Genomic DNA, 72089 nt, shown 5'->3' on the forward strand with positions numbered 1-72089 from the left:
ACAATTACCTTATGGAATTCTTAGAAGATAAGGTCTACTTAATGCATTCTTTATTATTCTTGAATCAGATGCTATTCCTTCCCACCCAGGTAACACGTACGTAAATTTTAAGTCAAATGTGCATGCCGCTAACATGTTTTGAGTTGGATAATCCTTTCTCCCATGATATTACGAAGCTTTGCCATTAAAAACTTTGACCCAAATATGTGTTCCATTAATAGCACCAACACAATCCTGACATTAATATGTTTCATATTTTTTTCTAAATTGTTGACATATTTATAGTGAACTTGCAATTTAATAAATATTTGATTACCTTGAAATATGGATAGAATCTATTACTACTGAATATTTTTGAAGGAATTTGTGAGCCATCAATCTGTGTTAAAAATTTGTCCTCAAACTCTATTATAGCTTGTAATACATTATGAAAATACTGGAAAGTGGTCTCAAGGGAACACCCAAAAAAGAAAGATAGTTCACGATGTGTAACATTATGACCTAATACTTAAAGTGTTTTTACAACCTACTTCTCGACAGATATCTGCAAAGTTGCTCGAAGACCACTATCTCTAACTAGCATATCACACAACCCTAAGAAAGCTGAAGAATTCATTCTAATCATACTATGACATAAATCACTTGATAACAAGTGTGACATTAATTCATCTCTTGCTCTGTCACCTTCGAGCCGTATCTCACGTGTTATTTGACTTCTGTTTTGTCTAACTTTATTCCGGCATTGCACAAGCCGAACAATTATGGCAATAACAACTTCACTTGTTTCTAAATGATGTAGCCAGTGCAATTTCATGATAGGATTATCCAACAAATGTCGTACGAGAAGCATTTTACACAATGTGATTTTTTTCATCATCTATCTAAGCATGAAAGGTTGATCCATGAATATGTGAATTAAATATATAATAAAAAATATTCATTTACTAAAAAAAATATCCTACAATGAATTTATGGTGTGGTAAAGAAGCGTGAAGTGAAAAGGTCATAAAGGTCGCATGTTTATATGCATGCAAGTCTATCAGCTAATGATATTATATTAGTGTTAATGTCACTAGTATAATATATTCCTTTTGTCATTTTGTTCAAACTAGACGTTTTAGCTGAACAATAGGTTTCCTAAAGCACCTGCTCCATCCAATGCAAACATCTTAAAATCTTAATAAATAAAGCACCACTCTTACCATTTCAAGGAATTGAGAAGAAAACGAGCATAAGTAACAGTAAATAACATAGAAATAATTATATTCTAAACGAACTAAACCACACAAAAAATGAAGAATGATACAATCCATTCAGTCAACAGAACGTAAGTAGTAGAATTGTTAGGATGAAACTATCCATTGATTTTTTTATTAAAAAAAAACATCTATAAGACATTAGCAGTAAAATGTACTTCAAAATAAATTGATGAAAATAATTTTGGAATAATTCTCTGAATAGTCCCTCTACTTTTTCAAACGTGCCCTTTATGTCCCTATACTTTAAAATATAACCTTTTAGTTTCACTATTGATTAAATTGAGCCATGTTAGTCACTATAAGAATTAGGATTTAGGATTTACAAGGACTAACATGGCTCAATTTAAGTAGTAGTGGGACTAAAATGTTACAATTTAAAGTATAAGAACCCAAAAGGCACGTTTGAAAAAGTAGAGGGGCTATTCAGAGAATTAACCAAGTAATTTTGCATCATATATTTTTATTACTTTTCAATTCCCTATAAATTACTCTTCTACTTTACCATTCCCAATGATTTCTCCTATGGGTTAATTTCTGTACAGGTCACCGAACTTTGGACTTATTTCAAATTGGGGTCCAAACTTCAATATGCATCAAATTAGTTATTGAACTTTAATTCTTTTCAAGCGCCAAGTGACCCATTGAATTCCGACCTTTGTTTGCTTGCATGACCACCAAAATGTATACATCAGTGCTCACATGTCAAGCTGGCTGCCACGTGGGCGACGTCCACGTCACTAGGTCTTGGCAATGGGATGTCACTAGGTCTTGCCAATGGGATGTCCACGTCACTTTGTTTGTTTGCTTGCATGACCACCAGATGTACTCTTGCCACGTGGTTCACCGGAAATCAGACCCAGAACCGGCCCTTGCTACAGGGGAGACTCGTCGGGCTGGGTTGACTCGGCAGAACCGCCGGGTCCGGTTCATTCACAGAATGAACCGGGCCCGGCCCGGCTTATCATAGAACCTGCCGGGTCCGAGCCAGGCCCGTTTGACCAGGCGGATTTTTACCATTTTTATTAATACTTTATTATTAAATTTAAATATTTTATTTACAAGTTAAGTTGTTAAACTTTCAAAAAATGTGTGTCATGGATGGGGTTTGAACTGAGGATCACCCACTTGGGATAATCACATTAACCAATTGGCATACAAACCTTTCTTGTTTTAGGGGGCGTTCACTTTGTCATAAGTGGGGGGAAGTGGAGGAAAGTGGGGAAGTGGTAGGAAGTGCCACTTTCTTGAAGTGGGGGAAGTCATATGACTTCCCCCACTTCTGATGTTCATTTTAATGGAAGTGCTCACTTCTCCACTTCTTGTGTTCATTTTGCATGAAGTGGTGTCACTTCAGCATGGACTTCCAAAAGGTGTTTCTTTCTACGTAAGTGAGGGAAGTGAAAAAAATAATTAAAAAAATTAAATTTTAATATTTTTACATAAACTTCAATAATTTAATAATTTTACAAATTTATAATTATTATTCAAAAGTCTTTTGATTATTTATTTTTATTTTTTAATCCACAAATTTAGGTTGTAATCCCAAAACTTGAACAAGATGTTTTACATTAGTTTTAATTAATTAGTACATTAAATTCATTATTATGGATTTTTTGAAATACGATATCAAATTCACTTAAGCAAATCCATTGAATTACAAGACATTTAAATTTGTCAAATTCCTAATATGTAGTAGGAATTCCATGTGGTTTAAATACAACATGAAATTGTGTGACAAAAAAAATTAAATTGTTGGACTTAAAGATTTTATAAAGACAATAAATGATGTCTCCTACTTCATGAAAACATAATTAAATTTACTTGAGGAAAAAATTCACATAAACAAATCCATTTAAACAAATGACATCTCTTAGGTCATAACACAATAACCATCCACACAACAAAACAACATCCATACAAACTCTTGCAAATACATAGTCATGACATAAGAAAATAACAATGGTCTCTAACCATCCACACAAATTCTTGGTTCATAACACAAACACAATAACCACCCACACAAGAAAACAACATCCATACAAACTCTTGCAAATACATAGTCATGACATAAGAAAATAACAATGGTCTCTAACCATCCACACAAATTCTTGGTTCATAACACAAACACAATAACCACATGCTGCTAGGACATTCTATGTAATGCCCTTGCGGCCCCGAAATTTGCTAACTAGATGTGCATTGACCCTCGCATCTATATGAGTTCCAAAAGATGTTAACCATCTTACAAGGTTAAAAGTGAAAAGCACAGTGTAGATACTCTATTAATTTAAGTAAATCATACAATCACTTTGAATGATATGGTGTTCATATTGTGGTATTAGTTGGTCCATGAGATTAAACATAGTGAATGTATGTACATAGGGACTGAACAAGTTCTTCATCACATTGTTTGCCATCATAGACAATGAAACAAGACTATTATTAAAATGAAACCTTTATAGATTAATGTTTACATATATATATATATATATAATTGCTTGAGAATGAAGACATCCGAATTAGTCCAAGTTGGCCTGCAACATTGTTGCATTTGTAATTACCTCTGAAAATTAACTACAATTATAGTATGATATAATAAGCCGATAAAATCGAAGGAATGGTTTTTTTCATTGATTCATATTGGTTGTTCTCTACTATTTTCATTGTTCTAAGACTAGAAAATGGTTTACAAGTGTTAGATAAAAATTTAAGAAAATGAAGAAGTGAGAAAAAGACCAGTCAAGGCAAGTGTATATTGACTGAAATGGATTAAATAAACAAGTGTTTATTATGCCAACTTCCTCATTAAATTAATGCCGTGCATCAAGATTAGAGTATTAACTTATACATTAGACTTTAGTTTATGTGAACATGTATAATACATTTATGTCAACTATTTAGCTTGCAGTATTAAAAAAAAATAATAATAACAAAATGGATGAAAAGTATGAAAGAAGAGAGAAATCTTCCATCACACCTCACATTATCCAGTAATCTGTGTCACAGATCACGAAACAAACATTTCATCCTCAATAAAAAAACCTAAAACAAAAACCAAATCCACACAAACTCAGAAATAACTCAAAAGTAACCCACCTTTTCAGAGAGATGTCTTCTTCCCAACAGCTTCTCGATCGGAGCAACAATTAGGATGGTTGACGGAAATGGAAAAGATATCGGAGGAGGCGACTGGAGGAGGAGGCGACCGGAGAAAAGCGATGGGATTGGGGTTGGGGTTCCGGCCGATGAGAGGAGGAGGCAACGAGAGCAAGCAATGGGATCGGGGCTATGCCAAGTGACGGCTGAGAAATTTTTAGGGTCTTCCGTGACTTTCAAAGTGGTGTGACAGTGGGGTGGAAGTGGGTGAAGTGGCCTTTTATATGTGGCTCACTTCCCCCACTTCAGCTTCAAAAATTCTGAAGTGGGTTTTAAACTAAAACCCACTTCAGTGTAAAAGAACATCAGAAGTGGGGGAAGTCAGTCCACTTCCCCCCACTTCCTCCCACTTACGTCAAAGTGAACGCCCCTTAGTGTAAAACATAAATAAATATAAAGAAGTTGCAAAATATTTTTTTTAAACTTAATCCCAAACAACAAAAAGTTTAAAATAATATATAATAACTCAAAAAATTTTAAGACATCAAAAATAATTTTAAAAAGGATAAAAAAAAGTTACATTTTAATTTGTTTATCTATCAAATTAAATTATTAGCACACCTTTTTAAGTGCAACAAAAATTACATATCAAGTAGTATTCTTATTTTAAATTGAAGTTATCATCAACTTATTTATAATAAATAATTATGGTTGGCTCTAGATTTCACTTTGGTCTCTAACTATAGGGTTATTATTGTGCTCATTATGTTGTCATTGAAAAAAAGTTACTAATCAAAATAATATGGTGTTAACCATTATTCAAAGATATTCCTTTTTTACTAATGTATTTTTTTTTATAAATTGATATAAGAATTTTTTGTAATTTTATTTTTTATTTTATAAATTGAAACAAAATAATCTAATATATATGTGACAAATAAGAGTGCCCCTATTTAAGAGAATTTAAGAGTGTGCATGGGTAGGGACTTAGTGCTTATGAGCCAAAGGACGATTAACAAAATAATTATTTTTAAAAAAAATATTTATGGAAATTTATTGCTTGATACTTTGATATTTTATAGTTTGATTTATATAGTTTTTTAATTTATTATATGGTCTCTTAATTTTTATAAACTAAATATATATGTAAAATATTTTGATCCATATCCTACATCTATCTATATATAATTTTTTCAATAAATGTTAAAAAATAAATTATAGCTCAAGTGGTTGAGTTTTTGTTGTCCAAGTTTAAGGTCATGGGTTCAAATTCCATGACCAACATGCACTTAATAAAAAAAAGTTACAAGTTTAAGGTCATTGAACCGGCGGGCTGATTCCAAGCTGGTTCCGAGCCGGGCCGGTTTTCCAGACGGCTCGCGCCCATCTCTTCTTTCGCCACATTGTTGGCCTTGTCAGATGTTTTGCACCACACGTTGAAGATGGACATTGTCCCAACAAGGGTAGATTTTGGGGCTTTTGCAAGGAAAAGGCAGAGAAAGAAAAAGGAGAGAAAACAAAATAGAGAGAGACATCGGGAGAAGATGTGGCGGTACGAAGGTCGACAGCATTAATCAAGCTGGGGAGAGAGCCATTGCTAGCTTGTGGATGACCGGGGTCTTCACTTTAGACATAAGGAGGTTTAGCTGTGAAGATGACAGTAAATTGGAAAATTAGGTCGTTGGCGCAAGAACCTCCGGAATATTGTAAGTGCCTCTCTTAAACCCTAAAATAAGGTCAATTGAGGTCAACTGGAGCCTAAAGTAGTTCCCATAATGTGGGTGATCAATTTGCTTTTTTGGATCAGAGTAAGAGTAGTAATGGCGTTTAGACTTGCACATGATTTGGATGTAATATGAGATGTGTTTGAATTTTTAGTCTACAGAGTTGGAATCCCATGCTTATATTATTATTGTTGTTGTTATGCAGAAGTGGTATGTCACATTTGTTGTTTGTAAATAGCTTTTGTCTCTGCATATGGATATGATGAGACTTTATTCAACAAAGTTTTGTCCACTGTAATGATATATATATGATCGATTGTTTGGTGCATGATTTAGATGCCATGTCTAATGCCCGAATTTTTTTTTTTTTAAATGCGGAATTGAAACTCTTAGCTTGAATTATTATTATTTTTTTTCCAATTGTTGTGGATAAGTGTTCTATCACATTCTCATTTGTTGTTAGTCAATAACATGTTTCTACATATGGGCACAATGAGATGTTTTTTGCATAGTTTTATCTATTGTGATGGTAATTTTGCTACTCAAATTCAAGATAGGCAGATTTTCAACATCATATTACTTAGAAATAAATATATCATAATAGAGCAAACAGAGTTGAAGAGGAAGTTCAATTAAGCATAGTTTATATATGATCAAATCACAATCTTATATGGTGTGAATGTGTGGACATTGGCTTTAATCAACAGTAGTTGAGTCTTTTGTCAATGGTGAATGAGAAGCATTTAGTTTGAACTCAATTATTATTAGAAGATGTGTCTATATTAGTAGGATTGATGGCATTGTGTTTATAGTTTAGTAATTGTTCACTTCTATAGTAAATAAATGGGAGAGTTTCATAGTTCTGTGACACATGACATAAAGAATAGCTGACTTATAAAAACCTTCTTTCTTGAGAAAGAAATGATATTATCTATCAGAATAACTGTTATTAGGATGTTGAATTCAATTTTTTGTTAGTATTTAAAATTGTTTATGATCATGATTTAGGATAGAATCTTTACTATTTTGATTTACATTTTCTGTTGTTATTTTCAGTTGATGATGATAGTGTATGTGTGGATTTTTCCATAGATGCTTGTTTGATGTGTGCTATTAAATTTGGGATTGAACCTTGATTATATATATTTTGTATTGATTTACTATTGTGTCTTGTTATTATGATGCCTGCAATGTAGACAATAATGGGTGAAAATTTAGGACAGAATATTAAAGGACATTATTTAAGTTCACATGTCTATATTTGCAGTTGATGATGATAGTGTATGTGTGGACATTATTTAAGTTTAGGCCAATATATGTTAGTTAGTATTTGTGTTAGAGATTAAATTTTCACAACATGTATAGTACATTATTTAAGGTGACATGTCTATATTTAATTACAGTGCTTGATGCTGACTTATTCACCATATGGATGCATTATAAGGTGGGTGAGATAGAGGATTTAGCTGGCTATATAGACTATTGCTGTGTTGATCAGATAAATAGTCATTTATCCTTGTGAGACCTAGATATGCTGAATTTAATCGTGAAGTGGACATGAAGAACCCTAAATTCAAAATTGGAATGAAGTTTGGGAGCATGAATCAATTCAAGGAGGCTGTTAGAAATTATGGGATCCAAAATAGATATGTTATGAAATTCAAGCCTAACAAAAAAAGAAAGTGCAAGGCTTTTTGTAAGAGGGGGTATCCGTTCTACTTATGGGCTTCACCAATGGTGAAAAACAATAGCACAGTATAGATCAAGGCAGGAATTTTGGAACATGAGTGTCCGAGGGAGCATAATAACAGACATGTAAATCCAGATTGGATAGTTAGGCATTACCTTGAAAAAATTAGGGAAGACCCAAGTTGGAAACTTGTTGGCATAATAGAAACTGTCAAGACTAACCAAGAAGTGGGCATTACAGGGATAAAGGCTTACAGAGCCAAGAGCATTGCACAGAAGTGATTTTTATGTTTTTTACATTCAATGTATCTTATTTCTGTTATAATATCCATTAACCTAACATACTTAAAATTCTTTTTCATTGTCATATCTATCTAAGGATCCCAAATAGTAATGAGGAATCTTAGATGAAGAGTATGTATGATTATAGGCTAAAATTGTTGAAGACACATCCTGCTTCAACAATAACAAATAAGTGTGATGAGGATGGAGCCTTTTAAGTCTTTTATGTATGCTTAGCTTCATTGAGAGCAGGCTTCTTTGCAAGTTGCAGACATCTGGTGGGGCTTGATGGTTATTTCCTCAAGGGGTTGCATGGAGGCCAACTTCTAAGTGCTATTGCAATAGATGCAAATGACTGCATCTATCCTTTTGCATGGGCAGTAGTGAGTAAAGAAAACAAAGATAACTGGAAATGGTTCCTGGCAGGCTTGGTAGAGGACCTTATGATTGTTGACAACCACAAGTGGTCATTCATGACTAATAGACAAAAGTGAGATCAAATCAATTGATTTTTTAGTTTTTTTATTATTAATTGAGTTATCTGAACTTCCTGAATTTAATATAATTCCTTACTGCTAGGTTTGAATTTAATTTTTGTCCCACATGTTTATCTCACCTCTCTGTTGTACTTTAAACCTAAGATGCTTTAAATTAGGTTAGCTATGCTTATACTACTGTGAATGAGTTTAAATGTTGGGAGTTTAGCGTGCTTGAATTAGGGTAGGTATGTTTATGCTATCGTGAATGATTTAAATGTTGTGAGTTTAGCATGCTTAAATTAGGTTAGGTATGCTTATGCTTATGCTACTGTGAATGAGTTTAAATGTTGTGAGTTTAGCATGTCTGAGTTGTCCTGTAATTTAAATGTTGCACTTCATATTGAGTTAGATATTTTACTTTGCTGATTCAGTTTTTTTTTTTTTTTGTTCCTTTTCTTTTCCCTTCCCCCCGGGGGCATGAGTGTTCATGTTATTAATAATTGACCACGCTAGGGTTTAATGCCAGCAATAACAGAACAATTCCCTCACAGTGAGCATAGGTACTGTGTGAGATATATTCACACAAATTTTAAGAAATCTTTTAGGGGAAAATCACTTAAGGATCAATTATGGGCATGTGCTAAGGCAACTCACAGACTTGCTTATGAGAGAGCAATGGAAACCCTAAAATAGATGTCTGTAGGGGCATTTAAATACATGAAAAAAATTGAACCCCAACATTGGAGTAGATCACACTTCCAAACTCAGTTTAAGTGTGACATCCTCCTAAATAATTTGTGTGAATATTTTAATAGTCACATATTGAAAGCCAAGGTTAAGGGTATCATTACAATGAATTAAATGATCCAGACACAATTGATGAAGAGGATCCAAAGGAGAAGAGATGCCATGCAAAATGTAACCACCCAGCATTGCCCTAGAATTCTTAAGAATCTTAAGAAAAATAAGCAATTAAGTTGGTTTTATAACATCACTTGGTATGGTGAAGACAAATATGAGGTTGTTGGTCATGAGGGGCAATTTATAGTTGACAAGAAGGAGTGTAGCTGTTCATGTAGGAGATGGCAACTTAGTGGTGTTCCATGTAGTCATTCCATATATGTCCTATACTACAGTAAGGAAAAACCAGAAAATTACCTGCATGCATGCTATAAGGTAAGCACATACATGGGCACATATAGGCACATCCTGTACCCAACCCATGACAAAAATTCATGGCCAAAGAGTGATGAGGGTCCCATCATACCACCTGATGTAGTCAACAAAAAAGGGGTAGGAAGACTACAATGACGAGAAAAGAGATGGGTGAAAACCCTGGTTTCACTAGTGGAAAGGTTACCAGGAAGGGAGTGAGAATGACTTGCAGCCTGTATGGTTCTTCAGGGCATAATAAAAGGTTTCATGGAGTTCAGGTAAGCTAATAGTTCAAGTATATTTAAATGAATGTGTACCTCTATGTTGTGCATAGGGTTTTAATTTAATTTGTGTGTATTGTAGGGAAGGAATGCATGTTCAGCTGGTCAGACAAGTCAAATAGGGCAAACCAACCCAGAATTAATGGTATTCTAATTTTCTTGTTCTCTAGTGGCTTTGTTTTTTTTTTTTTCCTGTAAAAACAATCTATATAATTTGTGTTTTGTGGACAATACAAGGTTGATAATTCAGTGGTAAGGAATCAAGAAATTCCATACATTATGGCAGGATTACACACAGTAAGGAATCAAGAAATTCCAGTTGAGGATGTTGTTTCACAACAACAATGGGAAGTTCTAGTTGAACAGGTAAATGCATACAACAATCTATGGTTTGGTTTTGAAATTTTTATTTATCTTGAATTTTGTTCTTGTTATTTATTTTTGGTTTGTGTAACAACTAGGTAGAGCTATTACATAATCAAAGTCTCTCCAAAGCATCAGTTGGCTTGACTTCACAGTAACAGGCCAAAATTAAACATTAGAAGATCTACCAAAGGGAGGCCAAAGGAAGCAGCAACTATGTCATTTCATCAACAATTCCCAAATGAGGTTGTGTCTTAGGTGAGTGTAACAAGTGTATTTTTTTAACTAACAATTCAATCTGACTGAATTTGTTGGAGATCCAGACAAACCTACCAAAAGTATTTAAATTTCTAATTTTTTTACTAATGAAAAAAAATACATAAATGTAGGTTGTGACAACACCAGAACAAACACACCATGTAGGATCCTCATTAGGAGATGCTTAATCAAAGAGGCAACAGTTAACAAGAAAAGGGGCCAAAAAGATAAAATCAGCATAAACAAATTTGTCATTGCCAAAAGCTCCAAGGAATTAGAAGGACTCTCAAGAAAAGGGCAAAGCTGAATGTACAGTCAAAAGAAGAAAATTTTGGTTGCCACTAGGAATTTGAACTTACTTCATTGATGCTTTCTTGGTTGTTGTATGTATCATTTTTGTATGACTTCTCAAAGAAGAATATGCAAAGCTGTTAGGATGATGCTTTTGTTTTTTTGGTTTTTGGTTGTATCATTTTTGTATAACTTCTCATCTGTCTGAGAAATTTTTTTAACCTTGCCAGAAATTTTTGAAACACTTTTGATTTGGCAGAAATTCAATAGAATTTGATGATTGTCATCAATCAGCAATCAAATTTTTGTAACACTTCTCAGCTTGCCACAAATTCTCAGTTTGACATTTTTGATAATTCATTTGTTTAAATGAGCCATCCCATGTAAAGTTGTGATGAATTGTCTTCAGCTGTGATGAATGGTCTTCATTTTAGTTTGCAGAATGGTCTTCAGTTGTGTGATGAATTGTCTCCAGCACAAACTGGTGTAATTTTTAATATTGTTGTTGAATTCAATGTCATTCTTGCATTTTCATGAATGGATTTCTATTTCATTAGGTGTTAATGCCAGAATTGGATATAATATTTAGTTTATTTAATTTCAATTCAATGTATGTAGCTTTAATTTAGTTCTGTTGGGATTAAACATAGCAGGGGATAAAAATGCAGTTACTTCAATCATGTTGGGATTTAACACAATAGGAGATAACAATTAATTCATTTCAGCATGGACACCAAGCTCCATCAAACTACAGCTTTATTTAATTCAAACAAAAATTGCACATATAAAACCTCAATTACTAATACAACCCAGTAGAACTAAGACAACAACTCAGTACAACTGAGGAAAGAATACATCATGTATACAAACCTAAAAATTGAAACAATAATGAAACCCTAAATTGAAACTCTAATGCACTAATGATTGAAAATACAACTAGATCGGTCACCAAAAATAACAAAACCAAATATATATATATATATGTATATATATATATATATTACAAACAAATTATTTTCAAATAGATCAAACCACAACAATTACTATCAAACAGATCAGTCACCGATCGGTTGATTCACTCCAGGGACCATGAGAACCCCTGCGTCTCTATCTCTCCCTCTCAATGTGTGTCTTTATTCCAAGCTCCACCAAAAAAAAATCTCCCTTTCTGTATCCCTAGCTCTCTCTCTCAGGATGATGGCCCTCCTTCTATGACATGGCCAAGCTGCAACGACATGGTGAGAGTACATCCCAGTGGCAAGACCTAGTGATGTGGACGTCGGTCATGTGGTAGCCAGCTCGATAGGTGAGCGTTGATGTATACATTTCGGTGGCTACGCAAGCAAACAAAGGCTGGAATTCATTGGGTCGTCACTCGCTACTGGACAAAAAAAAGTTCGATAACCAATTTGATACAAATTGAAGTTTGGACCCCAATTTGAAATAAATCCAAAGTATGGTGACCTGCACGGAAATTAACCCGTTCTTCTTTCAACCAAACACATTTTTCATTCTCATCCCCTATCCATTCTCATCCCCCCTTGTCATTACCCTATTCCCCTTATTCTCATTAGGGTAATCCAAACACACCCTAAGTTCCTTATAATGTTAATGATAACCTAACTCATGCTTATGAAGAGGAACTTTTCAATGATAGCAATCTAGAGGCATATGAAGAGGAAATCTCTTGCAAACTCAATCCTTACTCTAAAACTACTAAAAAAATGGTTCAACTAACAAGTGTAACTCCCCACCACTTTCCTTGCTGGCTAATCAAGTAATCCATTGTAATGAACGACCCAAGAAATCATCATTTTATTAGAACAAAGAAGCATGGTTTCTTTTTTGAAATAATAAAGAAGCATGGTTTCTTGCCCCTCTTTTAAAGGAAATAAATAAATAAATAAATAACAAATTTAAGTTGGAGAAAATTGTGACAACAATCTAACATGGCCTTGACTTCCTATGCACCTCCTCTAGTGCTAAAAAAAAGCTTTCCATATCAGGGAAGGAATCATAAATCCCAACAACCCTAGTTTAACAAATAAACAATGGTGGGATAATGTCTTTCAATGGTCATTTCTTGGGAGCCATATTTTGCTTCCAATCCCCTTTCTATTACTGCAAAATTGCCTAATTATCTCTAACAGTTTTGTATGTACAGACTCTTTTGTACTGCATGATGTTTTTTTATATTATTATTATGATGTACTTTAACTCTTTTGCATATCTAGATTGAATGATTTATACTATATATGTAACTGATTTTATTCTCTTTAATACATTTTGGATGGTTTGTTCAAATTTTTTTTTTAAATCATATTTATTGGTTAACTAATTTTCAATTTTATACAATGCACTGGTTTAAATCCTTTTCAAATTTTATATATCAATATTCATATTATTCAAATTATAGATTCATAGATTCTTTCACTTGCTATTCTTGGCAGATATTTTTCTTTCGAGTAAATGTTTGCAATCTAAAATTTATATATAATATACATATTATAATTTTATTAAACCTTGTACAAGATATAGACATTTATTCAAGGAAAAACAAAAGTGCCGCGGTGCGGTGCCTTAAAAAAAAAAAAAATCTTTATTTGTACCTTTTTATGTGATTTTCTTTCCAATCCAAGCACATCTGAAGGAATGTTTAAGAAGACCATTTCATGAAAATTTGGGAGTTGAATATATTATTGGAGAAGGTTTCCTAGGAAACTACACAAGTTATGCTTATTTGCTTTTAGTCTTTGTTCCTCTTCCTTGCTCCCTCAAAGAAGACCAATTAATAATGCTAGTACTTGTCAACTTATATCACTGTGAAGAGGACGTTAACTTAAAAAATAAAAATAAAAATAAAAAATAAATAAAACAATCCTAATTTATAAATTGCAAAAATTTTCGAATGCGTGGCCGGAAAGAAATAACTAAGCACATCTTTGACGTGTGTTTTCTTTCTCTTTTTTGCTTTGATCATCAGAATTACTCATACGTTTTTTTAAGATTTGTGCAACACTAGAGTTAAAATGTCAGGAAGTGAAGGAGACAGCCAATGTAGTTAAAAAAGCTTGAAGTTCACTGATTCTAGAGAGGGAAAAACTAACAGCTCCAAAGAGCTTCATGACCGTGCTAGTTAAATCTGATTAGCATGCCTACTTGGTGAGAGCTCTCCTAATGGTCCCTCATATCCTAAAAATGATTTTTTTGTTGTATCTCGAGAGTGCAGTTTCATATCTAGTGGATATCGTTTGTTTCTATCTCTTATCTTTTGTATTATACTCATAATACTTGTTGTATTTGCTCTTTCTCTCAATAAATATGATTTATCTATATTTAAAAAATAAATAAAAACCAAGAGTGGGTTTTGAACATCCTTCTTGATTTTGAAGAGTCTGAAAAATAAGTATCATAAAAAAACTGGCCGTAAGGTTGTTTAGTTAAAAAAATTTGTTTGAAATTAATTCTTTATCTCTTTGAAGGTTGTTTTGGACTTTCAATAAACTTCTCGAAGAGCTGTCTATACTCCACAAATTTTGGATTTCAGCCTCACTCTTCTTCTGCAAGAATTCTAAATTGCAATAGGAATTGTCTTCCTATTACATACTTGGGAGTTCCCCTTTCTGGAAGACGGCCTAGACGACAAGATTGGACAAAACTTATAGATTCTATCCGATCTAGACTCACTCCCTGGAAAGCTTTATACCTTTCCCTGGGGGTCGTCTAACCCTTATTAACTCCGTTCTCTCTACCCTACCTGTTTACTGGATGTCAGTATTCACACTACCAATTTGGGTTATTCATGAGATCGACAAGATTAGAAGAGATTTTTTATGGAAAGGGCCCGATCTTGGATCTAAGGGTATCAGATTAGTCGCTTGGAAAAGGATTTGCCGCCCCCGTATCATGGGTGGATGGGGAATTCTTGATCTTCAGGAGTTCAACAAAGCCTTACTTGGAAAATAGTGGTGGAAGATCACTTCTACATCGAATTCTTGTTGGTCTAAGATCTTAAACGCAAACTACTCTTTTAATGGATCACCTGGATACCTATTTCAACATCCACCAAGAAATAAATCCTTCTTCTGAGCTGGGATTAACACCGTTCTTACTCCTTTCCGATCATGCATAAATTACCAAGAGGACTCTTATTCCTGGCCTCTTGAAAAAAAATGGTATTTTCTCTGTCAAATCATTCTACAATTTCTTAATTGACGGAGGGCTTCGAAGTCAACTTTATCCTCATTTCTGGAAATCCAAATCCCCAAGCAAAATCACTTTATTCTGCTGGTTGGTCAGAGAAAACAAAATTCTTACTCTTGATAATCTATTCAAAAAAGGCTGCAATCCTAATGCCACTGACACATGCATTCTTTGTCATAATAACTCCGAAACAGTGGAACATCTTTTTCTTGATTGCAAATACGCGGAGCGTATTTGGTCCTTCTTCAGACAAAACCTTGATATTGAGTCTTCCCCATCCTTAGTATCTAATATTTGGAGCAATTGGATCCCCTCATTAACTTCCTCTCGTCGGAACCTGGGGGACCTCTGTTCTAGAGCCGTAATCTGGAATATTTGGCTTGAACGAAAGAATCACATTTTTAACCTTACTTGTCTACCTATTATTTCAATTTTATACAAGTCTGCTAATATACTGCTCTCTTGGCTTTCAACAGATTCAGAGAACCTTCATCAGGATACCACTGAGGCCACTCAAAGGATCAAGCGCTCCCTCAACTTCCTGGGCACTAGACCCACTGATTTCATCGGCGATTCGGTGCACACTGCTGATCAGGAGTAGTCCTCCTATCCTTGTAGCTGGGCAGGCCTGTGTCTCCAGACGGTTGCCTTCGCCGTCCCAACTTGTTTCATTTTCTCTTTCTTCCCGTCTTGCTTTTGCTCACTGTTTTTCTCATCTTTGGTGAGGATTTTAGTATGTTATTTACTTTTAGCCTTTTCTTGTTCGCGGCCTTTTCTGTTGTACTCCTCTGTTCTCTTCTTTTTTAATAAATTGGTGGTTTATCCACTTTATTCCAAAAAAAAAAAAAAAATTTTGTTTAATGATTCATCATAGGATATTAATATGTATGTATATATGAATTTTTTACTCGAAATTTTCAAATAGAGATATAAAGTTAGGTAAATAAATTCATAGTTTGACAGATAAAGAAAGTATAAATTGAGGAAATGAAATTGTAGAAATGTGTGGAAATGGTTAAAGAGAAACATTAGACAAGAACAAACAAATAGTCCAAGACTCACAACCAAAATGAATTCCAAAACTCAGTATTTTAACTTTTGCAATGAAGAGCATTGGACTACATGCCGTTCTATGTACTGTCATCCTTCTTCATTGATTGACTCATATGGCTTCTTCTTGTCACAAATTATATATACACACACATATATATCTATATAAATAATAATAAAAAAAAAAGAATTTTTGGTTGTGAACTAGTCTTCAAACAGTACAAACAACAAACAGCCAAATACTTGAATTGCTGCTTCTCTTGTTCTTGTTATAAGACAACAAAAAGTAAATAAATCCCCCAAAAATTTCAGAGGACACAGAATTTTGATTTCTTTTTTTTTTTCTTCAGCGCATAATCATATAAATGTATGAAAACCCCCTGAAAATATACAACTTTATTAACATATAATAATCATGTTCTCATAAAAGAATTAAATACACAAACTTAATTAAAAACCAAAACTTTATTTTCTATTATTAAAAATTCTTACTAAATTATTTTCTAATTTTTTTTCCTTATCTACTTCAAACCAAAGCAAATACATATGTACTTCAGTATACACACTTTCATCTATTAAGTATTAATATATATTTATACAAGGATTAAAATGTAAATATCTTTCCAATTAACGGACAACCGTTGCAATAGGTGATTGGCGGCAGGCCTCCCAACTCTTCATCATGCTTTGCCGGCGCATCCTTTGGCGCCAACCCTCCCCTCTCTCTCTCTCCATTTGTCTCTTCTTCAGAGCATCTCCTTTTCTCTCAATCCTATTCCTGCAACCACTCATCTCCATCTTCACCTCCCTGCCAAACACTCCCTCATAATCTTATCCAAGAACAACCAAACTCCAACAATTAGAATAATAGGGAATACCCCACAGAGTTTCACAGAAGATGACATCTTTGGAAGAACTCTTGACGGATGATGACTTCAAGAAGGGAAGGCTCCGGCAAGGCCCTGGCCGCAATCTGAAGCCTGTCAGCATGCCACTTTACACTGCCACCAACCAAAACCCTCCCTACCGCCATGACAAAAACCCCTCCAAGCTTTCCCGGCGCTCCAACTCAAGTGTCACTGATGCTGTCAGACGCCCACCGGATCCTGCTCTGCTCTTCCGCCCTGCTGGTGTCATCAAGATTGATGGTTTTGATGAACGGGAGAGAGATGATGAGTCTGGTGATGGATTCTCTGACATGGTACAGGAAGTGGACACAAGATATGACCAGAAGAATGATAGAAATCCAGCTCTGGCGATTGACGAAGCAGCCACTCGAGCTATTGTCTCTATTCTTGCTGGCTATATTAGAATGTTCTTCAAAGATGATAACTTCAGAGCATCATTACGTCACAGTTGCCTCTCATGGCTACAATCATGTAGAGATGGCCACGAAGATGATAGGCCAGTGACTAACCTTGAAAACGCCATAAAAGCTGTAGAAAGAGCAGTGGAAGGAGTCCCGGATCCAAAGGACATAAAGAGAGCTTCTCTGAAGCTTAGTCTGATGGCAGGGTTGAGCTCAGAGGACATGAAGAAGAATGGATATACTTCTGGGATTCCAAACTCTCATCTTTCAGCTTGTTCCCATCTTTATCTAAGCTTTATTTATAAGCTCCAGAAGAAGGATAAGGTTTCTGCCAAGCATCTCCTCCAAGTGTTCTGTGATGCACCTAATCAAGCAAGGACAGAGTTGTTGCCTGCTATATGGAGTCACCTTCTCTTCCCTCATCTATGTCATTTGAAGGTGTGGTATGAGAAGGAGACCGAAGCAATAGCAAGAAGTCCAGGCCGAAAGAAGAGGTTGCAGGTGCTGGACAGTGTGTATAGCAGTGCATTGGATGAAGGTACTTACAAGTTTGCAACATATTATAAGGAATGGCTAATGGAAGAGAAAGAAAACCCTGACCTTCCCATCATTGATGTGCCTAATTATCCTGAAGAAGCTAGTCCTGTTCCTTCTGATCCAGCTCCTTCTCAGCCTATAGTCAGCAAAAGATTATATGATAATGTTTTCAGCCATTCGAATAAAATAACAGTTATTGAGGAAGTAGAGGAAGAGGAAGAAGAAGATGATGACGACAAGGAAGAAGTGACATTAGAGAAGCATAACACTGTTGAGGAGAGAACCACCCCAGAGATTGAAGACAAAGATAAGAATTCAGGAGAGGATATAGGCGTTGTAGAACAAGACATGTGCGCACCTTCTAATGGGAGTCATCAGGTACACTTTCTTTTGACAGGTTGTAGATCAAGACATGAGTAGATATGTTCAATCCAGCTTGAACCTTTCCTCTGACTCATGTTTTATTGGTTCGGACATCCTCTATCTGACCTTTGGCTTTGCTTTCATATGTTCATGCAGCATAAATCAAGCAGTCTGAATATTCCTGAGGAGAAAGAACTCATTGTTGAATGTGAGGATGTTAGATCATATCCTTCAACTAAACACCCTCATCCTGTTCCACAGGTAAAGGACCATGAACTTGCTTTGAAAAAGCTTGCAAAAGCTGTGTTTCAGCATCACTTCAATGATGTAGATGATTTCACAATGCCATATCCACAGCAACATCCAGAGCATGATCTCCAACAGGGCAATGTAATCAACTCCTCAAACATTATCTCCTTTCATCATCCCAGTATTGCAAAAATAGTACTTAGTTTTTGGTTGCATGCTTCCTTTTCTGAGTACAGCAATCCAAGGGAACAAAAAATGGTGTGAAAAAAAATGCAGTGGCATCCACAACAAATTCTGGGTATAATATATACTCTTCATGTTGTTGACTAGATGTATTTCTTTTCAGAACTTGATTTCTGCTATTGTTTCTCAGCACAGAGCCATTTGGGTGCCATGAAGGTATAGACCAGGGGTCCTTCTTCTCCAGCATTCCAAAAGAGTTCATGTGCCCCTTGACAGGCCATTTGTTTAAAGATCCTGTGACACTGGAGTCAGGGCAGACCTTTGAGAGAACAGCCATTGAAGAATGGTTCAAACAAGGGGGAAAAACATGTCCTGTCACCAGTCGGGCACTTCAATCTCTGTCTGTGCCAGATACTAATTTTGTACTGAAACGCCTGATCAATGGCTGGAAATCAGAGCATTGCCGAAATCTCCTAGTTTTGGCCACACAAATTGCAGGCAATTTTGTGAAAGATCACAAATCCAAAGATGAAGCTGCTTTGTTCATCATAGAGCAACTACTCACTGGTTTTGACACTGAAGAAAGAAAGGAAAATGCTAGACACCTTATTTCTCTAGGAGGCATGCATTTCCTCACCAGGAGGCTTGAATTGGGGAATTTAGAAGAAAAGATCTGTGTAGTTTCCCTTCTGCTGTTATGTATTGAGGCAGATGGGAGTTGCAGGAGCTTCTTGTCTGTGAATATAAGAGGACCATGGATTCTTGAGCTTCTGCACAGTAAGAAAACCAATTCAAGAGCTAATGCAGTAAAGCTGATGATTGAGCTGATTTGTCTGGACAGGTTTGTCATTCATACCTAAATTCATGCTGCTTCTTTGAGTAGTATAACACACTGATCTAGTGCGGTAATTTAATGAACAAATGATTCATCCATGTATTCATTTCAATTCATTTGTTTCTCAATGCTGCAGAAGGTTAGCAATCGGATCATTCTTAAACGGCCTGCACACACAGGCAATTGTGAACACAATGCATGTTCTACTTGTGTACCTTCAAACCTCCCTACCATCAGAAAGAGCACTTGTTGCGGTCTTGCTCCTCCATTTAGATCTTATGGTACAATCTAGTTAAATATATGTTTATGTTCGTTTCAGTCAGTAGCATTTTGAATCTAGGACCTACAGTATTCCAAACTAGTAAATCTAAAGTTAAAAGAAGCTGATTATTGATTAGTAATAGAGAGCTGCTTTCAATTCAGTCAAGTTGCCAAAAAATTTATATGCAAATGAACAATTTCTAAACTGATTTCACTAATAAATATAAATCCGGTGGCAGGTCGAGCCTCGAAGATATAGCATATACAGAGAAGAGGCAGCAGATGGCATAATAGCGGCTCTTGAGTGCAGCATATATGAAGGAAAACTTACAGAAAATTCTCGTAGAGCTCTTCTCATGTTGGGGGGCCATTTTTCTTCATCTGGGGAGATACTGACAGAGGATTATTTGCTAAAACAAGCAGGATGTTACACCAATCCTATCAATGCTTCAGTTGATTATGATGATGAAATTGATGAAATCATATCAAAGGTAAAAACAACCAAAATAAGCCTGCTCATAGCATTTCCTCCCAAAAATTTTAATAATGTCTAATCTAAGACAAAACCTGTCATAAGAATATTTAATACAATATGTCAATATCTGCAATTTCTACATAACATTTCTCATTGCTTAATTCAGGATGAAGAAAAGGCAAGGGAAGAGTGGTCCAACAATGTAGCTTTAGTTCTTGTAAGTAATGGAAAGAGATCCTTACTGGATACATTGGCCAGATGCTTGGCTTCTAAGAACTCTGGAATTGTGAGAGTGTGCTTGATAGTAGTTGCATGGCTGAGTCATGCATTGTCATCCCTGTCTGCTGCTGGCTTTGAACTCTCTAAATTTATTGATGTTGTTCCTCTGCTCAAAGAATGCATGAAAAATGACAGCAATATGGAGAACAGAGTCTTTGCATCAATATCACTTCTCAATCTGAGCAAAATTTCAGGTGACCACTCATCAACCTTCAACATTTTCCTCTCTTGGTGCATTTCTAGTTATAATTTTAAATACTGATAAGTTTTTTCCCTATTTTTTTTATTGATTGGTGCAGAATGTAGAGTCTTACTAAGATCATTTGCAAAGGAGATGATTATTCCTCTCGAAAACCTCATGGAGGTAACTTGGACAGCTGAGCAACTTTACACTGCCATGTTTGGACATAATTAGTAAATGAGTAAAACACAGCCAATTGATAGCCCACTGGATGATTATCAAACCTTGACCTTCACACTTATTGCCAAAGTGTTTCTTGTTTCCTAGGCCGCTGACAAATAGATCTATCATCTACAGCTGTCCAAATTATTTTGTGTGAATATGAGACACGCAACAACTGTTTAAAATTCAACAAGACAAAGGTTTTTGTTCCAAATTCTTAGCTTGCTGCAATTATATATCTAGGCTTATGCTGCAACTACACAATAAATCATCAATGTAAAACTTACATCTGAGCAATTAAAACAAATGCAAGTCAAACAAAAGAACTGCTAATCTGACACAACAGCTACAACTGGAGAACAAGTGAATTCGCAACAAGCATCTGAACATTTTATATTGTCATTTCAGTTAAATGATACACTCAATATAAAGCGTCCACGCCAGATGCACATCAAGAAACAGGTTTAAGATGGTGGTACATTAACAATTAAACTAACAAGCCACATAACAACTGAACCAATCACCCAACATACAATGAGAAAGACCAGAACACCTGCCAATATGGTGAGAAGTGGAGGGCCATCACTGCTTGAGCTGCTGTTATCGCCTTTGCCCTTTCCAGAATCAGGATTTGGACTATTGGTGTTAGAAGCATACACTATTGGCACTCTATTTTTTGACTGCAAGGCAATTTTATCAACAAGTCTGAAAAGAAAATTACAACCCCTTGTGAGCTAATAGATGATAAAGGGAACATTCTCTTGTGACTTGGTTGGAAGTCCGAGTTTGTTCCACAAGACAGCATCATGAAAAAAAAAAGTTAGCCATCAATTTTAAATATTTTTAATATATACACACACACACAATCCAGCGTTGAAGAAGACATGGATCAATCTGCTATCTTCTTGCTAAGGCCCCAAATGTCTACACATTTGACCAAACCCAGCCAACATAAGCTCATTACATTTAATTACTGTTACTACTTTTCCATTTGGAAAACACTCCATGCTATAGATGAACTCAATCAAGGAAAATAAAACATTAGAAGAATTATAAAAATTAAGAAAGGCCAAACATAGCATCCTTCTCAACTCAAGCCTTAATTTTTCTTTGATGAGTTCGTGTTTATCCACTTTACATCAACTATCATCAAAACAAATAAACTAGAAGATGGATATGACTAAATAATAGTTTGCCTTATCATCAGCCTGAACAACATGAACAAGAAAAAAAAAAGAAGAAAAAACCCAAGACTGACAGAGTCACTAGTTAAACAAATATGAATTAAATTACCAAAATCACGATTTCTATACATACAGATCAAATTCTCTAAACCTTCACTGGTACAAGGCAGCAAAAGGAAACAATTGTATTCAATATGCACTTAGTTAAAAAAAAAAAATGGCAATCCACTTCAACACACTCTCCAAATTGGCCATTCACTGCGCAATCAACTAATGCACAAAAAAAACCACAAATTGGCATCAATACATTATACATCATGACTGTGTTTAGATTGAAAAAAAAAAAATCAACTTTTCAATAAATACAAACACACCTTAATTATGGAAAAGAAAATCAGCAATGAGAAATGCTACCTAAACGCATCATGAAGCTTAGAGCATGGGCGAGATTTTGGGAATCCTTGACATTTGTTGGGTTTTGGAAACCCTAGGAGGGAGGTGGCGCCAACCGATACAACTGCCGCCATTGGAGATTGACAACCAACTCAAGGATAGCGTGGCGCTTTCCCATCTAACCCTGTTTCCATCGAGTCGGATCCGAATCCGATAACACCCAACCCGAATCCGATAAAAATCCAGTCAATAATCCAAAAAAACGTTGACCCCTGCATATCATTTCTACACGCATCTTTTTTTAACTATGCATCTTAAGTTTGAAGCGTTTATAATATATATATCTATGTTAGTGTTATATTTATACACTTAATAAAAACAAAAAATAAAGTTAATATAAATACTAAATTGTTGGTAGAAATGATTCCTAATTTACTTAAAAATTGTTATATATATTTTTTCTTAGTATTATTCTAAGCTTTGGTCACAGCTAAGCTACTACACTCTGAATATAATTAACCATCAAAACTATATTTATTGCTTGATAAAATGAAGTTAATAAAAAAAAAATTAAATTATTTCTACTACTAATTAAAATAAAATTTCAGCCACCGTTAAAAATATAACAGTAATAAAAGGGTAAAAAGATATAATGCTGGGCTGATCACGTCCGTTGGATTATCAGGGCATGACTATAAAATCACAAGCACTCATGCATGCATGACTTGATACAACAACAGCACTGGAAGTTCTCATGCAACAGTACTACTGCAAGATGACCACCACTGTTCCCAAGAACCCAGACTGGTCCGCCATCGATGACCTCGTCCTCTCCATGATCGCCCGCCACCTCAACGCCGTCGACCACATCAATTTCCGCCATGTCTGCACCTCATGGCAGGCAGCCACACCAAAGCGCCCCGAGATCCCTCTCATCGTCACCTGCAACGTCAGCTACGGTCGCCATTTATCCTCTTTTGACTTCTACGACATCGTCCGCAACCAAAGCATCCCCCTCTCACTCACTGCCAGAAATGCTCTTTCCAGCCTCCTCTCCACCGTTTACAAGTACATCGGCTGCTCTCATGGATGGATTTTCTTGGCGGCTATTAGAAGGAGACCAATGATCATATCATTCCTGAACCCGTTCACCGGCAAGAGAGTCACCCTCCCTGGAATAAAGAAAGTCAATGTCTCTCCTTTCAAATGCCCACGTGTTGTCCTCTCGTTGCCTGTTGTGGTTTGCTACTCCCTTTTTCCAAGGGATCTTAGATTCATCCGGTTTGGCGAAACCACATGGAAAAGAATCGAACTATCTAGTCCACTCCGAGATGTAACAGCGTTTAAGGGCCGGTTCTACGGCCACTACTACTCCGGCAGAAACAGAAACAATCTCTATCTGATCGATCTTGAGGCCAACAATGGGGCGACGTTGTCCCTGTTTTACTAGACTTGCCGGACATGCTTTCCGGCGAGGTGCTAACTTGGGAGTTCTTGGTTGAGTTCACTGGTGATCTCCTTGTGGCTTTTTCAAGACTTAATAGTGGACACAAGTATGAGTTCTTGAAGGTGGATTTTGAGAATGGCTCCCTGGAGATGTTGCCTGAGATTGGAGGACATGTGCTCTTCTTGGGAGAGAATCTCCCAGTGTTGGTTCCTCCGGAGAAATTGTTGGATTTCTGTCCAGATCGCTGTCACTTCCCTGAAAACCCTAATGCACTCTCTGTCTATAATAGTTATCAGCTTGGACGTATTCTGTCCCTCAAAGGGAACTTGGGGGATCGCAGTCAACGTAGGGTAGCCGCCGGTTGGATTACTCCACTTCAGCTCTGAAACAGTCTTTGGAATGAGGTACGTACGTAATCATGATTAATACCATGCATGGAACGCGAGCTGTATTTCATTCTCTTTTTTCTCTTCTTTCTTTAGTTTTTTAGATCTGTTTGTGAACTGATATGATGGTGGCCGGGATGGTGAAGTCCTTCATGATGTTTTCCCTTATTTCTTGAGTAATTCCATTCATTCTAATGACAGAGAAGTAGGAAATAATTCATGATTTGGACGCTATTAGTTAATTTGTTATTGATAGATCATTTTCCATTAATTATTTCTTACAGGCTGTTGACGGATGCAAAAAATGGTTACTTCTTTGAGTGATGATCATGTTGAGCGGCTCAAGATTCTCAAGGCTCTCTTTCTTAAAGATAGTCCTGCAGGATTGTTATACATATATATATGTAGCTTGATGTTGACGCAAGTATGTCATTTTTGAACGACTATAGTTTAGTACTGAATTCTTCATGACTATTTCTTGGGTTCAAAATGATTGCGCATTTATGATATGGTGTTTACTTCCTTGAATTCTTTGCCTTAAGGTATCTAAATTAACTAATCAAACTTCTATTCATCACATGCATACCTTGTAATACAAATATGATTGAGGAAATAGAAAAAGATTCTGAACGGAAAAAAGCTAATTCAAAGTTAATCTATTTTATAGAACGTATAACAACCTCTCTGCATGCATTAGTTAAAACACTTTCATTTATTTTTATTTTCATTTTTTGAAAAAGTCTTTCATTTATTTATATACATTGAAGTTTAATTTTAAAATCCTATAAAAATAGGGTTACAATTAATAGAGTTTTATATACGGGCGCATTGTTATTGTATATTGTAGTAATAACTATTTTTTTTTTCAATTATTAATTTGATACTAGTCTAATATTAAAGATAATGTAATTAAATTGGTCCATAATATTGGATGTAACTGTTTGGATGGTTGAATTAGATTCACAGATGTTAATTAATCTCGTTTGAATTAGATTCACAAATGTTAATTAACCCCGTTTTTGACTCATAAGTCATTTCATTAAGCCATTGTGATGGGAGAGTACTCTTCGGTTCAATCATTTTGTTGCTGTGATCTTAGGTTGCACTTTGTCAAGTGGTTCGCAAATCAAGTAGCCATGCATTACCTAAGGCTTTTCATTCCAGTATACCATGAGGAGTCGTTCTTAGATCCTCCTCTCTTGCTATCAGATGTTCTCCTTGTTGATTTGATTTAAATAAATTCTTATCTTAAAAAAAAAAAATTGTTTTCGCCATGCAACTCAACCCTAAACACAAGATGACACCCCCATCTCCCAAGCAGCAGAAGATGACACTCCCCTCTCCCAAGAGCCAAAAGTACTGGTCCGCCATCACTAAGCTCATCCTCTACAAGATCACCGACACCGTCAACGTACGACATCCGATTCTGCTCCATCTTCACCTCATGATCCCACTCATCATCAACTGCGATGTTGACACCAAGCAATACCATTTGTTATTGTTGAGTCCAGCCCATTTGGTGGATGAATGAAATAATGGTTGGGCTCCAAGGCCCAAGTTAACACACAAGAATAAATAAATAAATAAATAAATAAATAAATAAACTTATGTCAACTTTTGGAGGGCAAGAGAGTAATTGACAAAAGAGGCTAGGATGATGGTCTTCCATCAATGGTATGATTGAGGAGATTGGGACTGTACACAAACTTTGGGGGAAAAAGTGAGAAGAGAAACCAAGAAGAAAGTGGAAGGAAGAAAGAGAGGGTTGAGTTAGGGCAAAAGGTTGATTGGCAAATCAGAGTTCATCCAAATTTGTTGGAGTGATCCTTGCAAGTAGCCCTCCTCAGCCTTAGGGTTTGCTTCCTCATTTTATCTTCTTCTTGATGTTTGTTGTGTAGATCCATTCTTGAGATGATGAATGTGTTGATGATTTTTATATATAACAATTAAACAAAACACAAAAGCAAAACAATAAAAAACAAAAACTAAATCAAAGCCAACCAAAACCAGAAGATCTAAAGATCTTCATCAACCATCTAGGGAGCTCCCTTCCACTATGAAACAGAGACACTTCATGATGGGTCAGGCCATAACAAGCAAGAGAAATAATTGGTGATTTGATTTTTATTTTAATTAGTGGGTAGAAATAATTTAGTACTTTTTATTGACTTTATTTTAACCTGGCCCGCTTGATTTGCCCGTATTTGATTAATATATCAATCTTATGATTGCATGATGGCTTGGCAGAATTTTTTTAAAAAAATAAAAATAAATAAACCACAATTATTAATTAAACAAATAGGCACAGACCAAAGAGTCTATAAAACAGCGCTAACAGCGACGCAACCATTAAAGACTAAGATCACCAGAAAAAAAAAACAGTCCATTGGAAATTAAACAACAAAAATAAGGCAAATATATAACAGAATACCGCTCTTAGAGGAGAGAGAAAATCCCTAGGAGCCCAGAAGACAACAGTGAGAGAAACTATCCTGTATTACGCTCAAAACTCAGGGGGCTACTCGCCACACCCCTCCTGGGTTCTTCAAACTCCAGGCTTCTTGAACTGCCTTCTCCAACTTTTGTCTCTTTAAACTTACACCGTATAAATTCTTTTTTCTTATAATGGCTTTCTAATATTTTTAATTAGTGTATAAATATAATACTAATATAGCTAGATTATGGATAGATATATTTTTAAAATATAAATATATTTCATAAATACATCAAACTTCAAATGTAAATACAAGAAAAGGAGACGTGTATATATGAATATATATATACACACACATATATATATATATATATTATTTAGTCGTATCCATCTTCTAGTTTTTTTGGTTCGATGATAGTTGATGTAACATGGATGAAATATGGATGAAACACAAACTTATTAAAGTAAAATTAAGGTTTGCCCTTTATTAATTTTAATGTTTCTTCTAATATTTTATTCCCATGGATTGAGTTCATCTATACCCTGGAGCGTTTTCTAAATGGAAAAGTGAATGATGGAGGTTTTAGATAGTTAACTAAAAACATTGTGGAAGGGTAGCTGCCTTCTCAAAATTAAGATTTTCAACCAACTAGCCTGGAATAATAAACTCCTAACCTTGGATAATCTTGCTCAACGAGGGTGCAACCAAATATTGAATCCTACTTGTGTGTCCTGTTATCACTCACTAAAATTGTGGACCACTTGCTACTAGATTGCCAGTTTGCATCTAGAGTGTGGCCACACTTTCTCAAGGTTGTTCAATACTCCTAGCATTCAAGTTACTCTCAAGGAGAATTGGTTTTCCTGGATGAGGGGCAATTTTTCTAATTTTAGTCCATCTCGGGGTTCTTCTTATTTGTGCAATTAGCTGGAACATTTGAATAGAAAAAAAATGACCACTTTTTCTCTTGCATACCCGTCTTCAATGTATGTAAATGAATGAAATTGATTTTTAATGCTTGCAGAGCTATAAAATAGATTAAATTTGAATTAGCTTTTTTCAGTTGTGAATTTTTATATATTTCCTCTATCATAATTGTATAACCAGGTATGTGATGAATAGAAGTTAATTTGATTAGTTAATTTACACACCTCCAGCCAAAGAATTCAAGGAAGTAAACGCCATATCATATATGTGCAATCATTTTGAACTAAAGAAATAGTGATGAAGAATTCAATACTAATTATTCAAAAAAATAAAAATAAAAAAATTCAGTACTAAGCTAGAGTCTTTCAAAAATCATATAAGTGCGCAACATCAAGCTATATATATATATACAACCCATCCAGCAGGACTATCTTTAAGAAACAGAGCCTTGAGAATCTTTAGCCGCTCAAGATGATCATCACTCAATTAAAGAAGTAACCATTTTTTGTATCCCTCAACAACCTGCAAGAAATAATTATTGGAAAACGATCAATATATAACTAATTTATATAGCATCCAAGTCTTGATTTATTTCCTTCCTATCAGTCAGTAGTCATTAGAATGAATGGAAACTCGAAAAATAAGAGAAAAATCATGAATTTAAGGACTTAACCACCATCATCATATCAGTTCACAAACAGATCTAAAAAACTAAAGAAAGAAGAGAAAAAAGAGCATGAAATACGTACAGCTCGCGTACCATATGCGTGGTATTAATCATGATTACGTACGTACCTCACTCATTCCAAAGACTCTTTCAGAACTGAAGTGGAGTAATCCAACCGGCGGCTATCCTACGTTGACTGTGATCCCCCAAGTTCCCTTTGAGGGACAGAATACATCCAAGCTGATTACTATCATAGACAGAGAGTGCATCAGTGTTTTCAGGGAACTGACAGCGACCAGGACGGAAATCCAACAATCTCTCTGGTGGAGCGAACACCGGGAGACTGTCTCCCAAGAAAAGCACATGTTCGCCGATGTCAGGCAACATCTGGAGCAAACCATTCTCAAAATCCACCTTCAAGAACTCATACTCGTGTCCACTATTAAGTCTAGAAATAGCCACAAGGAGATCACCAGAGAACTCAACCAAGAACTCCCAAATTAGCACCTCTCCGGAAAGCATGTCCGGCAAGTCTAGTTGAACAGGGACAACGGCTCCATTCCCATTGTTAGCCTCAAGATCGATCAGATAGAGCTTGTTTCTGTTTCTACCATAGTAGTAGTGGCCGTAGAACTGGCCCTTGAACGCCGTCACATCTCGTAGTGGACTAGATAGTTCGATTCTTTTCCACTTGGTTTCGCCAAACCGGATGAAGCTAAGCTCCCTTGGCAAAAGGGAGTAGCAAACCACAACAGGCAATGAGAGGACAACACGTGGGCATTTGATCGGAGAGACGTTGACTTTATTCATTTCAGGGAGGGTGACTTTCTCGCCGGTGAACGGGTTCAGGAATGATATGATCATTGGTCTCCTTCTAGTAGCAGCCAAGAAAATCCATCCATGAGAGCAGCCGATGTAGTTATAAACGGTGGAGAGGAGGCTGGAAAGAGCATTTCTGGCAGTGAGTGAGAGGGGGATATTTTGGTTGCGGACGAGGTCGTAGAAGTCTAGAGAGGATAAATGGCGATAGTTGTTGACGTCGCAGGTGACGATGAGAGGGATCTTGGGGCGCTTTGGTGAGGCTGCGAGCCATGAGGTGCAGACCCAGCGGAAGTGGATGTGGTCGACGGCGTTGAGGTGGCCGGAGATCTTGAAGAGGATGGTCTTAGGGATGGAGGACCAGTCTGGGTTCTTGGGAAAAGGGGTGGTCATCTTGCAGTACTGTTGGAGAAGAACTCCCAGTGCTGTCGTTGTATCAAGTCATGCATGAATGAGTGCTTGTGATTTTATAGTCATGCGCGGCTTCAACGGTCGTGATCTGCTATCAAGTTTTATAGCGGCAGTAGACCCGGCACTTGAACTCTATTACACCAAGGAGGTCAGAATCAATTAGATTGATTGTCTTCCATTGGTTGGCTCCAATTCGGTTGAAGTTCACATGGGGTGGTACAAATAAAAAATTAACAATGGCGAGGGAGATTTAAATAAGACACGGATGCCTATTGTGGGAGTAATTATGTAGGTATGGTTCAACTCAGGGAGGCTGAAAAACTCGAAGGTGAAGGATTCAGGATTGATATCTTTTATCATGATGCTTCGAGAGTGTCGTTAAATGGTTGCATGCCTATAAAATTATAACCAAGTAGGCATGCAAAGCCTCAGTACTTGTATCAAAATAAACAACTAATCTAAAAAATATCATAAATCTTAAGAACAAAAATATTGAAAATTTTGTGGAATCAAAAAGTACAAAACTCTAAAGTTCAAGAAACAATCAATCAAATAAAATATCTAGGTTTCTGGAAAAATAAACTCTAGAACATTCTTAACTTGCTAATCAACTACAAAATGTTTTGTTTAATGACCCACGCTAAGGTTGCCACCAATCAACCCTATTCCTAATCTGTAAAAAAATAAAAAATAAAATAAAATAACATAAAATTTATGTGCTTGACAACCCAATAAAAAATCACTAAAAATATTGAAATCATGTAAAATTTAAAAAATTCAGAATTTAAAAAACAACAATATAACGAAGTCCAACACTTGTTAAAATACAATTCATAAACAAAGTAATTTAGTATAATATAATTTTATTAGTTAATCAAAGTATATGTCTACTAATTCACTATCGTCAAAACAAAAATATCTAATGTCATTTGTTTAAACTCGGTGATCCAAGTCAGAGATTTAGAGTTCATTTATACCCTCAGTGGCCTGAGTCAGATTGTCAGAAATTGTTACCATTTCACCGACGGCACAGTATGAAACTATAGCCTTTTATCAAAGTTTCATGTTGACACGGTCAATGTTTAACCTCTAATGATAAAGTTAGTGCATAGTTAATTTGAGACTAAAATAATTTTATCCAAAATATCAGTAAAACGTAGAAATCAAATGTATCATAGATTGCAAAAATAATAATAATAATAAATACGTAATAAATTTAAAAACAAATCATATACATAGATATATTCCATAGGAATACAAAAATTTGCATGATCCCATTTTGGTAAAATATACAAACTAATCCAATTCATTCAAAATTATGTATTTAACAAATAGATTGTAAGATAACAAATAACTATATAATTGAATAATTAAATAACTTAAAATATATACATCTATATGTAATGCCCCGAACTCAGCCCGGTCAGACCCAGTGCCCGGACAAACTGCCGCAGACCCATAGGATATGAACCCAGTAGACCTCTAAGGACTCAGAACCTAATTCAGGATAGGCAAAACAATAACAAACCAACTGAGTTATAAGATTAATACAGACTTTATAGAGTATATGCTAGAATACAAAAAGTCCAAAATATAAAATACAAGAATACAGGGACAGATAAAGATAAGAACACAAATCTTACAACAGAACAAGACAACACCTACAGACAGTCTTTTAAGGTCTACATTGGTTTATCACTCTTGATTTGAAAAGGATTTAAAACAAATCCAAGAGCTCACTAGCCCAATAAGTAATCTAAAAATTGTTTAAAAACAACAGGGATAATAATTATATATATTCAAAATTATTATATTCTGATTAAAAGGATTTGCAACAGGGATAATAATTTTGTAACAGGATTAATAATTATTGGCATAATTAATCAGAATATCCAGGACAAGCATTCACATCTCAGAAATACACATTATTTCCCACAAAGCCAATGTCAAAAGCATAACAAAACATATCAACTTTCATAAAGTATTTCGATCCCTATATGTCAATATGTTCAAAAACGTTTCTGTCCAAATGGCAAGAATAATACAATAACACGTGAAGCTTTGCAAGTTGATTGAAACATTTCTTTAGACAATAAAACCAAATAACATTAAATTCACTGTAATATCCACAATCCAGAAGAACATGCCATTCAGAAATGAAAACCTTTTGTCTTCATAACCATAAATATCAAAAGCATACTTATACAAGTGAGAGGTTTTACAAACCATTTCTAAAAGTAGATGCCGATATATATATATATATATTGATTTAATCTTGCTTACAAATATAATAATTTGCCAGAAATGAGCATGGGTCTCCAAAACATAATTATTTTCCAAATAGACTAAACCAAAAAATTTCAGAAATGTGATTCAAAAATATTCTGGATTTCCATAATAATATCAGTCTCCAAAATCATAATTTAAACAAAATGCAGAGTAAGATATTCTAATAAAAGAATATTTCCAAATATGTCATTCACCAAAATTTAAAACCCAGAAATGTGACCTCAGAAATACAAAAACTTCAAAGAAGGACAAAAAGTTTGTCTTTGCAGAAAATCAAAGTCAAAAGAGCAAAGCAGAAAGTAACATATTCCAAAATATGTCTCCAAATTCACTATAGCTGCCAGAGATCATTTGTTTACCCTTGGTGACCCAAGCCAGAATAACATAAGTTATTTATTTACCCTCATTGACCCGAGACTGAATATCAGATGATTGTTAATTATTTCACCGAACGGACACGGTGCAAAACTACAGTCTCATTTTTTCAGAATTTTTTGTCAATAGGTGAAGGTTTAACCCCCTACTGACAGGGTTGCATATCGCTCATTTAAAGGCCAAAACATTCAAATGCAAAATATTTGCAGAGTACAAGTTCAGAAATTTCTAAATTCCTCAAGTTCATATATACTTAAAAATACCAATAAATATTAAGATCTCACTTTAGGGAAAATAATAGATAACCAAAAATGAAATATAAAAATTTAAGAAGCCAAAATATCTAAAATTATTCAAAATACAAGCTCATTCAAAACTAAAGTAAAATGATTAAATAAATAAATAATGGAAATAGCTAAATCAATCCAAATGATAGAAGAATCACCAACCCACGGCTGCAAACAAGTGAAGTTTAGAAATGTTGAAGTAATCATTTGAATGTAATCACACCCTTAGTATAAATAATAAATCAATAACCAAGTTAAAATTCAGTACCAATCATTTAATTAACATCACGCCAAGGTAGATTTACTAAGTCAAAAAACTAAATTAAAACAATTAATTAAAGAAATACCTCAAAAATACATATTTTAGATATATAATTTCAATATTAACAAAAATAACATATATTCGAAATAAATAACAAAATACTAGATAATTATTTTGCCAAATAAAATAATTTCTCAAATACTAAAAATATGGAGTTATCGGTGGATTACTTACCTCAAAAATTCTCTACTCCAATACACAATGCGATGACCCAAAGTCACTTCTTAAATGGTCTTATAACCCAAGGATTGGCAACCATTACAACTCAAAAAATCATGAACCAATCAAAACATAAAATGAACACCATAAACTAGGGTTGTTGGTCATCATTAAGGAAACTACCTAAGATCACCCAAGGACTATAGGGTCACTTTCAAATGCAAAAACACGTATTCTAAAGTTGCAGAAATTAAAAGGTGAGTGTGTTCTTCTATGCATGCACCAGTTGGCCCTTAAGCATGCTTGAAAGAAAACAGGGAGACATGCAAGTCAACCAAAGTTACATGCATATGGTCACACCACATGAGAGCTTGCATCTCCAAGCTTGAGTTTCCCAAGATTGGATTTTCTAAAGAGTTCAAAAACACTACAAAGGCAGCAGGTTTTCACTAAATTCACATGTCAAACATTTTTTTGTCTTAAACAATAATCATCAACCTTCTCCAATATGGAATTTAATCCATAATAGCAACCACAAAATAAAGATGAAAACTCAACAACAACAATAATGCCACAAAGGGATCTCATAGTTGTCATCACCACTAGTCCAAAAAATCTTGAACTTCATACTAGGAGAAATACATTCTTGTAATTATGCATATCAAAATGGTTGCAGATTTTGCATATGTTTAAAAATGTAACGGTTTTACTTAAACATTAAATGCTCACTAACAAAGTATAACCCTCATGTCTTTATCATCATAATTCCATCCCATCTTTCTATATCTCCAGCAATGGACACCAATGAAGCAAAAGTAGAAACCCACCATGCTCTATATTTATTGAAATCAAGCATCTTCCAATATTCACATGTCCAAAACCAAACCATTCTATAACAAAGAGATCATTGTATCAAAGTCATGCTAGCATAAATCTGACAAATTCAGAGGATCCTATACTCACCATTCAATCAAGTTTCAACTCCGGAGCTTCGCCTGATTTTCAATCTCTCAATCTGTGTGTGTGTGTGTGTGCAGAACACCTGAAGAAGGATGCTAATCTCTCCCTAATACAAGCTAGCCACACTAATTAATGAAACAAGGCGTTGACATTAAGATGGCAACAAAAACTCTATAAAATAAGGCTTAATTCAAGGGTTTTGCATGGAAAGAAGGCCAGGAATCAGCTTAAAAAACTTTTACAAATGAAAGGAGATGCCGAACCTTCATACCAAAGGAGAACATATGTAAATTTTAGATTTAAATCACATGCGGAAAGCACATTTTGTGTAATACCCTTATAACCCATAAATTTACTAATGAAATCCACACTTACCCTAGCATCTATATGGGTACCATCAACAAATCAATGCAATCCTATGAACTAAAAGTCAATTAGGCCGTTCAAGTAAAAATCTTCCTAAGTTTAAAAAAATGGTGAATGAAGTACTTCACACCTTGAAGAAAGGATAAAAATTTGGGTTGCGTTCTATATCGGGATATATTGATGTGCCCGGTTGTTTGACAAACAAATCTCTAATGCTAGACATTATTAAAATATCTGCTTCCGTCGCACCTGATCGAACAAAATCAATCCTCATTCCCCTATTCTTAGCATGGTGCCCGACTATGTGTAAGAATAATGCCACTTGTTCCTCTACTACGGCATGGATACTATCCCTCAAGTGACCACGCTCCTTTAGTATAGTGCAAAGTTTAAAAAAAGTGTCCTTAGACATCCTTATGTATTCAACACAATTATGAACTTCTCCATCTAATATTCGAGCCATGTGTGCATTTCGGTGAATATCTCTAAAGGTGGAAGCCTCTTGAGGTAGAACATGTTATCTTTGTCGGTTAGACAACATTGCTAAAATGACGACAATGGCTACAAACACAGAGGTGTCGATGTAGATTAATTCGGATATATTGTCATTAGCCATTATGAACCTACATTGAAGCGCGAAGAAATTTTATATTATACACAATTCAGATAGATTTTATATTAACCTAGCAGTTAACCATTTAGATATCATGTGCTGAAATGCCTTAATAAATCAATACAATACATATATGAGATAGAATATTGAAAACATGCTTTGCGTAGCTTGAGAAAAATATGAAATAGAGATATTGTTGTAACAAAAGAATTTGCAAGAGGTGAAAACATGCATAGCTGCAAGTTAATAGTTGCACCCCATGAATAAGAATAAAAAAATATAATACTTTTAAACATCTAGATGCACTTTTTAGGCCCTTTTAACAAATTATCATAATTGAGAAAGCTATTAAACATAATAAAAAGCAATTAGAAAATCTACATGTACGATAATGATGCGGGGCGTATTGAGGAGCAAGCCTGTCTCTTTCTGGACAAATTGGATATGGCCTAATAAGGGTATTCTGGTAATTTTTCAAGCGGTGGAGTTTTGGTTTTTAAGGGTCTCACTTGAAGGAAAACGGGTCAACGAGCACAAGTCACTATCTTTGCTTGTGGGTCATGCCAGTTTTCAGCTGAATTCCATCATCTTGGCCTCGAAAACAACAATTTTGCTATTATAGAAAAGATATGATTTTATTATATCTTAGGCTAGAAATTTTTGATTTGTAAGACGTTTGTGGCAGTAGTCTTTATTAAGCCTTTTTATTTCTTGCTGAAATTTGATAATTTACCATTTTTGGTATATTTTCATATTTTTAGTTGCCTATTTATTGTAAGCCTACGGGTAAGAGTGAAACAGTTTTGTGATCATCATTTTCATTGAGTAATAAGATTTTACTATTTCCCAATCCAGGTTATTGTTGATCAACAGGTGTTGGAAGGCTTGCTATCGGGTATTCATGCTCGAATCAACTGTCTCAAGTATACCGCTACATCAGTTTGGTACTAGAGCCAAATCGATTATGCCACCGCGAGGACGAGGAACAGGTCCCTCTATGCAAAGGATGGAGGAGATATACGATTGTGATGACGATGCTAGATTGAGCAGCGAGTTAGCCGTCTCTTAGGCCATCGGGTGGAGTGGATGATGGAGGATTTGACTGAATGGTTTACCCAAATGATGGGTAGCGTCAATCAAGGGCATGTCTCCGAAAGCGGGAGTGACGGTACCATTGAAGATAATGGCTACTTTGCTGACATTGCCATGGTAGGGCGACGAGGATGGCAAGATCGTGGGGGTGACACTCGACACCACCACAATGAAGACAGACGGTGGGAATCTGGCATGCGGATTAAGATTCCTAAATTTCATTATGGTCTGTAGGCGGAAGAATTCCTTGACTGGCTGACTACAGCTGAGAAAGTTTTGGAGTTCAAGGAGGTCCCCAAGGATAGGAGGGTTCCATTGGTAGCAATAAGGCTTCGTGGTCCCGCAACTGCATAATGGCAACAACTGAAATTAAATCGTAGTAGGCTAGGCAAGTACAAGATTAATTCTTGGGAGAAGATGAAGAAGTACATGCGCTCAAATTTCTTGCCCTACAACTACCAGCATTTGATTTTTCAGCTGTTTGCACAATCTTCGCCAAGGCACGCACTCCGTGGAAGAGTATACAACGGAGTTCTATCAGTTGATGGTTCAGAATGAGATTCAAGAGTCAACAGACCAGTTGGTGGCGCGGTACATGGGATGATTGCGAGTCCAGATTTAGGAGACCGTCAACTTGTTTGACCCGATCTCTGTCTTGTCCACACACCAGTAAGCATTAATTATCGAATGTCAACATCGGCGCTCAGCCCCTATAAGCTCAAGGGTGACACCGGGTGACAATCGACCAATTGGCGTCAATCCGGCTGGCGTAACTCAAGGAGGGGTTACAACGGACCGACCTGTAGGTACCACAACTGTGAGGGGAGCTAATAGCACAATCTAGTGTTTTAGTTTTGGAGAAAAAGGGCATCGTCAAGTGAACTGTAAGAAGATGGGCAAGAGAATTATGTTGGCCGAGGAGGAAGAAGACACAACCGATGTAGGCCTGTTGGTGTTTGATGAAGGTGACCTCGATGAGGAGGTAGTTGAGGAAGACATCACGAGTGCCCTAGTTTTACGCAGATCTTGTTTGACACCACGAGCTACCGAAGATCACTGGTTGAGAACTAACATCTTCCAGACCACCTGCACACTCCTAGGTAAGGTTTGTCGCTTTGTGATTGATGGAGGTAGTTGTGCAACTGAAGAGGCAATCTTAGAGATTGTGAAGGCAATTATAGCTGAATTCAAAAACATATGTCCTGAAGAACTACTTGATAAGCTACCACCATTAAGTGATGTTCAACATCAGATTGGTGTGGGCCTTCCAAATCAAGGGTGAATTCTGTTCAACCTAGGGAGAATGATGCGGGGCGTATTGAGGAGCAAGCCTGTGTCTTTCTGGACAAATTGGACATGGCCTAATAAGGGTATTCTGGTAATTTTTGAACTAGTGGAGTTTTGGTTTTTAAGGGTCTCACTTGAAGGAAAACGAGTCAACGAGCACAATTCACTAGCTTTGCTTGTGATCCATGCCAGTTTTCGGTAGTATTCCATCATCTTGGCCTCGAAAGTAGCAATTTTGCCATTTTAGGAAAGATATGATTTCATTATATCTTAGGCTAGAAATCTTTAATTTGTAAGCCGTTTGTGGCGGTAGTCTTTATTTGTTAAGCCTTTTTATTTCTTGCTGAAATTTGAGAATTTACCATTTTTGGTATATTTTCAAATTATCTCCTTTTTAGGGTTATTTTCATATTTTTAGTTCGTCTATTTATTGTAACCCTACGAATAAGAGTAAAAAAGTTTTGTGATCATCATTTTCATTGAGTAATAAGATTTTACTCTTTTTCAATCCTGGTTATCGTTGATCAATAGGTGTTGGAAGTCTTGCTATCGGGTATTCGTGCGTGAATCAACTGTCTCAAGTATATCGCTGCATCATATAATCATCCAAAGAAAGAAAATTTATGTCACAACATGGTAATAGATGGTACCACAGCATATACCTTGTATGGTACAGATTAACCATGTACTTGGGTATTAAAACTAGGCGTCACAACTAGATTGGTTTATTTCCAAGATTTATGGTTTTTAATGCTTAACACATACTACTTCAATTATTAACAAATTAAGAGGGCGTTTGCCCTTGGTGAATGCTTATCTAAAATAATTCTCAATAAGAAAATCCACTCCTCTAACTTTCGCCTATTAATTTGTGAGAAACTTCATCCACATTTCTGTTAACTCAAAGTAAATTTGCCCAATCACAAACGAGAATAAACATATGGGAAACCTTCATGTAATGGAGCCAAATGTACTAATAAGATTCACGAAAGTAGCAGACAACAAATCCATACATTATTCAAGAAAACCGATAAAAAAAAATTAAAAAAACAAATAAAGATAAGAAAAGGATAGAATCATTTTTTTAAAAAAAAGAAAAGATAATTAAAAATAAAAAAATAAAAGAATAAATCATTCTTGAGACTCCCTAACAAATCATTTAAAAAGATCAATCTAAGTAAATAATAAGATTTGGGAAGAATTAGTAAAGATAAGAAAATGATAGAATCATTGAAAGCAAAAAAAAAATAAAAATAAAGAAAAGATAATTAAAAACAAAAAAGGAAAACAATAAATCCAATCTTGAGACTCCCTAATAAATCATTTAAAAAGATCGATCAAACTCAATGAGAAGATTTAGGAAGAATGAATTATAACAGATTTCTAAAATTAAACAAATAAAAATTTAAAATTTCCAATCTTGAGCACATTACCCTTGTGATAAACCATTAGCCACGCCCTTCAGCATTAACAAAGACTTCACCAGCAGGTAGCATTATTTTCTAAAATTATGGGTGTTCAATGCTTAGCACAAACGACCACCAATGATTAATTCATTAAGTGGTTGTTTGCTAATACTGTATGATTAACTATTAAACAAATTCATTCTCTCTCTCTCTCTCTCTCTCACAGACATATGCAGAGCACACAAGAAAAGAATTGATAATAGCAGTAATCTAAAGTCATGGGAGAATATCTGTAGAACAAAAGCTGAGGAAGAAAATGATAGAACAACTTCAATCACTATGGCTTCACCAACGTTTATAATATTCACCTACATATAATAGAAGTATATGCATCGGAAATCAGATTTTGGCTATCACGGGAGAGATCTAACCTAAAACAAAATCAGAGATCACCAGGATGACCATTCTTAAGATCCACCGGAAGAGAGGAAAAGTTTACAGGGTTTGTGAGATCCACCGAAGGAGAGATCTGACTTGAAACAAAATCTCAAAGACCACCGGGATGACATCCTGTATTCATGAGATCCACCTGAAGAGAGGGAGAGATTTTAGGGTTTGTGAGATCGACCGGCGGAGAAATTTAACCTGAAAATAAATCAGAGACCACCAGTTTGACGCCCTGTATTATTGAGATCAACCAAAAGAGAGAAGAGATTTTAGGGCTTGTGAGATCCACCGGAAGATGGAGTTCTCCAACTGTAGAAAAAGTTTTGGAAGGGGGGAAGTGGGCTTTTATATGTGGCTCACTTCCCTCATTTCAGTGTAGAAATACTGAAGTGAGGGAAGTGGTGCTTTCACCATTTCAACACAAAATAACATCAAAAACAAGGAAAATCGGTTCATTTTCTGTAAGAAATGCTACTTTTATTGACCAACCTTGACTGGAGAACTTTGATGTCTTTGACCGAGTTTGACTGAAGAATCCCAAGCTGTCCTCACTTGTCAGCTTTCTTCCTAAATTTGTGGATCTAGTCGGCTGTTTTTTGAGTTGGAGCTGCTTTTAGAGAGCTAGGTCTGAAGGCATGCTCTTCTTCAATCTTGAAAGCTCTCTCTTTCTCCTTGGAAGAAGTCTAAAGCTTGGATTTTGGAGGAAGGATCTCTTCACCGGCAAGCTTAGAGGTAGGCTTAACCCTGTAGAATTCTGAAAACTTTCTTGCCTTGTTTTGTTTGTTTGATGTTTGATTGTTGATAGTTGATGTATGAGATTGTGTTATTGCTTTCAAAGCAAATATGTGTGTATATCATTTGTTTTGTTGGTATTAAAGCATGCATTTCTATCTCTCTTGTTTTGAGCATATTGAATCCATGAATTCTTTGGGCATGTCCTGCAAGGGTGGATTATAGTTTTATCTTAAGTTATAGCTTTGAGTAAGCTTGTTGTCTTGAGTGAGTTTATGCATTTATTTGTGCATCTTTGTATATATATGTATATACATACATATATACGGTTGTAAATATAAGATATAAGCAGACAACCAGAGTATTGACCCTTTCATTCTTCTTTTTGTTTACTTTATGATTATATATATTTATAATCATGCAATTAACGAGGTTCTGAGGGTTTGTTTGACCTGAAGCTTTTGAATTTTGATAAACCTGCAGCCTAGTTTGTTTCTTGAGGGTTCAATTAAAATTTTCTAAAAAGCATGGCATTTTTCTTAAATCATTCTTGTTAATGGTTGTAGGCATGATTTAGTTTTCTAATCATTCATGTTCTTGGTTATAATTCTGTTTATGCTTATTAATTGGTAGTAATTAAATGTTCAAGCATAGCATCCTCATATCATGTATGATAGTTTGTTTTTTATATATAAAATTGTGAATGAGGTGTCGTGATGCTTTTTTTGGCCTAGAGATTCTGAATTTTGATTATCATGATGTGATTGTTAACTAAATCCTCATTGCTTAAGCTTGGTGTTAAAATGCTTGTTCTTTTATTATTGAGTGTTTTTATCTAAGGTTGTGGTTTGAATGAGTGTTAATTCATCCTCTGGGCCTTTGGGTTGTTAGTCTAGGCTCGGCCTAGAACTTGTAATCTAAGTTAGAGTATTTTGGTTGGGTAGATCCTGTAGCGAGTCCAAATTCGCGGGATTTGTCAAACCCAATGTCGTAGCTCGGAGCCAGGTAGGCTCTCGTACTTGTTTAATTCTTCATTTATTGGTGTGTGGTTAATTATTGAATTATTTAGCAATTTTATTTATTTATTTATTTACTTGTTTATTTATTTATTTATTTTGTTTTTGCATTATATATTCGGTATTTTCTCTGTTTGTACTTTGTATTTCTGCGGGTTTTTAGTACATCTCCATTCCTAGCTCGCCCAGATAGGAGTAAGTCCTAGCCATGTGCACATGTTTTCTGTAGTAGCGCTACCATTCGATTGCGGTCAAAGATCCGGCTTTGACTGTTGATATGCTGCATGTTCTGTTCCGACTTCACAATCGAAGATCCAGCCTCATGCTGTTGATTTCTGTTATTAGTCAGGGAGATGTACACGTCTATTTTCACGTATTTCTGAATTTTGAATCTGATTATTTTTGTATTCTGAGCATTTTCTAGTATTTTTGTATGGATTATATTATTCTGCAATATCTGTATTATTTTGGTATTTCTGCAATCCTACTGGGCCTTTATGGCTTATGCACTCTATGATTTCCTCTTTCGCAGGAGAAGATTAAGCCTAGGATCGGGGTTTATCTTGGAGTCGTCTTCCTATCTTTGGTTGTAGACCTTATAGTGAACTTTTCTGTGTGAGTAAGACTTGTATCTTGTCTGTATCTTTGGTTTGTAAACTGTATGTGTGGCACTGTTTTCTGTAGGGATGCTAAAACCCATATTTGTATTAACTCTATTACTGTTGTTCTATTTGTAGTTCTGTATTATTGTTTTCTGTTCTGTTTGTTAGGGTTAACTCTAACCAGGTCAAATCTGAGGCCTGCCACCCAGTGGGGCCCAACCCTATTGGATGTGGCCGATCTGTCAGGGGACCCAACTGTGGGGCTGGGGCATAACACTTTCCCCCACTTACACCTAAATAAACATCCCCTAAGTAGAACATTGTACACTCATTGTACACTCATCAGTTTTGCACCATAACTTTTTCTTTTTTTAAGAAAAGAATTTATTTCAATCAAATCTACATGGAGAACATCAGATATCAATAGAAGAGGATTAATTAAGAGCCGCTTCTCATCGTATATGTCACGCCCCGGCCCTAAAGCCAGGCCCGCTGATAGATCGGCCGCATCCAACGGGGCTGGGCCCCACTGGGTGCAAGGCTTCAGATTTGACCTGGTCAGAGTCAACCCTATCATGTAGAACAGGGAACAATATAAAATGGTACAGAAATATAACACAGGTTTACGCATACAAGAATCCAAAGTACAAATACAGGTTAATAAAGATTTACAAGAAATGACAACCCTAGTGGATCCATCCTAGCACTGGCTGAACAACAAGGTCTTAAGCACAACCTAAGAGTTGAGTACCTGAAAAGATAGAAGAAGAGAGGCTGAGTAACACGGTTACTCAGTGAGTGGGGCGAAAACATGAGAAAACTCACAAATACCAGCAGAATACGGAAATTGGTTATCAAAACATTACCAAAACATAACACTTTCCAGACATACTAAAATAGGAATTTCAGAAGTGGTAATAATAATAGTAAATAAATGAAAGTCAAATAGCAGAATGATAGTGGAATGAAGATACAGAAAATGCTCAAAATACAGACAGACTAATAATAGAACAAAAATACAGAAAATGATCAAAAGACAGAGAAAGTCAAAAATACAGAAAATACGCGAAAACAGACGTGTACATCTCCCTGACTAATAACAGAAATCAATAGCACGAGGCTGGATGTTCGACTGTGAAGTCAGAACAGAACAGAATAGAATATCAACAGCCGAAGCCGGATCTACGTCGCAGTCGGGGGGTAGCGCTACTACAGAAAACATGTGCACATGGCTAGGACTTACTCCTCCTAGCTGGGTGAGCCAGAAATAGAGATGTACTAAAATCGCAGAAACACAGAATACAAACAGAAAATATACCGAATAAATAATGCGAGAACAAAATAAATGAATAAATAAATAATCATACACCAAAAACACAGAGTACAAGTTCAGAAATTGTAAATTCACAAGTTCACATAAACTCCGAAATACTGATAAATTCCAATACTTCGCTTCAGAAACAAATAACTAGATAAACAGAATAAATTATATAAAAGTAAGCAAAATGATACAATAAATCGTTCAAACAAAACATCATAATCGAAATACAGAGTACTCACAAATAAAACCCAGTTACCCACACGAACGGACTACAGAATTTCAGAATCCCAGATTAGTGAGGAAAACCGGACGAATTTTTAAGATAACAAATCACTAACAATGAACAATAATCTAGGCAAGGAATAAAATAAATACTGAGTATAAGATCAGTGATAATATGAAAGTAGGTTCCAGGGACATGGTAAAATACACTGAGTAAAACCAAGTGGTAAATGGGAGTAGCTCCACCCTTCCTCAACAACATAAGCCCGCCCAAGTAAAATCGCCAAGTCCCTCTATCAGACTTCAATTGTAATGAATAGCCTATCATTATTCTCACAAACTTGCAAAGATTAAACTAAAGGTTTAATCGCATACTTTAACTTAACATTCTCTAATAAACTTCCATCCTCATCTTCTAATTCTATTAACCCCCAAAAAGATGTTCCATCTCTATTACACTACCAAATCCACTTCATCAAGGAGATCTTTCAATTACACACACCCTGACTCACAAATCACCACATCTCTTGTAATTAAAATCCTTTGAACCCAATTATATAAATTCACCATAAGAATTGTCTCAACAAAATCTAACACTCCTTATATCAAAATCAAAAAAATTTCTTGAGACCAAAATGACATCACATTCCCATATAGATAATGCATCAACTCACATAAAATTCAATAATTAACATTTCCAAGGTTTAAATCGATCGATTCGTATAATAGACCTCCATATTAAATCACCTTAACATTACAGAATTAATACCAAACAAATATTTAACTCCGGAACAAAATTTAAGAAAAAGAGTCATCGTTACAGTAATGCTACAGTACTTTCGGGATTCATGTGGCCTATATGGTTGCCTGCATATGCCCCAATTAATCCCTGATTTCACTATTTACTCCTCCAAATGATCTCAAAAGATATCATGGAGTATGTAACTCAATCATATTTGCAAAATTCTATGAAACTCCTTTTACTCAAAATAATTGCAATTTGACTAACTTTCTTTACTCAACTACTAAATGTAGACGTGGACTCTTTAGCAGTATTTCTCTTCATAAATCACCAATTATTCTAAATCATACTTCTTCCAATGCAAGCGTACACATTTCCATCTTCCGCCATTGTAATTCCATTCACGAAGTCACCAATAAATTCCTTTATTTCCTTCACATATACATCCCAATAAACATAAGTCCTACAACTTCCATACAACACAAGTTTGCCAACATAAGCCAAGTATACAGGCTCAAAGACCCAAAATTTAGGCTCAAACCCCTTAGTATTATTACCTCATCATCATTAACCTTTTCAATGACTTAACCCTCTCCAACTTACACATCTCCAACACCTTCTTCTTTAATTTCTACCATCATACATAATTACACTTCCTTTAGTCGCACTCCTACTTCACTAACATCTTCTTTTATCAACATTTGGCACACTTAGTCGATCAATGATCACATTAAATACTCAAGAGCATTTCATCAAACATCTCACATGCAATGACTAACTTTCCACACATCACTTCTAACAATATATAAGAATACATCCAATTTACAAAAGTCTTTAATCAAGTATTTTTGCTTAGCCCAAAATGGAAAACAATCACCCCATTAATACAAGAGGTCCATAAACTAATCTTGGCTTAGATAACAACCAATCAAACTCCCAAAAGCTTTAAACTTAGCAAAATATAAAGTTGGCAACAAGTAGAGAGTGCTTTATATCAACAAAGTGAGTTTAAGACCAATAAATCAACAATGAGGTAGAAATAAGAAACAAAACTCTTGATGTCAAAATAAATCAACAATAACATTCAATCCTCCCAATTAAATAAGATATGGATTCCAACAAGACAAAACCCAAGCTTGGAGGATCATCCAAATTCACAACAATTCAAGCAAATGAAGCACATAAAAACTTAAAGAGATAATTAAAGGTTGGTTAGCCCAGTCACCTTGCCATCTTTTCTTCTCATCCTCTCTACTTCTACTAATCTAAGGAAAACAAGAGGGGAACAAGAAGAACACAAGGCCTAAGTTTATTCTAAGGTTATGAACAAGAACACAAAATGAAAATTAATGTAAACAAAAATTACTTACCTACCTTTAACCATCAAAAGCAAGAAGAGGAGAAGTAAATGGCTAGGGTTTCCAATAAGCATGAATGGGAAATGGAAGGGAAGGGCTGAACTTTTAAAAGGAAGAAAAAATATTTTCGGGTTGCTACAGTGATAAGCTTTTAAAAGTGCTACAGTAACAGGCCCACAATCAGCTGGGTTATAACAGTATATATGTACTAGAATCATCAGGCTAATATACGTAATGCTTAGCTATTTGATTTGCAGGCCTTTTTACAAAGTGTAACCTTAATATCTCCAAAAGAAGCGATTGAAACCAAACATTCTCCCATCACAATGGCTTTATGAAATCACTTACTGTTGTAAATTTTCACAGAGAACCAATCACAAGAGTTAAAAGTTTCTCAGAGAACCAATCAGAGGGAAGTTCACACTCCAGCAAACCATGGTTTAGATTCATTGAGAATTCTCCTTTTAAAGTGTTACAAAGCACACATAAACTAAGATGTTGACATTTCAACAAAACAAAGTACACATCACCATGCTGCCCACACTACTGAGCATGGATCCACTACCCGTGCATAATTATAACTAGATGAATTAACCAACTAAGACACAATCAAAACACCCTCTAATAAGATAACACATTAAGCTGTCAACGAGGCGGTCATCAAGCTTCGTCAGCATTCAGCATCCTGATAAAAGTCTTCAAGCATCCCCAACACTTATCAGTCAAACCTGAAATTAATAGCTGTGAATCCAATTCAACCATCTAGACATTTATATCCACTCCAGACCAACTTAATTACATTATCTTTAATGTTAGACTATTATTAAATTAATAATTAAAAAAAATAGCTATTGCTACAATATATATCTTCAACAAAAAATGGAAGTTTGATTAGTTAATTTACACACCTCCAGCCAAAGAATTCAAGGAAGTAAACGCAATATCATATATGTGCAATCATTTTGAACTAAAGAAATAGTGATGAAGAATTCAGTACTAAGATAGAGTCGTTCAAATATCATATAATTGCGCAACATCAAGCTATATATATATATATACAACCCATCCAGCAGGACTATCTTTAAGAAACAGAGCCTTGAGAATCTTTAGCCGCTCAAGATGATCATCACTCAATTAAAGAAGTAACCATTTTATGTATCCCTCAACAACCTGTAAGAAAAAATTATTGGAAAACAATCAATATATAACTAATTAATTAATAGCATCCCTGCCATGATTTATTTCCTACATATCAGTCATTAGAATGAATGGAAACTCAGATAAATAAGAGAAAACATCATGAATTTAAGGACTTAAACACCATCATATCAGTTTTCAAACACATCTAAACAAAAATAAAGAAAAAAGAGAAAAGGAGCATGAACAGCTTGAGTATATGCCATGCATGCATTAATCGTGATTACGTGCGTACCTCATTCCAAAGACTTATTCAGAACTGGAGTAATCCAACCAGCGGCTACCCTATGTTGACCATGATCCTTCCTTATGATGGACATAATACGCCCATGATGAGAACTATCATAGACAGAGAATGCATCAACGTTTTCAGGGAGGTAACAGAGAAAAGGATGGAAATCCAACAATCTCTCTGGTGGAACGAACACCGGGAGACTATCTCCCAAGAAAAGCACATGTTCGCCGATCTCAGGCAAAATCTGGAGCAATCCATTCTCAAAATCCACTTTCAAGAACTCATACTCGTGTCCACTATTAAGTCTAGAAATAGCCACAAGGAGATCACCAGAGAACTCAACCAAGAACTCCCAAGTTAGCTGTCACGTCCCAGCCTCACAGCCGGGCCCATGGACAGATCGGCCACATCCATTGGGACTGGGTCCCACTGGGTGCAAGGCCTCAGATTTGACCTGGTCAGAGTCAACCCTAACAAACTGATAAAAATATAAAACAAAAAGCACAAATGGAATACCAGAAACTGAAATACTACAAGTATAGGCTTTAGAAGCCCTACAGAATTCAAATACACCCCAACAGTTTCCAAAACACAGATACAGTCAGAGTACAAGTCTTACACTCACAGGAAAAGGGTAATAAAGAAATACTAATAGAGTAGGCAATACGACTCCCAGACACCCCCCCGATCCTAGCCTTGATCTTCTCCTGCGAGAACAGAATTCACAGAATGCATGAGCCACAAGGGCCCAGTAGGATCGCAGAAACACAGATAAAGCGGATGTTGCAAAATAATAGATCATAAATTATACAGAATGCAGAATATAGACATAATCCAAAATACGAAAAAAATACGCAGAAAACAGTCATATACATCTCCCTGGCTAATAACAGAAATCAACAGCGCGAGGCTGGATCATCGACGGTGAAGTCGGAACAGAACAGAGTATCAACAGCCGAAGCCGGATCTTCGACCGCAGATCGGGGGTAGCGCTACTACGTGAAAAACATGTGCACATGGCTAGGGACTTACTCCTCCTAGTCAGGGCGAGCCAGGGAATGGAGATGTACAAAAAGCCGTAGAAAAAAATATGGAATACTGGACATAAATACTAATTAAATGATGCAAATAAATAAATAAATAAATAACAAGCAAGTAAATGAGTAATTAAACCAAACTATAAAAAAATTAAGGAAATAACTTAAATATATAATAATTTGTCAGAAGTACGAAATTTGCGGGTGCGAGAGCCTACCTGGCTCCAAGCTACAGAGTTGGGTCCACCCAGTCCCGCGAACTAAGGCTCGCTACCAAAAATCTAACCAACAAAAAGCTATACTTAGAATTTAGCCTTTGGGTCGGGCCTATCTACAACTAAGGTCCCGAAGAAAGAATTTACAATTATTGCAAGATAAGACAAGCACGAGTCAAATACCTATGTCTATAAATAATAACCTGATATCGTAGTTCAAGGGTGGCAATTAAAATTCCAACTATCAAAAATACAACATATATGACTATGTAAATATTCACATAAATGAGACGATTAATCATGCTTCTAGAAGCCACAAACAAGTGCACGGAACCTACGAGTGGAAGATAATTAAGCAAATAGAAATTCCGTAAACATGCTTACAAGTGCTTGACTAGGTTTAGATGACAAGTTAATATCAACAATGGCCTATAACAAAGCACTTAGGGTCTAGAAGGTCTTAGAGGATTAAATAATACAAATCAAAGTCTCATGCAAAAACCAACCTCACATAATGACCAGCTTTTAAACACCATTAAAGTTAAATTAAGGACATCATATCAATGAATAAAGTAACACAAATCCAAACAAACCCCAAGTTTAGACAAAGAAAAAAATTCCAAATAAACTAAAAGCATCAGTCGCTACCATCACAATTAAATACATAACAAAACTAATAAGCTATCAAGATAAGATTACAAGAAGTCAAGCTTAAAACCAAGGTGTGAATAAAATCAAGCAACTCGAATCTAATGGTCGCACACTCAAAGCTCCAAATTGCAAGCATGAAAAGCTGTCCCTTAAAATAGCTAAGCAAGGATCTAACAACAACAACCAAGGTTTACACTCACTTACAACATTAACAAAGCTAAAACAAGGATTTAGAAGACACGTGAACAGGTAATCCGAGAACTCAACTTAGTTTGCGACTTAACACCACCACAGCTTTACTGACTCTCTACTAAAAATTAAGGGGGTTTAAAACTAACAAAACAATAAAAAGCAGTCAAGCTTTTTAATAGAATAAAAATCATCAAAAGGTTAAGGTCCCATGCCTTACCATTTACACATACAAGATACAAATAAACACATATACTCACAAAGCATGATTATCAAATGAAACCCTCCAAAGTTTAAGCATGTTGCAAAAAGATTAACCAAACCGAACACAAACAACAACGAGTTAAGCTTCAAGGATGCAAGAACTAAGCTTTTAAGCTTACAAGAATTCCAACAAGATTAGTATTCTTCTAAACAAAAAGGTTAGGGTGCAGGCCACAACAAGGCATGGAAGCAACACAACAACCCACAAGAACACTCACAAACCAAGCATAGAAGGGGGATCTAACAAGAAGCTTAAACCACAAACACCCTAGATGCTAACCTGAAGCTTGATGAAGAGAGAAAGCGGTGAATCTTCACCTCCTTCGCATGCCGAACTCAAGCAATGCGACTCGACCTCCTCCTCACGGCTGGTTTCTTCATCCGAGTTCAAAGGAAGCTTGCCACCTCTTCAGTCCGAACTCAAAGAAAGGTCGCTAAATAGAGGAAGGAGGAGAAGAAGATGAGGAAGAGGAAGAGTGCCTCTCCCACCAACCATGACAAGACCCGAAGCTTCACGGGAGAAGGAGCCAGTGGGTGAGAATCAAGTTTGCAGAAAGCAACGAGTGTCGAGAATCCCCATAACTAGTCAAAGCAGATCAAAGGGAAGTAGGAATGTCTCTGGTCAACCTGGTCAACATGACCAAGGTTGCAAACATTACAATCTCCCCTCCTTAAAAGGAGTTTAGTCCTCTAAACTCACCTTACGAGTCGGGGAACAACTCGGGATAACGCTCCCTCAGATCGGCCTCTCGCTCCCAAGTAGCTTCATCACTGGAGTGGTTACTCCATCTGACTTTGATCAATGGAACCACACGATTTCCCCGCTGTTGCTCTTTATATGCCAGAAACTCCACTGGTTGCTCTTCATACGACAAATTCTTCTGAAGCTCCACTGGTTCCTGCTGAATGACATGCGATGGGTCTGACAGATATTTCCTCAACATAGAGATATGGAACACATTGTGAACCTGCGCTAGGTCTGGTGGTAAGGCCAAGCGATAAGCAACAACTCCAACTCGCTCCACAATCTCAAAAGGTCCGATGTAACGGGGGTTGAGCTTCCCACGCTTTCCAAATCTCACAACACCCTTCATAGGAGATATCCTCAGGAAAACTGAATCGCCAACCTGAAACTCTAGGTCTGAGCGGCGCTTGTCTGCATAGCTCTTCTGCCGGCTCTGAGCAGTCTTCAATCGCTCCCTAATTAGATTCACCTTCTCTTCTGCAATCTGTAACATCTCTGGACCCAACAACTTCCGCTCTCCCACATCACTCCAACACACCGGAGATCGACACTTCCGCCCATAAAGAGCCTCGTACGGTGCCATCTGAATACTCGCCTGGAAACTGTTATTATAAGCAAACTCCGCCAAAGGCAAATAGCGATCCCAAGAATCAGAAAAGTCAAGGGCACATGCCCGAAGCATGTCCTCCAGAATCTGAATAGTCCTCTCAGACTGGCCATCTGTCTGTGGATGAAATGCTGTACTGAATGTCAATCTGGTACCCAGAGCTGACTGTAGACTTCTCCAGAACCTTGAAATGAACCTCGAATCACGATCGGATGTGATCGACACAGGAATGCCATGCAGCCGCACAATCTCCCCAAGGTACAACTCAGCTAGTTTCTCAAGACCCAAACCAGGTTTTAGAGGCAGAAAGTGTGCTGACTTGGTTAGGCGATCCACAATCACCCACACAGACTCATGCTTCCGCCGAGTACGGGGCAACCCAGTCACAAAATCCATCGTGATGTGCTCCCACTTCCACTCTGGTATCGGTAACGGCTGAAGGTAACCGGCTGGTCTCTGATGCTCTGCCTTTACCTGCTGACAGGTAAGACAGTGGGCGACGAAAGTAGCTATTTCTCGCTTCATGTTGTTCCACCAGTAATGTTCCTTAAGTCCTCTGTACATCTTCGTACCTCCAGGATGGATCGTGTAGCTCGAGTAATGGGCCTCCTCCAGAATATCTCTCTTCAAACTAGGATCATCGGGTACGCAAACTCGGTCTCCAAATCTGATGGTACCATCCTCATGCACTCGGAACTGAGATATCTCTCCTTCTTGAAGTTTAGCACAGATTTCTTGCAATTTGGGGTCCTCCATCTGAGTCTCTTTGATCCTCTGCAGCAAATTCGGTCGGATGTGCATGTTGGCCAGACTAACCCCAGAGTTTGGCGTGACAACCTCCAACTCGAACCTTCTCATCTCTTCCAGAAGTGGTTTCTGCTCAGTCAAATCCGCGGCGGTTCCATAATTATGTCTCCTGCTCAGTGCATCAGCCACTACATTGGCTTTGCCTGGATGATAGTGAACACTAAGGTCATAGTCCTTGATCAGCTCCAACCACCGCCTTTGCCTCATGTTCAGCTCTTTCTGAGTGAAGATGTACTTTAGACTCTTATGGTCTGTGTACACTTCACAAGACTCTCCGTACAGGAAATGCCTCCAGATCTTCAGCGCAAAAACAACTGCTGCCAACTCTAGATCATGAGTGGGGTAATTCTCCTCATGGGGCTTCAACTGCCTTGAAGCATAGGCAATAACTCGACCATTCTGCATCAGAACATACCCCAAGCCTGTCTTACAAGCATCACTGTAGATCACATATCCACAACCACTTTCTGGCAAGGCAAGGATTGGTGCAGATACGAGCCTACGCTTCAACTCCATGAAACACTGCTCGCAAGCTTCAGTCCAAGTAAAACGGGTACCCTTTCTGGTCAGTCTCGTCAAAGGTGCTACTAGACGAGAAAAGTCCTGCACAAACCTCCGATAGTAGCCAGCTAAACCGAGAAAACTCCGAATCTCCCTGACCGTGCTCGGTCTCTTCCAGTCCACGACTGCTTCCACCTTCTTGGGATCCACAGAAACACCATCTTTGCTGATGACGTGGCCCAGGAAAGCCACACTATCGAGCCAGAAGTCGCACTTGGAAAATTTGGCATACAGCTCATGATGTCTCAGTGTCTCCAGTACCAACCTCAAGTGCTCCACGTGCTGCTGCTTGCTCTGCGAGTAAATCAGTATGTCATCAATGAATACAACCACAAATCGATCTAAGTAGTGTCGAAACACCCTGTTCATCAAATCCATGAATACTGCGGGGGCGTTCGTCAGACCAAACGGCATCACCAGAAACTCATAGTGACCATACCGTGTGCGGAAAGCACTCTTCGGGACGCCCCTCGCCCTCGATTCGAACCCCGATGATATCCAAATCGCAGATCAATCTTGAGAAGACTTGAGCTCCTTGCAATCTGGGTCCAGGAGATCATCAATCCCTCGAGCAAAGGGTATTTATTCTTGACCAGTCACCTTGTTTAACTCACGGTAGTCAATACTGCACCTCGAGATCCATCCTTCTTCTTGACAAACAGACCTTTGGGGCTCCCCAAGGTGACATGCTTGGCCGGATAAAACCTTTCTCCAACAGTTCCTCCAGTTGCTTCTTCAGTTCCTTCAGCTGGTGCCATCCGGTATGGTGCCTTAGATAAAGGAGTTGTGCCTGGAGCCAGATCGATGGCAAACTCCACCTCTCTCACAGGAGGTAACCCGGGAAGATCCTCAGGGAAAACATCAGAGAACTCGCTGACAACAGGTACATCTGCTACTGTGCATCCGGTGCGAGTGGCTTCCGAGACAGAGGCCAAAAAGCCAACGCAACCACCGCTGAGCAGCTTCTGAGCTTGCAAAGAAGAGATCTCTCGAGCTAGGGTGTACCCCTTACTGCCACTAAAGGTGAATTCCTCCTGGTCAGGAAAACAGAAATGCACATTCTTTCTGCGACAGTCCACTACAGCGAACACTGAGGAAAGCCAGTCCATACCGAAAATGATGTCGTAGTCTCGCAGCTCCATCAGGTGCAAATCGGCGAAAAGCTCACGTCTTTCAATGACAACAGAACAAGCTGGTGCTAACCGATTAACGGTCCTCACCGCGCCAACAGGAGTGGCAACACATAGAACATGCAACAAATCCACAACATGCAGAGAATTCTTGCGAGCAAAAGAAGACGATACAAAAGAATGCGTAGCACCAGGATCAAACAAAGCACAAGCATAGCAGGAATGTACTGAAACGATACCTGCAACAACGTCGTGGGATGCCTCGAGCATCCTCCCCGTGTCAAAAGCAAATACTCGCCCCGAGTAAGCGGCCTACCACGGCTGCGGGCCGGGAAGAGGAAGAAGGTCGGGATCATCGTAGGCGCCTTTTCCCGCCCTACCCTCGAGGCACTCTCTTGGGATCGGCTCGAGGCGCCCGTGTGTCGTGACCCTGTCGGGAGCGATCCAGGGGCCGCTCGACAGGTGCACTACGAGTCATGTCGCCTCCCTGGAGCCAAGGCGGACTCTGCGGGCACTGAGCAACAAAGTGGTCCATACTACCACACCGATAACATGCGCCTGCCGCGCGTCGGCACTCCGCCTGAGAATGGCTCCCTCCACAAGTAGGACACTGAACAGCCTGGGTCACACTGCCAAAAGATCTCCTGCCTCCAGAACCTGATGACGAACTCGGGGGTCTGCTATACGGCTGTGACCGGTGCTCTCCTCTAGAATGCCCTGAGCTACTCCCGGAAGACTGACTCTTCCGAGGGTTCTGGCGGTGCCGCTGGTGCTCGTGTCTCCCCTGGTCCTGCGTCTCCTGCCAGGTGATCTCCAGGTTCTTAGCAATATCGACAATCTCAGCAAATGTCTGGTTCAGGAATGGTACAATGGCCCGCCGGATGTGGGTCTTCAAGCCATCTACGAAACGCCTAGACCTGCTGCTCTCATCCGACACTAAGGTCGAAGCAAACTGCGACAGCCTATCAAACTCGGCCTCATACTCCTCCACACTCAAGGACCCCTGCTTCAGACTAAGGAACTGCCTCTCCATCTGCGCTCGCCGGCTCGAAGGGAAATATTTGTCGTAGAAAACTTTCTTGAACTGCTCCCAGGTCCTGAAGGAACTCTCCCCTTTGAGGCGTAGTTCATTCTCAAACCACTGCGCTGCACTGTCCCGCAGCATGAAAGTAGCCAACCTGACCTTGTCTCTATCTGGGCACTGCATAGCTCGGAAGGTCCTCTCTATCTGACTGACCCAATAACCGGCTACCGTCGGGTCAGTGGTCCCTGAGAACTGTGGTGGTGTGTGCCGTCCGAACTCGGCCGATAAGTCTCGGCCACCTCTAGAAGTATGCTGCTGACGCTCAGCACGCAGCAGCAACATCATCTCCCTCATGATGTCGGTCATGGACGCAGGATTCGGTAGCTCTTCCTGCTGTACTTCCTCATCTGATAGTTCAGGGGCCTCCTGCTCCGCTTGCATGGGCTCCGGGGGTGGGCTTGCAGGTCCTCTGCGAGGTCGCCCTCTACCCCTAGGCATGATTCTGCAATTTAAAAGACAGACAGAACTTTAGAACAGGTTACACTACCCAACCCACTCTCAGAACGAACTCTCAAAGATAGACAAAGTTTAAATCAGTAGGGTGACGTCTAACAATGTCTCTGATACCACTTTAATCTGTCACGTCCCAGCCCCACAGCCGGGCCCATGGACAGATCGGCCACATCCATTGGGACTGGGTCCCATTGGGTGCAAGGCCTCAGATTTGACCTGGTCAGAGTCAACCCTAACAAACTGATAAAAATATAAAACAAAAAGCACAAATGGAATACCAGAAACTGAAATACTACAAGTATAGGCTTGAGAAGCCCTACTGAATTCAAATACACTCCCAACAGCTTTCCAAAACACGATATACGGTCAGTACAAGTCTTACACTCACGGGAAAAAGGGTAATACGTAAATACTAATAGAGTAGGCACACGACTCCCGAGACACCCCCGATCCCTAGCCTTGATCTTCTCCTGCGAGAACAGAATTCACAGAATGCATGAGCCACAAGGGCCCAGTAGGATCGCAGAAACACAGATAAAGCGGATGTTGCAAAATAATAGATCATAAATTATACAGAATGCAGAATATAGACATAATCCAAAAATACGAAAAAAATACGCAGACAGATCATATACATCTCCCGGCTAATAGCAAAATCAACGGTAGCGAGTCGGATCATCGACGGTGAAGTCGGAACGTAATGTAGTATCAACAGCTCGAGCCGGATCTTCGACTCGCAATCGGGGGTAGCGCTACTACTGAAAAACATGTGCACATGGCTAGGGACTTACTCCTCCCTAGTCAGGGCGAGCCAGGAATGGAGATGTACAAAAAACCGTAGAAAAATATGGAATACAGACATAAATACTAATTAAATGATGCAAATAAATAAATAAATAAATAACAAGCAAGTAAATGAGTAATTAAACCAAACTATAAAAAAATTAAGGAAATAACTTAAATATATAATAATTTGTCGAAAGTACGAAATTTATGGGTGCGAGAGCCCTACCGGCTCCAAGCTACTGAGTTAGGGTCCACCCAGTCCATGAACTAAGGCTCGCTACCAAAAATCTAACCAACAAAAAGCTATACTTAGAATTTAGCCTTGGGTCGGGCCTATCTACAACTAAGGTCCCGAAGAAAGAATTTACAATTATTGCAAGATAAGACAAGCACAGATCAAATACCTATGTCTATAAATAATAACCCTGATATGCGTAGTTCAAGGGTGGCAATTAAAAATCCCAACTATCAAAAAAATACAACATATATGACTATGTAAATATTCACATAAATGAGACGATTAATCATGCTTCTAGAAGCCACAAACAAGTGCACGGAACCTACAGTGGAAGATAATTAAGCAAATAGAAATTCCGAAACATGCTTACAAGTGCTTGAAACTAGGTTTAGATGACAAGTTAATATCAACAATGGCCTATAACAAAGCACTTAGGGTCTAGAAGGTCTTAGAGGATTAAATAATACAAATCAAAGTCTCATGCAAAACCAACCTCACATAATGACCAGCTTTTAAACACCATTAAAGTTAAATTAAGGACATCATATCAATGAATAAAGTAACACAAATCCAAACAAACCCCAAGTTTAGACAAAGAAAAAAAATTCCAAATAAACTAAAAGCATCAGTCGCTACCATCACAATTAAATACATAACAAAACTAATAAGCTATCAAGATAAGATTACAAGAAGTCAAGCTTAAACCAAGGTGTGAATAAAATCGAGCAACTCTGAATCTAATGGTCGCACACTCAAAGCTCCAAATTGCAAGCATGAAAAGCTGTCCTTAAAAATAGCTAAGCAAGGATCTAACAACAACAACCAAGGTTTACACTCACTTACAACATTAACAAAGCTAAAACAAGGATTTAGAAGACACGTGAACGAGTAATCCGAGAACTCAACTTAGTTTGCGACTTTAACACCACCACGAGGCTTACAGACCCTCTACTAAAATTAAGGGGGTTTAAAACTAACAAAACAATAAAAACAGTCAAGCTTTTTTTAATAGAATAAAATCATCAAAAGGTTAAGGTCCCATGCCTTACCATTTACACATACAAGATACAAATAAACACATATACTCACAAAAGCATGATTATCAAATGAAACCCTCCAAAGTTTAAGCATGTTGCAAAAAAAGATTAACCAAACTGAACACAAACAACAACAGTTAAGCTTCAAGGATGCAAGAACTAAGCTTTTAAGCTTACAAGAATTCCAACAAGATTAGTATTCTTCTAAACAAAAAGGTTAGGGGTGCAGGCCACAACAAGGCATGGAAGCAACACAACAACCCACAAGAACACTCACAAACCAAGCATAGAAGGGGGATCTAACAAGAAGCTTAAACCACAAACACCCTAGATGCTAACCTGAAGCTTGATGAAGAGAAAGCGGTGAATCTTCACCTCCTTCGCATCTGCCGAACTCAAGCAATGCGACTCGAGCTCCTCCTCACGGCTGGCTTCTTCAGTCCGAAGTTCAAAGGAAGCTTGCCACCTCTTCAGTCCGAACTCAAAGAAAGGCTGCTAAATAGAGGAAGGAGGAGAAGAAGATGAGGAAGAGGAAGAGTGCCTCTCCCACCAACCATGACAAGACCGAAGCTTCACGGGAAGAAGGAGCCAGCTGGGTGAGAATCAAGTTTGCAGAGCAACAGTGTCAGGAATCCCCATAACTAGTCAAACAGTCAAAGGGAAGTAGGAATGTCTCTGGTCAACCTGGTCAACATGACCAAGGTTGCAAACATTACATTAGCACCTCGCCGGAAAGCATGTCCGGCAAGTCTAGTTGAACAGGGACAACGGCGCCATTCCCATTGTTAGCCTCAAGATCGATCAGATAGAGCTTGTTTCTGCTTCTTCCGTAGTAGTGGCCGTAGAACCGGCCCTTGAACGCCGTTACACCTCGGAGTGGACTAGATAGTTCGATTCTTTTCCACTTGGTTTCGCCAAACCGGATGAAGCTAAGCTCCATTGGATAAAGAGAGTAGGAAACCACAACAGGCAACGAGAGGACGACGCGTAGGGATTGGATCGGAGAGGTGTTGACTTCATTCATTTCAGGAAGGGTAACATTCTCGCCGGTGAACGGGTTCAGGAGTGATATCATTGGTTTCTTTTGAGTAACCGCCAAGAAAATCCATCCATGAGAGCAGCTGATGTAGTTGTAATCGTTGGAGACGAGGCTGGAAAGAACATCTCCGGCAGTGAAGGAGAGATCGATGCTTTGTTTTCTGACCAGGTCGTGGAAGACTAGAGAGGATAAATGACGAAAGTTGTTGAGGATGCAGGTGACGATGAGAGGGATCTTGGGGCGCTTGGGTGAGGATGCACGCCAGGAGGTGCAGACGGAGCGGTACCGGACATGGCTGATGGTGTCAAGCTTGTTGGCGATCTTGAAGAGGATGGGCTCACGGATGGAGGACCAGTCTCGGTTCTTTGGAGCGGGGGTGGTCATCTTGCACTAGTGTTGGATGAGAACTCCCAGTGCTGCAGTGTAGTATGATTCCATGCAAGCGCGCATGTTTGTGATTTATAGTCATACGTGGCTCCAACCCACGTGATTAACGGCACATGTTTTTACCATTTTATTACTATTTAATGTTTGAAAACATTTGCTCATAAATTCAACGGCGGTATAAATTTCATAGTGATTTGATTTTTATTTTATTTGGTGGGTAGAAATTAATAATTTAGTATTTTTTTATTAACTTTATTTTATCAAGCAATAAATCTAGTTTTGGTGGTTAATTAAGTCTAGAGTCTAACTTAATTGTGAACAACGCTAGGAATAAGACCAAGAAAAAAAAACCAATTATATATATATATATATATTTTAAAATAAATAAATTTTATAAATGATTAAATCGCAATTATAATTATACATGAAAGGAAAATTTTACAAAGAATGTTTGGGTGATTTTAACTTTATATATATCTGTGTGTGTTTATGTATACATTTTAAATTATCTTTAAGTGTGTTATACAGGTTAAATATGTCAATTAATTAATCAATTAAAATTGTTTTGATAATATGGTTTATAAATTGGTTGATGGATTAAGGCAGGTTAATCTATTTATTAAACAGGTTAGGCCAAGTTTGGTCGTATATAACATGTTTTATCAATTCGTCTGGTTGGGTGGGGTTAAGTACAAACGAGACATGTCAAGAATAAATGGGTATGGTTAAGTTTTTTACCCCACCCAAACTGGACCACCATCAACTCATTTTGATACCTGCAATACCAAGAAAAAGAGCATGTCGAAGAGAAAGCTTCTTGATTTGGGTGGCAAGTGGCATCCATAATGTTGTATGTTGTTTTATTGAATGATGAAATTTCTTTTTAAAAACAAAAAGATGTGTAATTTTGGAGTTGAATTGAAATTATACAATGTTTTTAATCGTAAAGTACTCAATATAGATAAGATACAACTCTATTTAAAGATGAATGGCATGTGTACTATTTGGTTATGCAGTTGCCCTTGTTAAAGATTGTGAATTAAGTTTGCAGGAGCATGCGGTTATATGAGAAAGTTTGGTCTCAACTGAGGTTAGTGTTATATATATATATATATTAGAAGTTAATGTTGTATTTCTGTATATTGAAGTGTCAGTTAAAGTCTTTGTTTATCTTGGTTTATGAGTCAGTTATTGGCATGGGAACGTAGGTATTGTCTCTTATGTATTGAGTATGAATGTTAGACTGGTGTGTTTGTTTAGGAGTGTGTGAAAGAGATTAATGAATATCAGTGTTTGTATCTGGTTTACATCAAATACTCATATCCTTTGTTTTAAGCCTTATAGCCCTATCTAGGTTTTAATGTTTTATAAAACATTTGCATATTAAGGATACTATATATGCATTGGCAAAGTCCCCTAGCTAATTTAGTTAGCATTGGACTACATGAAAATTAAAGTGGTAGCTGATCTGCACATTAAATTTATAATGAATATTTTTTTAGATAGAATGGCCCTGGAACTCTGTCACACTAGAGAAGAAGGGGCTTTACTCCAACTCCAAGGGATTGAGTGAATGGATGGATTACCCATCTTTGCAAGATGATCAAATAACACTTGTAATTGACAATTGACCCTCCAATCCTCTGACCAAGATCTTTGTTTGATTGCCTTTACAAGCTCAGCACTGGAAGACAAAATGGTCTTGACGTTGATGTTCAGACTCCAGTGGAGCATAACCTGTGTAGCAAAATTGAAGGCTTTGGCTGCTGCATCTACAGAGGAGATCACATGGCAACCACAGCTCCCTGAGCAAAGAACTTTTGAGCTTGAATCTAATAAGATAAAACTACGACCAACAGTTGAAAAATCTACACTACATATAGAAGCAACAATTAAAATAGGACTATCAGCAATGGTAAAATTGTTCATAATAAAATTGTTCTTCAATTGAAAAAAAGAGGAGACGCAAAACTCCCTGACATGACCAATAGCTCTGTTTGAGATATTATGATAGTTCAAATCTTCAAATTTGAAAATTTTGTTGCACCTGGCTTTCCAAATTAACCACACAGTAGCAGCTATCACATATTGAATATATATATATCATTTCCAGACAAGTCTTGATCCAGCCAATTTCCAGTAGCCAGCCCATCAGACAAATTAATAGACTTACCAACAGCTAAATGAGTTAAGCTGCAAACCTGTTGAGATTTATTACAATTAAGGAATAAATGCTCCACAGTTTCAGGAAAAAGATTGCAAAATGTGCACAGAGTATTCGACCCAAAATTTAGCCGATAAAGATAATCATTAGTTTTCACGGACTTATGAAATAACAACCACATAAAATGCTTAACTCGGGGAGCCACTTTGAGATGCCATAACTTACCCCAACCTTCCCAACTATCCCCAGAGCACTTGCTTTGATTGAAGAAAGAGCATATCATAGTGGAAAGTTTAGTGCCCTTAGACTTAGGGAACTAGACCCAGTGATTATCATGTTCATAATCAATAGTACTCTGCCCAAGAATGTTAACATTAACAAACTTTCCAAAAACATAGTGAAATGTAGAAATGTTCCAGTGGATATCAACAATTAATTCCGAGAACTGAAACTAGGTAGGTTTAAAAGCAATTGGGATCTCAAAATACCAAGGGTCAGTCAAGAAGGAAGTCATACTAGGGTTTATAGATTTTATCCAGAGGAATGGTTTAATAATAGAAGCATTATGATACAAACCTCTGTAGAACCAGGAACATTTCCCAGGTATGGACCCCTTCCAAATATCAAAGCCACCATATTTGTTCACCAAGATTGAAGTCCAGTAAAAATTATTATTGTTAAGCAAACTGAAAACATTTTTAGTCATATGAGAAATTTTCGAGATGCCCAAATTCTGAATTGATAAGCCCCCCTCAGATCGGTTAAGAGTAACTTCATCCCAGCCAACTGAGTAGATGCCCTTTCGATTGCTATCCTTAGACCAAAAAAGGGTCCTAGCAGCTTTGGTAATTCGATCAAGAATGGACTTAGGAACAGGGTAAACAGAAAGATAATATAATGGAGTAGTCATAGCAGCAGAATTAATAAGAATGGTTTTCCCTGCAGGGGAAATTCAAGATTTCTTCCAAAAAGAGATTGACTTCTCAATCTTGTCAATCATAGAAGAAAAACAAGAGAGTGCCAACCTCTTAGGAAAAACTAGAATACCCAAGTATTTGATAGGGAAGGAACCAACTTTAAAGTCTAAAATTTTAGATATTCTGTTGGAAAGGTGCTTGTTGAAACGATTAGGGAAAATGATTTCAGATTTAGAACTACTAACTTTTTGACTAGTTAAGTTCCCATAAAAAGTAAGACAACTATTAATATTTCTAGCAGACTTCCTAGAGGCCTCAGTTATAAGAATGATATCATCAGCATACATCAAATGGTTGAAATTGTTGTTAAGGTTAGAATGAAAACTAGGTATCCTATTAGACCTCAAAGCATAATTAAGCATTATGGTAAGATTTTGGGCAACCAGGATATAAAGGTAAGGGGAAATAGGATCCTCTTGTCTGATATCTCTGCTAGGAAAAAACCAAGGAGTGAGGGACTTATTGATCAACAAAGCATAGGAAACCTTACTGATGCAAGTTTTAATTCAATTGACCCACCTGCTAGGAAACCCCATTTTAGAAAGAGTAGCAAGAATTGCAGACCAACTCAATGTGTCATAGGCCTTAGATATGTCTAACTTAACCAACATCCTAGGGGGTAATGATCATTATCAATCGAATGGGCCACTTCTTGAAGAGTAATAATATTATCAAAAGGAGTACGGCCATTAACAAACCCAAATTGTTCTTTGCCAATTAACTTAGGAAGGATGCTTTTCAAAAGATTGGCAAGGATTTTCGAAATGATCTTATAGCACACATTACATAAAGATATTGGGCGATAGTCTGCATGGCACTTAGGGTTAGAAATTTTAGGGATTAAGGCAATATAAATCCTACCCAAGTGCAAGGCATAACAGAGTGAGTGAAGAAGTACCTGACCGTAGAATATAAGGAGTCCCCAATTTCGCTCCAGTAGAAATGATAGAATTCTACATTCAGTCCGTCAGGACTTGGGCTCTTACCTGTTGGAAGAGATTGAAGCACATCAAATACTTCTTGTTTGGTAACGTCTCTAATTAAATCTTCACCCTCACTGTTAGACACTTTGGGAAGCTCATCCGGGAGCATATTAATAATATCCTGAGTGAGCCTCCCATTCGGATCGCTCCAAAGCTCTAAGAAAAAACTCATAAAGGTCCGAATGATACTTGGTTGGTCAGTATACAAATTACTATTAGAATCCGTGATATTAGAAATCGAATTATAATGATTGCAGAATCAAACAGAATTAAAGAAAAAGGAGGAATTATTGTCACCATTTTGAACCCACATGAGTTTGGCACATTGGGCCCACTTAGTGCTGTTTTGTCTATGAAGAGAAGAAAGATTATTATACATTATAGAAAGAGATTGAGGGGAAAAATCGTTACCATCACCCAAACCATCCTTAGCTTCAGCTTTTGAAATAGAAGACTCCAGTTTCTCAATATTAGAATCAATAGAGTGTAAACCTTTAGCCTTCCAATCCAAAATCCTGTGCCTAGTACGGGAGATAAGGTGAGAGACTGCATGCATAGGGTTAGAGTCAGGGGAGAAATTCTAAGGCAAAAATTCTCAAAATGAAAAAGTTTCTTTTTACTAAAATTACGAGGAGAAACAGATAATAGAAGGGGAGAGTGATCAGAAAGAAACCTCGGAAGATGAGTAACTAAATAAGCATAAAAGCAATTAGACCAAACCGGATTAACAAGACAACGGTCTAGGCGAGCCCAACGTCTTGCTAAACCTTGTTGATTATTACACCAAGTATACGGAGATCCTACAAAATTCACATCTAACAAATTATTAGTAGCAATAAATTTAGAGAAAACAGAGGCTTTTCTTCTATAGTAATAATGAGCACCACCACGATGTTCCTCCTGAGTAATCACCGCATTCAAATCACCCATAATAATCCACGGAACATTTAAAAAAATTTTATCCCAGAAAGTTCATACCAGAGTAGACATTGATCTTGAATCGAAGTAGAGTTATAGACAATAGAAATAATCCATTCCTAGGACTGAACAGAGGTAACCACCAGGTGAAGTGCAAACCTAGACCTTATCAGAGGGGTGACATACCCAATCTTACAATTCCAAATTGTGATGATGCCTCCAAAATACCCCTCTGCTAGAATCGCTGCCCATTTCCACTGAGACTTTAGTTTAGAGCAAAACCTCTGAAGTCTATTGTCATTAGCCCTGGTTTCCACCAAACAAAGCATGATTAGATTGAACTTTTTCATAAGGTAAAAAATTCTAGAGGTTGCATCCCGGCTTGAGACACCACGGCAATTTCAACAAATAATTTTGGTCAATTCTGTAAACATAGCAAACCAGATTAAAATCAGAAAAACAACAAATTCCAGGAAGATAAGCACCAAATGACATGAAAAAACAAGCAGATAACAGAAGTAGAAGAGACAGGGAAAAAGTTCAAGGCACTTCCCCTTCTGTAACCACCCTTCCCTTCTTGTGGGATGCATGTGACACAGGAGACTGGACAATCTTTCTGGACAAGACTTCCATCCGGTGTTTACTCTAATACTGAACTAACATCATCGTATCATCCGGTTCCATTGGTTCCATAGATTCCTCATCTTCTGACGATGCATTAACATTATCCTCAGAGTCACTCATTACTTGGTCAGAATCACTGAAACCATGAGACAAGTGCTGCAGCGCCGAGGAAATTCTATCAACTATCATCTTGTGGGCCTCCAAAATGTCTCCTTCCTCCAATCCTTAAACTAAATTCTTAGAGGTTCTGAGAGTTGGAGGAGAACCCGGGGGTTCTTGAGACTTCGAGATGACAACCTCTTTACCCTTGGACAAGACAAGAGATGAAGGCTTAGTGGATGTGTCAAGGGGACACTGGACCCTTGGGATTTAGCAGAGACACTAGCGTCGAACTCTCCTTGTTGGCCGATACAAGATAGGCATTAGGAGACGTGCCTCTCTCTGGCACAGGAATCAAAGAAGGCACAAGGTCAGAGTGTATTTCTTGGGATAGGGGGATAGAGTCCTTTTCAGGAAAAAGGGATATTCCAACATTTATTTCCCTAGTGAAATGGGCCATAGACGAGACCAAGCCACCCCTGCCTCGCAACGAGCTTCCTCCACGCGTCACCCATACAGCACTAGACCTAGGTTTCGAGACATTGGAAAGAGGATAGACGAGGTCACGTGAGTTCGCATACCCGCTCGTAATCCCGGACCCTTGAGACCACTGGTGCCACCGCGACCTCATCTCCTTGACATCAACATCCAAGGCCCATAATCTGATTTTGAGAGCTCCTCCAAAGTCTTATTGCTTTCCGGGGCATTTGCTGATCTGGAATCCAAACCTGCCTCCATGCCTTCGCTCATGAAGTTAGACTCCTCCCTGACCTCCTTCCATTGCAGTTCATTCAAACCATTGCAATGGGGTGGAGAGGGGGTGGTCCGTGCCTCCAGAGTTCTGGCGGTTGCAATTATTGGACCCATGACCGACTAACCCACAATTGTAGCAGAAGGTCGATAGTCACTCATAGAGCACAACGATAAAGACTCGGTGTTCTTCATCACCAATCCACAAACTGCTTCAGAGGCTTAGCAAGGTCAATTTCAATACATATTCTATCATATTTTGACCTGGACAAAGAGAAAGTAACCTCATCAATTTTAAGCAGACGACCAAATAAAGCAACTATAGTTTCAAGTGACTCCCCGTCCCAGAACTCAAAGGGGAGGTTATACAGTTGAACCCATATTACCGCCGTAGAGAGTTTTGTGAACGCCGGCTCAAAATACGGCTGCCAAGGGCTAGCTGCAAAATGATGCCATTAACCTCCCACAGACCCTCAAACATCAGACGGTTCATCGCTTCTTGATTGTCATATCAAATCAGAAGGTAACCATTGTGCAAATCGGAGATAGAAAGGTGCCAATGCCTGCCCACTTCCCACTAAGGATCTCCTTAACTTGCTCAAACAGAGGAAATTTTTCGAAGAATTTCCCATAGATCGCCGTTTGGAACCTCATCCTTGCCCTAGCAAGAGTGTCTTGTTCCCCCTGGATGAACTCTGAAGTATTAGCTTTTAGTTTGCTGAGCACAGGACCTTCCACTAGCAGAGATGAAGGTTTTCGTTGCGCCGTGGCAGCAACATCAGCCCATGTCTTACTTAGAAAGGAAGGAGGTAAAGGTTGACCCCCGCTTGCCATCGCAAGAGGGGGCAGAGTAACGAAGAAGAAGAAAGACTAGAAGGTATGGAGGATTGGAAAACAAAAGTAGGTAGTGCCTCATATGATGAAATCCTCTTGTTGATGCATTGTTGTTATTCCTCTAGTAGTACTTAGAGAAGACTCTTGTCATTCAATAGTTGATATAGTGAAATACATTTAAGAGGCTCTAAGGAGTCCCGTGGTTTTCCCCTCGATTCGAAGGGTTTTCCACGCTAAAATCGTTGTTTTGCATTGTTTTATGTTTGATCATCTCATTCTTACAAAAATTGAGGGGTTTGTTAGTGTTTTGAGCTTGTTTTGAAGGTTTGAAGGGTTGTAGAAGGCTTGGGAGGACAATAAAAGCCTCAAGGAAACTCTACAAGCATGGCTGTAAGGTACACGGGCCGTACGAGGTCACCAGTGGAGTGTGTGGGCAATTCGTGGCCGCACAAAGCCTACACGTGAACAATGATTTTCTACACTATCATGAACAGTGGTTTTTACTATAGAAACTTTGTTGGCTGGAGAGTGTGCGGGCTGCATACAGGCCGCACAGGGTCTGTAGTGAGGTTTGCAAGCAAGTGTGCACTCGCAAATGGACAGCACATAAACAGTAACAGTGCTATAGTATAGTGAACAGTAATATTGATACAGTCATTCTCAAACAAAACATTCCCTTTCCGCCACCGTTTGCACCAGTACCATCGCCGACAAACTCCATTACTTCCTCAATTCCTCTTTCGGATGGATCCACTTCTTATCAATCCAAGAGAATCAAGGAGGGGATCGATTAGCAATAAAAATTGGGCAATTCACACATGCTCTATCAAGCACATATTAACTCCGAACAGGGTGACAACACATAAAGTTTATTCAATAGTAGTAATAGGCAAAACATGCTTCCGAATAAATATTGTAGAAGAAAAAAAGTGTTGCATGTACTGAGGGGAACGAGAAGCTCGTGCGAGGGAACGGGTAATCCGGGTCCTTACGCTGCCCACTAAGTATCAAGATTTCCTCATGTAAGGAAAGACCCACAGGCATTGGGGAACACCAGGGTGCTTTATTGGTGGGTTTGTTATAATGTTAAGGTATTTGGAACGGGTGTGGATTTTGGGATTGGTGTGTTTTGATTAATTTTGTTGTAAGTTTGTTGTCACAGCTGGCAAGCTGACCGTTCTATTTAAGTAAGTCATGAATGAATGAGAAAGAAGGATATTTTACCATTATCTCACCCCTTTCTTCTCCTCTTCTGTTCCTTTCCTTCAAACTGCAACAAAAAGGAATGAATGTGTGGTTCTAGAATCAAACAACGAACAAGTATATACAGAATAAACTAGCAAAGTACGAGTCATTCCGAGGCGATGATGGATTGTCCTTGGAACGCCCCAAGGAGGACCCCGTTCCCAATGGAGAAGCCTCCCCCATAATATCCTTGCATGCCCTCACGAGGCAACTAATACCATCCACCTTGAAGCTTGCTGGAACGATAAACAGCCAGGAAGTAGTTGTGCTGATCGACGGGGACTTTACCAATAACTTCATCCAAAGCCGATTAGCTGGACACCTTGGCTTGACCGTACTCCTATCACCTCACATCCGGGTGACTGCTGGGAATGGCGAGTCCGTTGGCAGCGGGGGACAGTGTCGTCAGGTCAGGCTCAAGCTTGGCGCTGCGGACTTTACAGTTGACCTGCTGCTCCTACCCATATATGGCACTGACCTCGTACTTGGGGTGCAGTGGTTGTCGGGATTGGGCAATGTTATCTTCGATTACCGAGACCTATTGATGGAGTTAGGCTACTAGGGCACTAACATTCTTTTGTACGGGTTAACCCAACCACCGCCTTGAATTATATCTCCCCGTTAACCTTGGCTAAAGCGGGCTACATGCAACGCGAGGCCCAATACTGGCACCTCGAAATGGAGCAAGTAGATTCGGGAAATAACCCAAGGGTCAGTCCGCACGTGATAAGTGCTTGTGTATAAGTAATATGAAGTATTCTTTTCTTACATTGAGCATTACTTTTCTCAGACTTTATCGCTTATTCTTGTGTATATGTGTTCTTTGTGCATCTAGGGTTGTGGAGACAATTGTGGAAGAAATGAACCAAAAGTAGTTCGTGGATGTATTTGTTGATGAAGTCTTGGAGTGAACAAATGTGAAGACACAAGTTGTGCTCAAAGACATGTGAGTGTGTGCCAACCTCCATTGTGCTCGAGCTCACATATAAATTGGAGGGGCACAAAGACAGTCACACTCATGTGTTCCGACTTGTGCAATACTAGCAAGATCTCCATCAATGTGGCTATTCATGTGGCCTCGATGATAAGAGTGGATTCGGGAACATTTTGGCAAAGTACTGCAGCAGTTTACTGTAGCAAATCAATGTAACAAAATCACTATAGCAGTTACTGTTCACAGCTCGCAGAAAATCAACTTCTGGAGATTCACACGGGTTTGTGGAAATTCTACATGGATGTGTAGATGCTTGATTCCATCCCTATAAAAGCCACAATTTCGGGATCCTTTTCCAATTTTTTTCCCAACCTTTCTCCATCTTTGGAGGCGCTCGCGGTTAGGGTTTGGAGAGTTTTTAGCTAGGTCTTTGGAGTGGTTCTATGGCCTTCGACACCGTGTTCCTTCGGAAGGTAGTTATTGGGGGAGTTTTCATCAGCATCAATTTAGCAAGGTGTGCCCTAAGCTTGATGAGGGAACCCTTGGAGAAGACAAGGCGACTTCACAAGACCATCGATACAGGCTATGAAGGGGTTTTTCTTATAGATTGCATGTTTTTACATTTGATTTCATTGTTGATGGTATCTTGCTCCATGGAGAGCTAAACCCCTAGTGGGTGCTTAGACTTGTAAACCCTAGGATGATTTTGTTTCTTTGACATTTATTATGCTTCTTTAATTAATGTTTTAATTGAGTTCCATCCTTGAATTTTTATTGCATTGATTTTCCCTTAGAGTGACACTAGGGTTGAGAATCTATCTTGGTAATCCTTATGGATGACTGACACACTATGAGGATTAGACAAAGCAAGGTTGGAGAGGGTTGAGTGGGTGAGTCGAGAGGTAGTGGAACGTTGCCTTTCCCTTCCAATGTGATTTATCCTACCTCCACGTACCAAGAGTTCTTTACAGTCATGATAGAGTAATGTGCTAAGAGACAAACTCCACTGGGGCTTAGTTGTGCGAGCAACAGAGTGAAGTATTGAAGTAATCCTTAGTGCTGGGGCTTAATTGTGATTAGGGGTCTTTCGCCTGGACCAAATGGTTAGATCTATATTAAAGAATAGGGTTTATCACTTGGAGTCCCTAGAGCTTTAAGCAACCTTGCACAGTGTGAGGCGTCGAGAGTGTTCCTTTCCGTCGGGGCATAGTATAGGTTTAGTAACGGTTGACCTTTGGTTTGGGACAATGTATTTTAGGATTTCCATGACTCATTAAACATTAGTTAGGAGACATAATGATTAGTCTTACACTTGAAATAATAGTCCTAGGGTGAGCAATGTCCGGGTGCCTCATCTTTTATCAATTGCCTCTCCTATTACTCTCTTGGGTCTATTTCTTATTTTCTTCATTTCTACTTGCATTGATATTGTTCACACCACTCTTTAATTATTTTCACCATAGTTAAATAGCAATTCTTGTGTTTTCGAGCACTATTCCCTGTGGATACAACTACCCACTCACCAGGGTACTTTATTACTTTGACAACCTGTGCACTTGCGATACGCACGCAAAAGGGTGTGTCAGCACGCTCCACCTAAGTTTATTTTGTCCCTCAGGAACATCCTAACGCAGTTTGCCAATATCTTCTCCAAGCCGACCGGACTGCCTCCCAGCCGATCGCTCGATCACCATATCCTAATGTTGGCAGGAACCGCCCCTGTTAATGTTAACCCCTAACGCTACCCTAACTTCCAAAAGACAGAGATAGAGCGGCTTATCAGCGAGATGATCATGGAGGGAGTTATATGGCCGAGCACTAATCCATGCTCCGCCCCGGTGTTGCTCGTTAAGAAAAATGACGGGTCTTGGCGGTTCTGCATCGACTATCACGCAGTCAACGCGGTGATGGTGAAAGACCGATTCCCCATATTGACCGCCGAAGAGCTCTTTGACGAGGTCACTGAAGCATAAGTCTTCTCGAAGCTGGATCTTCCCGCCGGGTTCCATCAAGTACGAATCCACCCTCCCAACATCGAGAAAACAACCTTGAGGATCCACGAGGGCCACTTCGAGTTTCGGGTGATATCCTTCGGGCTATCTAACGCCCCATCGACATTCTAGGCATTCATGAAGGTAGTCTTCAAGAGCGTGTTGTGCCGATTCGTGCTGGTATTCTTCGATGACATCTTAATCTACAGCCCCGACTGGGAGTAGCATGAAGCACACATGCGTACCATTCTCTCTATCCTAAGGTCGCACTGGCTATTCACAAATCTCCAAAAATGTGAATTCGGCAACATGGAAATCTGGTATTTGGGTCACAGGGGCTCGGGTTGAGGAGTGTCCGTCGATCCCTCTAAAATTGCCAACATTTAGGAATGGTTGCTGCTGAAGTCATTCAAGGAACTACGGGCTTTCCTCGAACTCACCGGGTACTACCACTGCTTCGTGCGATACTATACTGCTCTCCGCTTCCCTCACCCATCTTCTCTGCAAGGAGTCCTTCGTTTGGTCACCTGAAGCAAGTACAGCTTTCTAGAACCTAAAGACATCCATAGCAACAACGCCTGTCCTCCAATTGCCGGATTTAGCCTTTTCTAGAACCTGGAGCTTGCGTCAGGGAGTGGGATCGCAGCGGTGCTAGCCAAGAAGGGGCGACAAGTGGCATTATTTAGCAAACTGCTAAGCCGGGAGATGTTCGCAAACACCGAGTCGATCAAAAAATGGCAGCATTACTTTCTCGGATGGCGTTTCACTATCATCATCGATCACCAAAGCCTACGAGCGCTTCTCCACAATACAATCTAGACCCCTGAATAGCACCTCTGGTTCGCCAAACTGTTGGGCTTTGATTTTGACATCATTTACAAGCCAGGGGCTTTAAATGGGCCGGCCGACGCTCTCTCCTGCCTCCACCCGCCAACCTTGAATTCTCTCATGGCCACCACCCGCCCAGTGACTGCCCTTTGGGATGCTATCCGGCAAAGCTACAAGCTTCACCCTACACTAACCAAGCTGGTTCAATTTGTGTAGGAAAATCCTGAGGACCATCTTTGCCACTCCATCCGAGACGGTGTTATTCTCTACAAGAGAAGGGTACCGGTCCCTTTGGAGACCGCCCTCCAACCCTGCTCCTAGCTGAGTTTCACACCACCACTATGGGGGACATGCCGGGATACAGCTTATCTACTCCCACCTGGTAAACATATTATATTGGTTGGGACTCCGCCGATCGATCTGAGATTTTATCAACAACTGCGTCACATGCTAGTCGACCAAGCCGTTCAACACTGCCCCCCAAGGATTGCTGCAACCCCTACCGATTCCTGGAAAGATATGGGATTCCCTATCCCTTAACTTCATCACCCATCTGCCGTTGTCCTCCGGCAAGACCACAATAATCATCGTAGTCGACCACCTTTCCAAACATACTCACTTCTCTGCTCTCGGGCCCCAATTCTCGTTACCCATCGTTGCATCCGTCTTCATCCGCGACATCGTGCGGCTCCATGCACACTACAACAAATTTGTCAATTATTGACATGTGTGATAATGTCATAAAATAATATATTTTTGTCACTAAAAATTTTTTGTGACGCTTTGTTGCTGTCATCACATTTTGTCGCCTTTCTGCTCCGTTGCTAAAGGGTTAATGTGAGCGATTACATGTTCAGTCACATAATGATACCTTTTATGTGACAAAATTATCATATTTTACCTATTTTATAATCATTAATGACATGCATTTTTATCACTAAATGTTGTGCCAAACTGTCATAAAATGTTATGAATTGTCACTAAATATAAGGTAAAGTTTTATCATTTGTGACATTCCATTGATTTTCAAATAATAAATAATAAAAATATTTGTCATCATTTCAAATAGAATAGCGTCATAAAAAGTGGTTAACGTCACTATATATTGTTAAAAAAATATAATATTTAGTGACAAAAGTCTATTTTTGTGATGATGAAAATGCGTCACTAATGAAAAATATGGCATAAATTAATTTTTTTTTGTAATGTCACAATTAATTAAATATTATATAGTTTGTAATATTTTTATAATGTCGCAATCAATCATGTTTTTATGATGTATTTGTAATTTGTGATATATTTTTAGTGAATATTTTTTTAATAAATTATATAAATTATCAAAAATTTAATTTTTTTGATAATATATCATAAATAAAAATTAAATCAATATTATTATTGTAAAAAGAAAAAAATAACACAATTATCATAATTTATAGTTAACCTTATGGATTAACAAATTTCAATTTCAGTAAAAATTTCAATAACATTAAAAAAACTTATAATCTTAAGTAAATCATATCAAAATAGATAACTATTCTTCATGCAACTCTTGTGGCGTTCGTGTTTATAGTGTTTTGTTGATGTAGAGCTTGCCTCATTAAAACCCCGAAATAAATATTTTTTTAAAATAATAAATATTAATTTATAAGAAGAGTAAATTAACAAAAGTAAAGTTCAAAATATAATTATATATACATATACATATATACTAATATGCATCCAAAAAATTAATAATAAGCACAATAGATAGTCATAACAAAAATTAATTGATTAATGACAAACTTTAACAAT

General features: G+C 37.8%; 4 protein-coding genes and 5 long non-coding RNA genes across 12 annotated transcripts; 2 read left to right on the forward strand and 7 right to left on the reverse strand.

The window, feature by feature from the left end:
• Positions 1-16622: 16622 nt before the first annotated feature.
• LOC120249447 (putative E3 ubiquitin-protein ligase LIN-2) lies at positions 16623-21320 on the forward strand. The gene is made up of 8 exons (XM_039257956.1): positions 16623-18354; positions 18496-18729; positions 18825-18886; positions 18962-19612; positions 19743-19887; positions 20107-20358; positions 20509-20815; positions 20921-21320. The coding sequence occupies exons 1-8, from the start codon at positions 17029-17031 to the stop codon at positions 21034-21036; spliced, it is 3093 nt and encodes a 1030-aa protein (XP_039113890.1). The 5' UTR covers positions 16623-17028; the 3' UTR covers positions 21037-21320.
• Positions 19411-20676, reverse strand: LOC120249450. The gene is made up of 4 exons (XR_005532844.1): positions 20585-20676; positions 20199-20248; positions 19628-19773; positions 19411-19541 (listed from the first exon to the last, which is right to left on the reverse strand). It is a non-coding gene; the product is annotated as an uncharacterized LOC120249450 (long non-coding RNA).
• A 72-nt stretch (positions 21321-21392) lies between the features above and the next one.
• On the reverse strand, positions 21393-22753 carry LOC120249448. Its single transcript, XM_039257957.1, has 2 exons — positions 22623-22753; positions 21393-21729 (listed from the first exon to the last, which is right to left on the reverse strand). The coding sequence occupies exons 1-2, from the start codon at positions 22733-22735 to the stop codon at positions 21489-21491; spliced, it is 354 nt and encodes a 117-aa protein (XP_039113891.1). The 5' UTR covers positions 22736-22753; the 3' UTR covers positions 21393-21488.
• A 5399-nt stretch (positions 22754-28152) lies between these two features.
• On the reverse strand, positions 28153-30076 carry LOC120250399. The gene is made up of 2 exons (XM_039259216.1): positions 28592-30076; positions 28153-28318 (listed from the first exon to the last, which is right to left on the reverse strand). The coding sequence occupies exon 1, from the start codon at positions 29673-29675 to the stop codon at positions 28614-28616; it is 1062 nt and encodes a 353-aa protein (XP_039115150.1). The 5' UTR covers positions 29676-30076; the 3' UTR covers positions 28153-28318; positions 28592-28613.
• Positions 30077-39166: 9090 nt separating this feature from the next.
• On the reverse strand, positions 39167-39779 carry LOC120283465. The gene is made up of 2 exons (XR_005543278.1): positions 39514-39779; positions 39167-39438 (listed from the first exon to the last, which is right to left on the reverse strand). It is a non-coding gene; the product is annotated as an uncharacterized LOC120283465 (long non-coding RNA).
• Positions 39780-39786: 7 nt separating this feature from the next.
• On the forward strand, positions 39787-41788 carry LOC120283464. The gene is made up of 2 exons (XR_005543277.1): positions 39787-40028; positions 41577-41788. It is a non-coding gene; the product is annotated as an uncharacterized LOC120283464 (long non-coding RNA).
• A 458-nt stretch (positions 41789-42246) lies between these two features.
• Positions 42247-45428, reverse strand: LOC120283466. 4 transcript variants are annotated; one of them, XR_005543281.1, is made up of 3 exons: positions 45306-45428; positions 45157-45196; positions 42247-42397 (listed from the first exon to the last, which is right to left on the reverse strand). It is a non-coding gene; the product is annotated as an uncharacterized LOC120283466 (long non-coding RNA). The 4 variants fall into 4 exon arrangements; XR_005543279.1 differs by having other exon boundaries at positions 45302-45428; XR_005543282.1 differs by lacking the exon at positions 45157-45196.
• A 912-nt stretch (positions 45429-46340) lies between these two features.
• On the reverse strand, positions 46341-48038 carry LOC120250727. The gene is made up of 3 exons (XR_005533068.1): positions 47977-48038; positions 46722-47428; positions 46341-46459 (listed from the first exon to the last, which is right to left on the reverse strand). It is a non-coding gene; the product is annotated as an uncharacterized LOC120250727 (long non-coding RNA).
• Positions 48039-53303: 5265 nt separating this feature from the next.
• LOC120284172 lies at positions 53304-56917 on the reverse strand. The gene is made up of 2 exons (XM_039290964.1): positions 56865-56917; positions 53304-54453 (listed from the first exon to the last, which is right to left on the reverse strand). The coding sequence occupies exon 2, from the start codon at positions 54447-54449 to the stop codon at positions 53304-53306; it is 1146 nt and encodes a 381-aa protein (XP_039146898.1). The 5' UTR covers positions 54450-54453; positions 56865-56917.
• Between the last annotated feature and the right edge of the window lie 15172 nt (positions 56918-72089).

Source organism: Dioscorea cayenensis, chromosome 19 (genome assembly GCF_009730915.1).
Source record: "Dioscorea cayenensis subsp. rotundata cultivar TDr96_F1 chromosome 19, TDr96_F1_v2_PseudoChromosome.rev07_lg8_w22 25.fasta, whole genome shotgun sequence".
NCBI lineage: Eukaryota > Viridiplantae > Streptophyta > Magnoliopsida > Dioscoreales > Dioscoreaceae > Dioscorea > Dioscorea cayenensis.

Bases quoted from the DNA above. Each gene is read 5' to 3' on its own strand.
- LOC120249447 (XM_039257956.1), top strand. From the start codon at position 17,029: ATGACATCTTTGGAAGAACTCTTGACGGATGATGACTTCAAGAAGGGA. The intron at 19,613-19,742 runs GTTTGTCATTCA...TCAATGCTGCAG, and splicing joins GAGCTGATTTGTCTGGACAG to AAGGTTAGCAATCGGATCAT. The intron at 20,816-20,920 runs GTGACCACTCAT...TGATTGGTGCAG, and splicing joins CAATCTGAGCAAAATTTCAG to AATGTAGAGTCTTACTAAGA.
- LOC120284172 (XM_039290964.1), bottom strand. From the start codon at position 54,449: ATGCCTAGGGGTAGAGGGCGACCTCGCAGAGGACCTGCAAGCCCACCC.
- LOC120249448 (XM_039257957.1), bottom strand. From the start codon at position 22,735: ATGGCGGCAGTTGTATCGGTTGGCGCCACCTCCCTCCTAGGGTTTCCA. The intron at 21,730-22,622 runs GTAGCATTTCTC...TTTTCTTTTCAG, and splicing joins AAGCTTCATGATGCGTTTAG to ACTTGTTGATAAAATTGCCT.
- LOC120250399 (XM_039259216.1), bottom strand. From the start codon at position 29,675: ATGACCACCCCTTTTCCCAAGAACCCAGACTGGTCCTCCATCCCTAAG.